Below are 72089 nucleotides of genomic sequence, written 5' to 3' on the forward strand. Positions count from 1 at the left end.
CCATCCTTTCCTCACATGGGACAATGCTCTAATGATGATCATCACACTTTTATTTACTTACAACTCAAAAATTACAACTCGATACTTAGAACAAAATATGACTCTATGTGAATGCCTCCGGCGGTGTACCGGGATTGCGATGAATCAAGAGTGACATGTATGAAAATTAAGCATGGTGGCTTTGCCACAAATACGATGTCATCTACATGATCATGCAAAGCAATATGACAATGATGATGCGTGTCATAATAAATGGAACGGTGGAAAGTTGGATGGCAATATATCTCGGAATGGCTATGGAAATGCCATAATAGGTAGGTATGGTGGCTGTTTTGAGGAACATATAAGGAGGCTTATGTGTGATAGAGCATATCATATCACGGGGTTTGGATGCACTGGCAAAGTTTGCACCAACTCTCAAGGTGAGAAAGGGCAATGCACGGTACCAAAGAGGCTAGCAATGATGGAAGGGTGAGAATGCATATAATCCATGGACTCAACATTAGTCATAAAGAACTCACATACTTATTGCAAAAATCTACAAGTCATCAAAACCAAGCACTACACACATGCTCCTAGGGGGATAGATTGGTAGGAAAACACCATCGCTCATCCCCGACCGCCACTCATAAGGAAAGCAATCAAAGAACACCCCATGCTTCAAATTTGTCACACAACGTTTACCATACGTGCATGCTATAGGACTTGCCAACTTTAACACAAGTATTCATCAATTTCACAATTACTCAACTAGCACACCTCTAATATTACCACCTTTATATCTCAAAACAACTATCAAGCATCCAACTTCTCTTAGCATTTAAAATTTATAACGAAAGTAAATTACCATGCTGTTCTAAAGGACTCTCAAAATGATATAAGTGAAGCATGAGAGATCAATTATTTCTATAAAATAGAACCACCGCCGTGCTCTAAAAGATTAAGCGAAGCACTAGAGCAAATGGTAAACTACTCTGAAAGATATAAGTGAGGATCAATGAGTAGTCGAATAATTATGCAACTATGTGAAGACTCTCTAATATTTAAGAACTTCAGATCTTGGTATTTTATTCAAACAGCAAGAAAACAAAAGAAAATAAAATGACGCTCCAAGCAAAACACATATCATGTGGTGAATAAAAATATAGCTCCAAGTAAAGTTACCGATGAACGAAGACGATAGAGGGGATGCCTTCCAGGGCATCCCCAAGCTTAGGCTCTTAGTTGTTCTTGAATATTACCTTGGGGTGCCTTGGGCATCCCCAAGCTTAGGCTCTTGCCACTTCTTATTCCATAGTCCATCAAATCTTTACCCAAAACTTGAAAACTTCACAACACAAAACTTAACAGAAGACTCGTAAGCTCCGTTAGTATAAGAAAATAAATCACCACTTAGGTACTGTTGTGAACTCATTATAAATTAATATAGGTGTAATATCTACCGTATTCCAACTCATCTATGGTTCATACCCTCCGATACTACTCATAGATTCATCAAAATAAGTAAACAACACATAGAAAACAGAATCTGTGAAAAGCAGAACAATATGTAGTAATCTGGATCAAACGTATACTTCTGTAACCCCAAAAATTCTAAAATAAATTTCTGGACGTGAGGAATTTATCTATTAATCATGTGCAAAAAGAATCAACTAAGTAGCACTCCCAGTAAAACATATTAGCAAATCTCGTGAGTGCTAAAGTTTCTGTTTTTTTACAGCAAGATCGCAAAGACTTTCCCCAAGTCTTCCCAAAGGTTCTACTTGGCACAAACACTAATTAAAACATAAAACTCAATCATAATAGAGGATAGATAAATTATTTATTACTAAACAGGAAAAAAAAATCAAGGAACAAAAATAAAAATTGGGTTGCCTCCCAACAAGCGCTATCGTTTAACGCCCCTAGCTAGGCATGATGATTTCAATGACACTCACATATAAGGTAAGAATTGAAACATAAAGAGAGCATCATGAAGAATATGACTAGCACATTTAAGTCTAACCCACTTCCTATGCATATGGATTTTGTGAGAAAACAACTTATGGGAACAATAATCAACTAGCATAGGAAGGCAAAACAAGCATAACTTCAAAACTTTAAGCACATAGAGAGGAAACTTGATATTATTGCAATTCCCACAAGCATATGTTCCTCCCTCATAATAATTTTCAGTAGCATCATGAATGGATTCAACAATATAACCATCACAATAAAGCATTCTTTTCATGATCTACAAGCATAGAAAATTTACTACTCTCCACATAAGCAAAGTTCTTCTCATGAATAATAGTGGGAGCAAGCTCAACAAAATAATTATCATGTGAGGTATAATCCAATTGAAAACTAAAATCATGATGACAAGTTTCATGGTTATCATTATTATTAATAGCATACAAGTCATCACAATAATCATCATAGATCGCAACTTTGTTCTCATAATCAATTGGAACCTCTTCCAAAATAGTGGATTCATCACTAAATAAAGTCATGACCTCTCCAAATCCACTTTCATAATTATCACAATAATATTCAACATCCTCCAAAATAGTGGGATCATTACTTCCTAAAATTTACACTCTTCCAAACCCACTTTCATCAATATAATCATCATCAATAGGAGGCATGCTTTTATCATAATAAATTTGCTCATCAAAACTTGGGGGACAAAAAATATCATCTTTGTCAAACATAGCATCCCCAAGCTTGTGGCTTTGCATATCATTAGCATCATGGATATTCAAGGAATTCGTACTAACAACATTGCAATCATGGTCATCATTCAAAGATTTAGTGCCAAACATTCTAATGCATTCTTCCTCTAGCAACTGAGCACAATTATCGGAATCCTTATTTTCACGGAAGACATTAAAAAGATGAAGCATATGAGGCACCCTTAATTCCATTTTTTGTAGTTTTCTTTTATAGACTAAACTAGTGATAAAACAAGAAACACAAAGATTTGATTGCAAGATCTAAAGATATACCTTCAAGCGCTAGCCTCCCCGGCAACGACGCCAGAAAAGAGCTTGATGTCTACTACACAACCTTATTCTTATAGACGTTGTTGGGCCTCCAAGTGCAGAGTTTGTAGGATAGTAGCAAATTACCCTCAAGTGGATGACCTAAGGTTTATTAATTGGTGGGAGGCGTCGGATGAAGATGGCCTCTCTCAAACAACCCTGCAACCAAATAACAAAGAGTCTCTTGTGTCCCCAACACACCCAATAAAATGGCAAATTGTATAGGTGCACTAGTTCGGCGAAGAGATGGTGATACAAGTGCAATATGGATGGTAGATATGGGTATTTGTAATCTGAAAATATAAAAACAGCAAGGTAACTAATGATAAAAATGAGCGTAAATGGTATTGCAATGCTAGGAAACAAGGCCTAGGGCTCATACTTTCACTAGTGCAAGTTCTCTCAACAATAATAACATAATTGGATCATATAACTATCCCTCAACATGCAACAAAGAGTCACTCCAAAGTCACTAATAGCGGAGAACAAACGAAAAGATTATTGTAGGGTACGAAACCACCTCAAAGTTATCCTTTCTGATCTATCTATTCAAGAGTCCATAGTAAAATAACACGAAGCTATTCTTTCCGTTCAATCAATCATAGAGTTCGTACTAGAATAACACCTTAAGACACAAATCAACCAAAACCCTAATATCACCTAGGTACTCCAATATCACCTCAAGTATCCGTGGGTATGATTATACGATATGTATCACACAATCTCACATTCATCTATTCAACCAACACAAAGAACTTCAAAGAGTGCCCCAAAGTTTCTACCGGAGAGTCAAGACGAAAACGTGTGCCAACCCCTATGCATAAGTTCACGAGGTCACGGAACTCGCAAGTTGATCACCAAAACATACATCAAGTGGATCACGTGATATCCCATTGTCTCCACAGATAAGCACTTGAAATACATAAATCAAGTGTTCTCAAATCCTTAAAGACTCAATCCGATAAGATAACTTCAAAGGGAAAACTCAATTCATCACAAGAGAGTAGAGGGGGAGAAACATCATAAGATCCAAATATAATAGCAAAGCTCGCGATACATCAAGATCGTGCCAACTCAAGAACACAAGAGAGAGAGAGAGAGAGAGAGAGAGAGAGAGATCAAACACATAGCTACTGGTACATACCCTTGATACCTCTTGAGCACTGCATTGGATTTCCCCGAAGAGGAAGGGATGATGAAGCAAAGTAGCGTAAGTATTTCCCTCAGTTTTTGAGAACCAAGGTATCAATCTAGCAGGAGGTTGCGCGCGTGTCCCTAGTACCTGCACAAAACAAATAACTCCTCGCAACCAACGCGATAAGGGGTTGTCAATCCCTTCACGGTCATTTACGAGAGTGAGATCTGGTAGATATGATAAGATAATATTTTTGGTATTTTTGTGGTAAAGATGCGAAGTAAAATAAAGGCAAAGTAAAAGCAAAGGAAATAACTAAGTATTGGAAGCTTAATATGATGAAGATAGACCCGGGGGCCATAGGTTTCACTAGTGGCTTCTCTCAAGAGCATAAGTATTCTACGGTGGGTGAACAAATTACTATTGAGCAGTTGACAGAATTGAGCATAGTTATGAGAATATCTAGGTATGATCATGTATATAGGCATCACGTCCGAGACAAGTAGACCGACTCCTGCCTGCATCTACTACTATTACTCCACTCATCGACCGCTATCCAACATGCATCTAGAGTATTAAGTTCATGAAAATAGAGTAACGCTTTAAGCAAGATGACATGATGTAGAGGGATAAATTCATGCAATATGATAAAAAACCATCTTGTTATCCTCGATGGCAACAATACAATATGTGCCTTGCTGCCCCTACTGTCACTGGGAAAGGACACCGCAAGATTGAACCCAAAGCTAAGCACTTCTCCCATTGCAAGAAAGATCAATCTAGTAGGCAAAACCAAACTGATAATTCGAAGAGACTTGCAAAGATAACCAATCATATCTAAAAGAATTCAGAGAAGATTCAAATATTGGTCATAGATAATTTTCATCATAAACCCACAATTCATCAGTCTCAACAAACACATCGCAAAAAGAAGATTACATCGAATAGATCTCCACAAGAGAGGGGGAGAACATTGTATTGAGATCCAAAAAGAGAGAAGAAGCCATCTAGCTAATAAATATGGACCCGAAGGTCTGAGGTAAACTACACACACTTCATCGGAGAGGCTATGGTGTTGATGTAGAAGCCCTCCGTGATGGATGCCCCCTCCGGCGGAGCTCCGGAACAGGCCCCAAGATGGGATCTCGTGGATACAGGAAGTTACGGCAGTGGAATTAGGGTTTTGGCTCTGTATCTGATCGTTTGGGGGTACGTAGGTATATATAGGAGGAAGGAGTACGTCGGTGCAGCAACAGGGGGCCCACGAGGGTGGAGGGCACGCCTGGGGGGAGGATAGGCGCGCCCCCTACCTCGTGGCCTCCTCCTTTGTTTCTTGATGTAGGGTCCAAGTCTCCTGGATCATGTTCGGCGAAAAAATCAGTTCCTGAAGGTTTCATTCCGTTTGGACTCCGTTTGATATTCCTTTTCTTCGAAACCCTAAAATAGGCAAAAAACATCAATTCTGGGCTGGGCCTCCGGTTAATAGGTTAGTCCCAAAAATAATATAAAAGTGGATAATAAAGCCCAATAATGTCCAAAACAGTAGATAATATAGCATGGAGCAATCAAAAATTATAGATACGTTGGAGATGTATCAACCCTCAGCCCTATGGGAGAACTACTCCCTCCTTGTCATGGAGAGCGCCGAGATGATGAAGATGGCCACCGGAGAGGGATTCCTCCCTCCGGCAGGGTGCCGGAACGGGTCTAGATTGGTTTTCGGTGGCCACGGAGGCTTCTGGCGGTGGAACTCCCGATCTAGGTTTCTTTCTGGAAGTTTTGGGTTATATAAGATGTGTTGGAGTCGGGAACAAGGCATGGGGGTCTCCGGGCTGTCCACGAGGTAGGGGGCGTGCCTAGGGGGTGGGCACGCCCCCACCCTCGTGGGCAGCCCGAGAGTCTTCTGGCCCGGTTCTTTTACTTCCTGGCCTTCTTATGGTCCAAAAATAAGCTTCGTCAAGTTTCAGGTCAATTGGACTCCGTTTGGTTTTCCTCTTCTACGACACTAAAAAACAACGAAAAAACAGAAACTGGCACTGGGTTCTAGGTTAATAGGTTAGTCCCAAAAATAATATAAAAGTGTATAATAAATCCCATTAATCATCCAAAACAGAATATATAATAGCATGGAACAATCAACAATTATAGATACGTTGGAGACGTATCAACGAGTAGAACACAAAGGAGTTGTGGGCGTGGGTATATACATATTGCTTGCCGTCACTAGTTGATTCTTGATTCAACGACATTGTTGGATGAAGCGGCCCAGACCGACATTACGTGTACACTTACGCGAGACTGGTTCTACCGATGTGCTTCACACATAGGTGGCTAGTGGGTTTCTGTTTCTCCAGCTTTAGTTGAATCGGATTCAATGAACAGGGTTCTTTCTGAAGATCAAAAAGCAATCACTATACCACGTTGTGGTTTTTTATGCGTAGGTAAGAACGGTTCTTGCTAAGCCCGTAACAGCCATGTAAAACTTGCAACAACAAAGTAGAGGACGTCTAACTTGTTTTTGCAGGGCATGTTGTGATGTGATATGGTCAAGACATGATGCTAAAGTTTATTCTATGAGATGATCATGTTTTGTAACACAGTTATCGGCAACTGGCAGGAGCCATATGGTTCTCGCTTTATTGTATGAAATGCAATCGCCATGTAATTGCTTTACTTTATCGCTAAGCGGTAGTGATAGTTGTAGAGGCAATAGTTGGCGAGACGACAACAATGCTTTGATGGAGATCAAGGTGTCAAGCTGGTGACGATGGTGATCATGACGGTGCTTTGGAGATGGAGATCAAAGATACAATATGATGATGGCTATATCATATCACTTATATTGATTGCATGTGATGTGTATCCTTTATGCATCTTATTTTGCTTAGTTCAGCGGTAGCATTATAAGATGATCTCTCACTAATTTGAAGGTATAAGTGTTCTCCCTGAGTATGCACCATTGCTACAGTTCGTCGTGCCGTGACACCACGTGATGATCGGGTGTGATAAGCTCTACGTTCACATACAACGGGTGCAAGCCAGTTTTGCACACGCAGAATACTCGGGTTAAACTTGACGAGCCTAGCATATGCAGATATGGCCTCGAAACACTGGAGACCAAAAGGTCGAGCATGAATCATATAGTAGATATGATCAACATAGTGATGTTCACCATTGAAAACTACTCCATCTCACGTGATGATCGGACATGGTTTAGTTGATATGGATCACGTGATCACTTAGATGATTAGAGAGATGTCCATCTAAGTGGGAGTTCTTAAGTAATTTGATTAATTGAACTTTAATTTATCATGAACTTAGTACCTGATAGTATTTTGCATGTCTATGTTGTTGTAGATAGATGGCCTGTGTTGTTGTTCCGTTGAATTTTAATGCGTTCCTAGAGAAAGCTAAGTTGAAAGATGATGGTAGCAACTACACGGACTGGGTCCGTAACTTGAGGATTATCCTCATTTCCGCACAAAAGAATTACGTTCTGGAAGCACCACTAGGTGACAAACCCGCTGCAGGAGCAACGCCAGATGTTATGAACACCTGGCAGAGCAAAGCTGATGACTACTCGATAGTTCAGTGTGTTGAGGAACGCAGTAATTTCAAAAATTTCCTATGCACACGCAACATCATATTCATGCATAGCAACGAGAGGGAAGAGTGTTGTATACGTACCCTCGTAAACCGTAAGCAGAAGTGTTATGACAACGCGGTTGATGTAGCCGTACGTCTTCACGATCGACTGATCCTAGTACCGAAAGTACGGCACCTCCGTGATCTGCACACGTTCGGCTTGGTGACATCCCATGAACTCACGATCCAGCAGAGTGTCAACGGAGAGTTTCGTCAGCACGACGGTGTGATGACGGTGATGATGATGCTACCGGAACAGGGCTTCGCCTAAGCACCGCTATGATATGACCGAGGTGGATTATGGTGGAGGGGGGCACCGCACACGGCTAAAAATCAATGATCAACTTGTGTGTCTATGGGGTGCCCCCTGGCCACGTATATAAAGGATGGAGGGAGGAGGAGGCCGGCCCTCATAGGGCGCACCTGAAGTGTGGAGTCCTACTAGGACTCCCTAGTCCTAGTAGGATTCCACCTCCCACATGGAATAGGAAAAGGGAAGGGAGAAGGAGAAGGAAGGAAGGGGGCGCCCCCTTTCCGTAGTCCAATTCGGACCAGTCCATGGGGAAGGGGCGCGGCCACCCTTGAGGCCTTTCTCTCCTTTCCTGTATGGCCCATTAAGGCCTAATACGAATTCCCATAACTCTCCCGTACTTCGAAAAATACTTGAATCAGTCGGAACCTTTCTGATGTCCGAATATAGCCTTCCAATATATCGATCTTTATGTCTCGACCATTTTGAGACTCCTCGTCATGTCCCCGATCTCATCTGGGACTCCGAACAAACTTCGGTCATCAAATCACATAACTCATAATACAAATCGTCACAGAACGTTAAGCGTGCGGACCCTACGGGTTCGAGAACTATGTAGACATGACCAGGACACATCTCCGGTCAATAACCAATAGCGGAACCTGGATGCTCATATTGCCTCCTACATATTCTACGAAGATCTTTATCGGTCAAACCGCATAACAACATACGTTGTTCCCTTTGTCATTGGTATGTTACTTGCCCGAGATTTGATTATCGGTATCTCAATACCTAGTTCAATCTTGTTACCGGCAAGTCTCTTTACTCGTTCTGTAATGCAACATCCCGTAACTAACTCATTAGTCACATTTCTTGCAAGGCTTATAGTGATGTGCATTACCGAGAGGGCCCAGAGATACCTCTCCGATACTCGGAGTGACAAATCCTAATCTCGATCTATGCCAACTCAACAAACACCATCGGAGACACCTGTAGCGCACCTTTATAATCACCCAATTACGTTGTGACATTTGGTAGCACACAAAGTGTTCCTCCGGTATTCGGGAGTTGCATGATCTCATAGTCATAGTAACATGTATAAGCTATGGAGAAAGCAATAGCAACAAACTAAACGATCATCATTCTAAGCTAACGGATGGGTCAAGTCAATCACATCATTCACTAATGATGTGATCCCGTAAATCAAATGACAACTCATATCTATGGTTAGGAAACATAACCATCATTGATTCAACGACCTAGTCAAGTAGAGGCATACTAGTGATATTCTGTTTGTCTATGTATTCACACATATACTAAGTTTCCGGTTAATACAATTCTACCATGAATAGTAAACATTTATCATGATATAAGGAAATCTTCTATATCTAAATAGGGGCACCCCACTAGGTGATTTTCCCGCCTTCTCACGAGGCCACGTCACTCGAATTGTTATAGCCGTTGATGCGGTATAGCTCAGGAGTCTGCAGCCGTCTGATCAAAGTTCATGAAATTACAAAGATCCTCCACCGCTTAGTGGAAGATACCGATTCGTTCTTTCCAGCTGCCCCGCTCGCTACCTGCGTCTGTCTTGAATTATATGCCAGAAAATCCCATGTTACTGTCATTGTTTTGCAAAGAAAAATCTGAGCTACTGGTCCAGCACTGCATCCTGTCGTCTCCCCAATTATTCCTCTGTTCCTATTGAGCCGATTGATTTTGCACGGCTCTCCTCATATTCTACACCAGATCCTCTTCATCTTCTCCACTAAGCAAACATTAATAACAGATGGAGTTATTAATCTCCCTTTTAAGGAACGAATCTGCTTCATTCCCGTAGTCTTTCACATAACCAGCACCCTCGATCTAGGTTTTTCCCTCAAAAAATCAGTTTGTTGGACGCCTGGACTAACGAATTTGGAGTCGCAACCGGCACCCATCGAAGCATTACCATGCCCTTACCAGCACCGTTTTGAACAGGGTGATCGGAGCTTCAGCACCGGCAAAGCGCTTCATGGCGATGTACCTCCATGTCGTTGTGTACGCGCTCCCTGAGGAAGTTGCGGTACCGACCCTGGATGATGCCCGCTGGATTAAGAATAAGTCTCGCTACTTTCTTTCCTTCGGCAGTGCCGAGGACCTCGACCATGAGCAGGTAATAAAATCTCACAAATGAGCTTCGTCGTGCATAGGGCTCATGCTGCTCCTATTAGTAGATACAAATATCATCTCTGAAATTTATTTGAATTGGATAAACACATGACCTGTGGCCTTATTTTTATTTCAGGATGTAAGACAACATAGGAAAACGATTCCCACCATTCTAACGTGCTGCGGCTGCAAATTCTGAGTTTGCTGCGGCTTAAGTTGCGCATCCCCGAAGCGGCTCCTCCCACATTGTAGCACGACCTCTGGAAGCGGCGACGGCCTGTGTCCTCGCCGACCGGCCTCTAAGTCCTGTCAGGCGCATCCCTCCGGCTCGGATGGGGGACCAACTGGTCATCGTCGAGATGTGGGGAGTTCCGGTGAAACAAGATTTGTTTGGTTGCCGACTGTCATTCATCTGCAGTCTTCTATCAAGTTCAATCTTCCATTTGGAGAGGTACAATTCAACCTTTGTCATCCATTAACACACCATGCTCTAGCCATGAGTTCCTATATCCCAAGCCTTAAAAAACTTCTTAGCTTATATGCGTTCTGCAGCCAGCAGTCCAAATCTACTGCAAGGATAATCAAGCCCAAAATAGAGGTGTACGAACATCAATCCTTTTAATCAGATTGATCTGGTGACATAGTACTTCCAATCTATTTTGTCATTGTTTTTGTTCAGTCTATACAAGACCTACTGGCATCATGGGTATACAGTAAAAAGGCGACAGTGCCAGGACCCATCTGCTTCTGCATAGACATTGAAGTGGCTTATCGATTTGGAGCAGCAATTTTCTGCAGCCTATGTGCGCACTCGAGGACATCCTTTTGCGCACTATTCTGTGTCCACGCAAGCATGCACGCAATTTTGTTATCACGTCGTGAAGTAGATTCTGATAATGTCATTCAGGCGATTATTATGAAGCAGATCCACACTACTTATTATTCCTTGATTCTTCGAGTTTTGGTGGAGCTAGGCACCCCGAGTTGGAATGATCAGGAAACCATGTCATTTTTGTCAAAAATTTCCTCCTTCAGAGATTTAGTCCAGTATCATCAGTGCTTCGCTTTTGTCATTCAGAAGCACAATTAGCATCAGGGATTTAGAGATCATTGAATTGCTCATATACATGTCTGATAGTTAGTGTTGTGATTCGGTCATTGGCTATGGAGTTAATTCTTGCATACGCATTGTGTTATTGAGCAACATTATTTTGAACATGTTATGAATCGTCACATAGTCTTTGTGAACATCTTGCTAGACTGCAGAGCCCAATGAGTCTATATTATATCTTCCTTTTTTGCTGATTATTTATATAATAAAATGGCTGTCGCAAATTGTTCCGCAGCAACGCGCGGGGCATCTTCTAGTATAAATAACAACTTTAGTATTGCCTCTAGGGCATATTTCCTTCAGTCTCCCACTTGCACTAGAGTCAATAATCTAGTTCACATCGTCATGTGATTTCACACCAATAGTTCACATCTTTATGTGATTAGTTCACATCTTCATGTGACTAATACCCAAAGGATTTACTAGAGTCAATAATCTAGTTCACACCGCTACGTGATTAATACCCAAAGAGTGATCATGTTTTGCTTGTGAGAGAAGTTTAGTCTACGGGTCTGCAATATTCAGATCCATATGTATTTCGCAAATTTCTATGTCTACAATACTCTGCATGGAGATACTCTAGCTAATTGCTCCCACTTTCAATATGTATCCAGATTGAGACTTAGAGTCATCTAGATCGATGTAAAAAGCTTGGATCGACGTAACTCTTTACGACGAACTCTTTTATCACCTCCATAACCGAGAAATATTTCCTTAGTCCTCTAAGGATAATTTTGACCGCTGTCCAGTGATCTACTCCTAGATCACTATTGCACTTCCTTGCCAGAATCATGCTAAGGTATACAATAGGACTGGTACACAGCATAGCATACTTCATAAAACCTATGACTGAGGCATAGGGAATGACTTTTCATTCTCTTTATATTTTCTGTTGTGGTCGGGTTTTGAGTCTTTACACAACTTCACACCTTGCAACACAGGCAAGAACTCCTTCTTTGACTGTTCCATTTTGAACTACTTCAAAATCTTGTCAAGGTTTGTACTCATTGAAAATATATCAAGTGTCTTGATCTATCTCTATAGATCTTGATGCTCAATATGTAAGTAGCTTCATCGAGGTCTTTCTTTGAAAAACTCTTTTCAAACACTCCTTTATGCTTTCCAGAAAATTCTACATTATTTCCGATCAACAATATATCATTCACATGTACTTATCAGAAATGTTGTAGTGCTCCCACTCACTTTCTTGTAAATACAGGCCTCACCGCAAGTCTGTATAAAACCATATGCTTTGATTACTTTATCAAAGTATATATTCCAACTCCAAGATGCTTGCACCAGTCCATAGATGGATCGCTGGAGCTTGCATACTTTGTTAGCACCCTTAGGATTGACAAAACCTTCTTGTTGCATCATATACAACTCTTCTTTAAGAAATCCATTAAGGAATGCAGTTTTGACATCCATTTGCCAGATTTCATAAAATGTGGCAATTGCTAACATGATCCGGACAGACTTAAGCATCCCTACGAGTGAGAAAATCTCATCGTAGTCAACATCTTGAACTTGTCGAAAACCTTTTGCGACAATTCGAGCTTTGTAGATAGTAAAAAGAACACTACTACTAGTGTCCGTCTTCCTCTTGAAAATCCATTTATGCTTAATGGCTCACCGATCAACGGGCAAGTCAATCAAAGTCCATACTTTGTTCTAATACATGGATCTCATCTCAGATTTCATGGCTTCAAGCCATTTCGCGGAATCTGGGCTCATCATCGCATCCTCATAGTTCGTAGGTTCGTCATGGTCAAGTAACATGACCTCCAGAACATGATTACCGTACCACTCTGGTGTGGAACGTATTCTGGTTCACCTACGAGGTTCGGTAGTAACTTGATTTGAAGTTTCATGATCATCATCATTAACTTCCTCACTAATTGGTGAAGGAATCACTAGAACTGATTTCTGTGATGAACTACTTTCCAATTCGGGAGAAGGTACAATTACCTCATCAAGTTTTACATTCCTCCAAATCACTTCTTTCAAGAGAAACTTCTTCTCTATAAAGGATCCATTCTTAGCAACGAATATCTTGCCTTCGGATATGTGATAGAAGGTGTACCCAACAGTTTCCTTTGGGTATCCTATGAAGATGCATTTCTCCGATTTGGGTTCGAGCTTATCAGGTTGAAACTTTTTCACATAAGCATCATAGCCCCAAACTTTAAGAAATGACATCTTAGGTTTCTACCTAAACCACAGTTCATATGGTGTCGTCTCAACGGATTTAGATGGTGCCCTATTTAACGTGAATGCAGCTATCTCTAATGCATAACCCCAAGACGATAGTGATAAATCGGTAAGAGACATCATACATCGCACCATATCCAATAAAGTACGATTACAATGTTCGGACACACCATTATGCTGTGGTGTTCCAGGTGGCGTGAGTTGTGAAACTATTCCACATTGTTTCAAATGAAGACCAAACTCGTAACTCAAATATTTGCTTCCGCGATCAGATCGTAGAAACTTTATTTTCTTGTTATGATGATTTTCCACTTCACTCTGAAATTCTTTGAACTTTTCAAATGTTTCACACTTATGTTTCATTAAGTAGATATACCCATATCTTCCCAAATCATTTGTGAAGGTCAGAAAATAACGATACCCGCCACGAGCTTCAACACTTATCGGATCGCATACATCAGTATGTATTATTTCCAATAAGTTAGTTGCTCGCTCCATTGTTCCGGAGAACGGAGTCTTTGTCATCTTGCCCATGAGGCATGGTTCGCAAGCATCAAGTATTCCAAGAGTCCATCAGCAAGGAGTTTCTTCATGCGCTTTACACCAACATGACCTAAACGGCAGTGCCACAAATAGGTTGCACTATCATTATTAACTTTGCATCTTTTGGCTTCAATATTATGAATATGTGTATTACTACGATCGAGATTCAATAAACCATTCACCTTGGGTGCATGACCTCAGAAGGTTTTATTCATGTAAATAGAATAACAATTATCCTTGACTTAAATGAATAACTTTATTGCAATAAACATGATCCAATCATATTATGCTCTACGCAAACACCAAATAACATTTATTTTAGGTTCAACACTAATCCCGAAGGTAAAGGGAGTGTGCGATGGTGATCTTATCAACCTTGGAATCATTTCCAACACACATCGTCACGTCGTCCTCAACTAGTCTTTCTTTATTTTGCAACTCCCGTTTTGAGTTACTACTCTTAGCAACTGAACTAGTATCAAATACCGAAGGGTTTTCTATAAACACTAGTAAAGTACACATCAATAACATGTATATCAAATATACCTTTGTTCACTTTGCCATCCTTCTTATCCGCCAAGTATCTAGGGCAGTTCCACTTCAAGTGACCATTTCGTTTGCAGTAGAAGCACTCAGTTTCAGGCTTGGGTCTAGCTTTGGGCTTCTTCATGGGAGTGGCAACTTGCTTGCCATTCTTCTTGAAGTTCCCTTTCTTTTCCTTGCCCTTTTACTTGAAACTAGTGGTCTTGTCAACCATCAACACTTGATGCTTTTCTTGATTTCTACCTTCGCCGATTCCAACATCGTGAAGAGCTCGGGGAATCATTTTTTTCATCCCTTGCATATTATAGTTCATCACGAAGTTCCAGTAACTTGGTGATAGTGACTAGAGAACTCTGTCAATCACTATCTTATCTGGAAGATTAACTCCCACTTGATTCAAGCGATTGTAGTGATTAGACATTCTGAGCACATGCTCACTGGTTGAGCTATTCTCCTCCATCTTGTTGGCAAAGTATTTGTCAGAGGTCTCATACCTTTCGACACGGGCATGAGTATGAAATACCAATTTCAACTCTTAGAACATCTTATATGTTCTGTGACATTTCAAAACATTTTTGAAGTCCCGGTTCTAAGCCATAAAGCATGGTGCACTAAACTATCAAGTAGTCATCATACTGAGCTTTGCCAAACGTTCATAACGTCCGCATCTGCTCCTGTAATAGGTCCGCCACCTAGCGGTGCATCAAGAACATAATTCTTCTGTGTAGCAATGAGGATAATCCTCAGATCATGGATACAGTCCGCATCATTGCTACTATCATCTTTCAACTTATTTTTCTCTAGGAACATATCAAAAATAAACATGGAGCTTTGTCGCAAGCTATTGATCTACAACATAGATATGCAAAAACTATCGAGATTAAGTTCATGATAAATTAAGTTAAATTAATCATATTACTTAAGAACTCCCACTTAGATATGCATCCCTCTAATCATCTAAGTGATCACGTGATCCATATCAACTAAACCATGTCCGATCATCACGTGAGATGTAGTAGTTTTCAATGGTGAACATAACAATGTTGATCATATCTACTATATGATTCACGCTCGACCTTTCGGTCTCCAGTGTTTTGAGGCCATATCTGCATATGCTAGGCTCGTCAAGTTTAACCCGAGTATTCTGCATGTGTAAAACTGGCTTGCACCTGTTGTATGTGAACGTAGAGCTTATCACACCCGATCATCACGTGGTGTCTCGGCATGACGAACTGTAGCAACGGTGCATACTTAGAGAGAACACTTATACCTTGAAATTTAGTGAGAGATCATCTTATAATGCTAATGCTACCACCGTACTAAGCAAAATAAGATGCATAAAAAATAAACATCATATGCAAACAAAATATGTGACATGATATGGTCATTATCATCTTGTGCCTTTGATCTCCTTCTCCAAAGTACCGTCATGATCTACATCGTCACCGGCATGACACCATGATCTCCATCATCTTGATCTTTATCAATGTGTCGTCACATGATCGTCTCGCCAACTATTGCTTTTGCAACTATTGCTATCGCACAGCAATAAAGTAAAGCAATTAAATGGCGCTTGCATCTTATGCAATAAAGAGATAACCATAAGGCTCCTGCCAGTTGCCGATAACTTTAACAAAACATGATCATCTCATACAACAATTTATATCTCATCATGTCTTGACCATATCACATCACAACATGCCCTGTAAAAACAAGTTAGACGTCCTCTACTTTGTTGTTGCAAGTTTTTACGTGGTTGCTACGGGCTGAGCAAGAACCGTTCTTACATATGCATAAAAAACCACAACACGGTATAGTGATTGATTTTTGATCTTCAGAAAGAACCATGTTATTTGAATCCGATTCAACTAAAGTTGGAGAAACTGAAACCCACCAGCCACCTGTGTGCGAAGCATGTCGGTAGAACTAGTCTCGCGTAAGCGTACGCGTAATGTCGGTCTGGGCTGCTTCATCCAACAATACCGCTGAATCAAGAAATAACTAGTGACGGCAAGCAATATGTATATACCCACGCCCACAACTCCTTTGTGTTCTACTCGTGCATATAACATCTTCGCATAAACCTGCTCGGATGCCACTATCGGGGAACGCAGTAATTTCAAAAAAATTCTACGCACACGCAAAATCATGGTGATGCATAGCAACGAGAGGGAAGAGTGTTGTCTACGTACCCTCGTAGACCGTAAGCGGAAGCGTTATGACAATACGGTTGATCTAGTCGTACATCTTCACGGTCGACCGATCCTAGTACCGAAAGTACGGCACCTCCACGATCTGCACACGTTTGGCTCGATGATGTCCCACGAACTCATGATCCAGCAGAGTGTCGAGGGAGAGCTTTGTCAGCACGACGGCGTGATGACAGTGATGATGATGCTACTGGAAAAGGGCTTCGCGTAAGCACCGCTACGATATGACCGAGGTGGATCATGGTGGAGGGGGCACCGCACACGGCTAAAAGATCAATGATCAACTTGTGTGTCTATGGGGTGCCCCCTGGCCACGTATATAAAGGATGGAGGGAGGAGGAGGCCGGCCCTCATAGGGCGTGCCTAAAGTGTGGAGTCCTACTAGGACTCCCTAGTCCTAGTAGGATTCTACTTCCCACATGGAATAGGAAAAGGGAAGGGAGAAGGAGAAGGAAGGAAGGGGACACCCCCTTTCCCTAGTCCAATTAGGACCAGTCCATGGGGAAGGGGCGCGGCCACCCTTGCGGCCTTTCTCTCCTTTCCCGTATGGCCCATTAAGGCCCAACACGAATTCTCGTAACTCTCCCGTACTTCGAAAAATACCCGAATCAGTCGGAACCTTTCCGATGTCTGAATATAGCCTTCCAATATATCGATCTTTACGTCTCGAACATTTTGAGACTCCTCATCATGTCCCTGATCTCATCCGGGACTCCAAACAAAATTCGGTCATCAAATCACATAACTCATAATACAAATCGTCACAGAACGTTAAGCGTACGGACCCTACGGGTTTGAGAACTATGTAGACATGACCGAGACACATCTCCGGTCAATAACCAATAGCAGAACCTGGATGATCATATTGGCTCCTACATATTCTACGAAGATCTTTATCGGTCAAACCGCATAACAACTTATGTTGTTCCCTTTGTCATCGGTATGTTACTTGCCCGTCATTCGATCGTCGGTATCTCAATACCTAGTTCAATCTCGTTACCAGCAAGTCTCTTTACCCGTTCTGTAATGCAACATCCCGTAACTAACTCATTAGTCACATTGCTTGCAAGGCTTATAGTGATGTGCATTACCGAGAGGGCCCAGAGATACCTCTCCGATACTCGGAGTGACAAATCCTAATCTCGATCTATGCCAACTCAACAAACACCATCGGAGACACCTGTAGAGCACGTTTATAACCACCTAGTTACGTTGTGATGTTTGGTAACACACAAAGTGTTCCTCCGGTATTCGGGAGTTGCATGATCTCATAGTCATAGGAACATGTATAAGTTATGGAGAAAGCAATAGCAACAAACTAAACGATTATCACGCTAAGCTAACGGATGGGTCAAGTCAATCACATCATTCACAAATGATGTGATCCCGTTAATCAAATGACAACTCATGTTTATGGTTAGGAAACATAACTACCATTGATTCAACGAGCTAGTCAAGTAGAGGCATACTAGTGACATTCTGTTTGTCTATGTATTCACACATGCACTAAGTTTCCGGTTAATACAATTCTAGCATGAATAATAACCATTTATCATGATATAAGGAAATATAAATAACAACTTTATTATTGCCTCTAGGGCATATTTCCTTCACAGTGTGCCATGCTTTACGGCTTAGAACCGGGACTTCAATGACGTTTTGAACGTCATGGAGCATATGAGATGTTCCAGGAGTTGAAGTTAATATTTCAAGCAAATGCCCGGATTTAGAGATATGAAGTCTTCAATAACTTCTACAGCTGCAAGATGGAGGAGAAAAGTTCTGTCAGTGAACATATACTCAGAATGTCTGGGAACCATAACCACTTGACTCAACTGAGAGTTAATCTTCCTGATGATAGTGTCATTGACAGAGTTCTTCAATCACTGCCACCAAGCTACTAGAGCTTCGTGATGAACTATAATATGCAAGGGATGGATAAGACGATTCCCGAGCTCTTCGCAATGCTAAAGGCTGCGGAGGTAGAAATCAAGAAGGAACATCAAGTGTTGATGGTCAACAAGAACACCAGTTTCAAAAAAAGGGTAAAGGGAAGAAGGGGAACTTCAAGAAGAACAACAAGCCAGTTGCTGCTCAAGTGAAGAAACCCAAGTCTGGACCTAAGCCTGAGACTGAGTGTTTCTACTGCAAAGGAACTGGTCACTGGAAGCAGAACCGCCCCAAGTATTTGGCGGAGAAGAAGCATGGCAAAGTGAAAGGTATTTTTGATATACATGTTATTGATGTGTACCTTACTAATGCTCACAGTAGTGCCTGGGTATTTGGTACTGGTTCAATTGCTAACATTTGCAACTCGAAACAGGGGCTACGGATTAAGCCAAGATTGGCTAAGGACGAGGTGATGATGTGCGTGGCAAATGGTTCTGAAGTCGATGTGATCGCCGTCAGCACGCTACCTCTACATCTACCTTCGGGATTAGTATTAGACCTAAATAATTGTTATTTGGTGCCAGCGTTAGCATGAACATTATATCTGGATCTTGTTTGATGTGAGACAGTTACTCATTTAAATCAGAGAATAATGGCTGTTCTATTTATATGAGTAATATCTTTTATGGTCATGCACTCCTGATGAGTGGTCTATTTTTACTAAATCTTGATAGTAGTGGTACACATGTTCATAGTATTGAAGCCAAAAGATGCAGAGTTGATAATGGTAGTGCAACTTATTTGTGGCACTTCCGTTTATATCATATTGGTGTAAAGCGCATGAAGAAACTCCATTCTGATGGACTTCTGGAATCACTTGATTATGAATCACTTGGTACTTGCGAACCATGCCTCATGGGCAAGATGACTAAAACTCCATTCTCTGGAACAATGGAGCGAGCAACAGAGTTATTGGAAATCATAAATACTGATGTGTGTGGTCCAATGAACATTGAAGCTCGCGGCGGATATCGTTATTTTCTCACCTTCACGCACGATTGACACATCTCCAACGTATCTATAATTTTTGATTGCTCCATGCTATAGTATCTACTGTTTTGGACATTATCGGGGTTTATTATCCACTTTTATATTATTTTTGGGACTAACCTATTAACCGGAGGCCCAGCCCAGAATTGCTGTTTTTTGCCTATTTTAGGGTTTTGAAGAAAAGGAATATCAAACGGAGTCCAAACGGAATGAAACCTTTGGGAACGTGATTTTCTCACCGAACATGATCCAGGAGACTTGGACACTACGTGAAGAAACAGAGGAGGCCACGAGGTAGGGGGCGCGCCTACCCCCCAGGCGCGCCCTCCACCCTTGTGGGCCTCCTGTTGCTCCACCGACGTACTCCTTCCTCCTATATATACCTACGTACCCCAAACGATCAGATATGGAGCCAAAACCCTAATTCCACCGCCGTAACTTCATGTATCCACGAGATCCTATCTTCGGGCCTGTTCCGGAGCTCCGCCGGAGGGGGTATCCATCACGGAGGGCTTCTACATCAACACCATAGCCTCTCCGATGAAGTGTGAGTAGTTTACCTCAGACCTTCGGGTCCATAGTTATTAGCTAGATGGCTTCTTCTCTCTTTTTGGATCTCAATACAATGTTCTCCCCCTCTCTTGTGGAGATCTATTCGATGTAATCTTCTTTTTGTGGTGTGTTTGTTGAGACCGATGAATTGTGGGTTTATGATCAAGTTATCTATGAACAATATTTGAATCTTCTCTGAATTCTTTTATGTATGATTGGTTATCTTTGCAAGTCTCTTCGAATTATCAGTTTGGTTTGGCCTACTAGATTGATCTTTCTTGCAATGGGAGAAGTGCTTAGCTTTGGGTTCAATCTTGCGGTGTCCTTTCCCAGTGACAGTAGGGGCAACAAGGCACGTATTGTATTGTTGCCATCGAGGATAACAAGATGGGGTTTTTATCATATTGCATGAATTTATCCCTCTACATCATGTCATCTTGCTTAAGGCGTTACTCTGTTTTCATGAACTTAATACTCTAGATGCATGCTGGATAGCGGTCGATGAGTGGAGTAATAGTAGTAGATGCAGGCAGGAGTCGGTCTACTTGTCTCGGACGTGATGCCTATATACATGATCATACCTAGATATTCTCATAACTATGCTCAATTCTGTCAATTGCTCAACAGTAATTCGTTCACCCACCGTAAAATACTTATGCTCTTGAGAGAAGCCACTAGTGAAACCTATGGCCCCCGGGTCTATCTTCATCATATTAATCTTCCAATACTTAGTTATTTCCTTTGCTTTTTACTTTGCTTTATTTACTTTGCATCTTTATCACAAAAATACCAAAAATATTATCTTATCATATCTATCAGATCTCACTCTCGTAAGTGACCGTGAAGGGATTGACAACCCCTTATCGTGTTGGTTGCGAGGAGTTATTTGTTTTGTGCAGGTACTAGGGACGCGCGCGCAACCTCCTACTGGATTGATACCTTGGTTCTCAAAAACTGAGGGAAATACTTATGCTACTTTGCTGCATCATCCTTTCCTCTTAGGAGAAATCCAACATAGTGCTCAAGAGGTAGCAAGAAGAATTTTTGGCGCCGTTGCCGGGGAGGTTCGTGCAAGTCAAGATTTGACTCCCAACGATGAGCCATTTCTGGCGCCGTTGCCGAGGAGTCTACGCAAAAGTCAACATACCAAGTACCCATCACAATCCTTATCTCCCGCATTACATTATTTGCCATTTGCCTCTCGTTTTCCTCTCCCCCACTTCACCCTTGCCGTTTTATTCGCCCTCTCTCTCTCCCTCTATCCTCCCTCTCTTTCTCTATTGGCCTCTTTTTGCTCTTTGCACTTTCTGCCGTCATGTCTGAAATTGGGGAAATTATTATCGATATGGACAATAATAATATCATGAAAAATTCTGACGCTCCTGCTAAAGAACCCCCTATCTTACATACAAAAAAATTCCGTATTGGTAGTGGTGATATTATTGGAAAAGGATTTATCCAAGATTTCTTTACTTGTGCCGGTGCTTTGCCTTCTATGGGTAGTTATATCCTTCATAGAGCTAGTAGTATTGCGGACGCTATTGCCATGCTTGTAGTTGAACTTGAAAGGCAATTTATGCACATGCACCATTGCATACAAAGGATTTTCCTAGAATTTTCTAATATTGAGCATTCTTCTGTCAAGCGTGCCGCTACTATCTTTTTGGCTCATGAATTCAGATTTATAATAAGAGAGGCCAAAGAAATCTTTGCGCATTATAGGGTGGACGCTGGCCATCCTCCCATAGAAACTATCCTATTTGATCAAGAGGAAGTAATGCGTTTTCAATCTCTAGATTATGTTGCTTTTAATGAAAACCTTAGAAAAAGGTTCCCACCAATGTTCTAATTGATGGACTTTCTGAACTTAATAATGATTTTGCTATTCGAAATAATGAGCTAGGATACTCTCTTTAGTATAGGCTCACAAAGTTTTGTCAAAAGAATGCTTATAATGATGAATTGGTCGTGCAATACGAAGGGCCGAAGGAGGAACCTATACCTCCTAAAGTTCATCTTGGGGACTTTTGTCCCATTAAATTTAGCCCTTTTGATTACTTTTGCTTGCCTCAAAGAAAACTTGCTGCCGAACATAGAGAATATGAAAAGAGTTTAAATGATCTATCTTACTATTATGGCAATACCTAGATCTATCCTTGCTTTTTATGCCTAGCTAGGGGCGTTAAACGATAGCGCTTGTTGGGAGGCAACCCAATTTTATTTTTATTCCTTGTTTTTTGCTCCTGTTTAGTAATAAATAATTTACCTAGCCTCTGTTTTGGTTGTGTTTTTTTGTGTTTAATTAGTGTTTGTGCCAAGTAGAACCATTGGGAAGACTTGGGGAAAGTCTTGATATCTTGCTGTAAAAAACAGAAACTTTAGCGCTCACGAGAACTGCTGCCATTTTTATTTGGAAAGTGATATTTAGTTAATTCTTTTTCAGATGATTAATAGATAAATTCCTCACGTCCAGAAATTTATTTTAGAATTTTTGGGGTTCCAGATCTTGCGCTAGCTACAGATTACTACAGACTGTTCTGTTTTTGACAGATTCTGTTTTTCGTGTGTTGTTTGCTTATTTTGATGAATCTATGGCTAGTAAAATAGTTTATAAACCATAGAGAAGTTGGAATACAGTAGGTTTAACACCAATATAAATAAAGAATGAGTTCATTACAGTACCTTGAAGTGGTCTTTTGTTTTCTTTCGCTAACGGAGCTCACGAGATTTTCTACTTTGAGTTTTGTGTTGTGAAGTTTTCAAGTTTTGGGTAAAGATTTGATGGATTATGGAACAAGGAGTTGCAAGAGCCTAAGCTTGGGGATGCCCATGGCACCCCCAAGATAATCTAAGGACACCTAAAATCCAAAGCTTGGGGATGCCCCGGAAGGCATCCCCTCTTTCGTCTACTTCTATCGGTAACTTTACTTGGAGCTATATTTTTATTCACCACATGATATGTGTTTTGCTTGGAGCGTCTTGTATGATTTGAGTCTTTGCTTTTTAGTTTACCACAATCATCCTTGCTGTACACACCTTTTGAGAGAGCCATACATGATTTGGAATTTGTTAGAATACTCTATGTGCTTCGCTTATATCTTTTGAGTTATATAGTTTTGCTCTAGTACTTCACTTATATCTTTTAGAGCACGGTGGTGGATTTGTTTTATAGAAACTTTGATCTCTCATGCTTCACTTAGATTATTTTGAGAGTCTTAAATAGCATGGTAATTTGCTTAAATAATCCTAATATGCTAGGTATTCAAGATTAGTAAAAAAATCCTATGAGTGTTTTGAATACTAAGAGAAGTTTGATGCTTGATGATTGTTTTGAGATATGGAGGTAATAATATCAAAGTCGTGCTAGTTGAGTAGTTGTGAATTTGAGAAGTGCTTGTGTTGAAGTTTGCAAGTCCCGTAGCATGCACGTATGGTAAACGTTATGTAACAAATTTGAAACATGAGGTGTTCTTTGATTGTCCTCCTTATGAGTGGCGGTCGGGGACGAGCGATGGTCTTTTCCTACCAATCTATCCCCCTAGGAGCATGCGCGTAGTGCTTGGTTTTTGATGACTTGTAGATTTTTGCAATAAGTATGTGAGTTCTTTATGACTAATGTTGAGTCCATGGATTATACGCACTCTCACCCTTCCATCATTGCTAGCCTCTTCGGTACCGTGCATTGCCCTTTCTCACATTGAGAGTTGGTGCAAACTTCGCCGGTGCATCCAAACCCCGTGATATGATACGCTCTTTCACACATAAACCTCCTTATATCTTCCTCAAAACAGCCACCATACCTACCTATTATGGCATTTCCATAGCCATTCCGAGATATATTGCCATGCAACTTTCCACCATTCCTTTATCATGACACATTCATCATTGTCATATTGCTTAGCATGATCATGTAGTTGACATAGTATTTGTGGCAAAGCCACCGTTCATAATTTTCATAGATGTCACTCTTGATTCATTGCATATCCCGGTACACCGCCGGAGGCATTCATATAGAGTCATCTTTTGTTCTAGTATCGAGTTGTAATCATTGAGTTGTAAATAAATAGAAGTGTGATGATCATCATTTTCTAGAGCATTGTCCCAAGTGAGGAATATAAAAAAAGAAAGGCCATAAAAAAAGAGAAGGCCCAAAAAAATGAGAGAAAAAGAGAGAATGGGCAATGCTACTATCCTTTGCCACACTTGTGCTTCAAAGTAGCACCATAATCTTCATGATAGAGAGTCTTTTGTTTTGCCACTTTCATATACTAGTGGGAATTTTCATTATAGAACTTGGCTTGTATATTCCAACAATGGGCCTCCTCAAGTGCCCTAGGTCTTCGTGAGCAAGCAAGTTGGATGCACACCCACTTAGTTTCTTTTGTTGAGCTTTCATACATTTATAGCTCTAGTGCATCCGTTGCATGGCAATCCCTACTCCTTGCATTAACATCAATCGATGGGCATCTCCATAGCCCATTGATTAGCCTCGTTGATGTGAGACTTTCTCCTTTTTGTCTTCTCCACATAACCCCCATCATCATATTCTATTCCACCCATAGTGCTATGTCCATGGCTCGCGCTCATATATTGCGTGAAAGTTTATAGGTTTGAGACTACTAAAGTATGAAACAATTGCTTGGCTTGTCATCGGGGTTGTGCATGATAAGAGCATTCTTGTGTGACGAAAATGGAGCATGACTAAACTATATGATTTTGTAGGGATGAACTTTCTTTGGCCATGTTATTTTGAGAAGACATAATTGCTTAGTTAGTATGCTTGAAGTATTATTATTTTTATGTCAATATGAACTTTTATCTTGAATCTTTCGGATCTGAATATTCCTGCCACAATTAAGAAGAATTACATTGAAATTATGCCTAGTAGCATTCCACATCAAAAATTATGTTTTTATCATTTACCTACTCGAGGACGAGCAGGAATTAAGCTTGGGGATGCTTGATACGTCTCTAACGTATCTATAATTTTTGATTGCTCCATGCTATATTATCTACTGTTTTGGACATTATTGGGCTTTATTATCCACTTTTATATTATTTTTGGGACTAACCTATTAACCGGAGGCCCAGCCTAGAATTGTTGTTTTTTTTGCCTATTTTAGGGTTTCGAAGAAAAGGAATATCAAACGGAGTCCAAACAGAGCGAAACCTTCGGGAACGTGATTTTCTCGCCGAACATGATCCAGGAGACTTGGACCCTATGTCAAGAAACAAAGGAGGAGGCCACGAGGTAGGGGGTGCGCCTACCCCCCCCCCCCCAAGCACGCCCTCCACCCTCGTGGGCCCCCTGTTGCTCCACCGACGTACTCCTTCCTCCTATATATACCTACGTACCCCCAAACGATCAGATACGGAGCCAAAACCCTAATTCCACCATCGTAACTTTCTGTATCCACGAGATCCCATCTTGGGGCCTGTTCCGGAGCTCCGCCGGAGGGGGTATCCATCACGGAGGGCTTCTACATCAACACCATAGCCTCTCCGATGAAGTGTGAGTAGTTTACCTCAGACCTTCGGGTCCATAGTTATTAGCTAGATGGCTTCTTCTCTCTTTTTGGATCTCAATACAATGTTCTCCCCCTCTCTTGTGGAGATCTATTCGATGTAATCTTCTTTTTGCGGTGTGTTTGTTGAGACGATGAATTGTGGGTTTATGATCAAGATTATCTATGAACAATATTTGAATCTTCTCTGAATTCTTTTATGTATGATTGGTTATCTTTGCAAGTCTCTTTGAATTATCAGTTTGGTTTGGCCTACTAGATTGATCTTTCTTGCAATGGGAGAAGTGCTTAGCTTTGGGTTCAATCTTGCGGTGTCCTTTCCCAGTGACAGTAGGGGCAGCAAGGCACGTATTGTATTGTTGCCATCGAGGATAACAAGATGGGGTTTTTATGATATTGCATGAATTTATCCCTCTACATCATGTCATCTTGCTTAAGGCGTTACTCTGTTTTCATGAACTTAATACTCTAGATGCATGCTGGATAGCGGTCGATGAGTGGAGTAATAGTAGTAGATGCAGGCAGGAGTCGGTCTACTTGTCTCGGACGTGATGCCTATATACATGATCATACCTAGATATTCTCATAACTATGCTCAATTCTGTCAATTGCTCAACAGTAATTTGTTCACCCACCATAAAATACTTATGCTCTTGAGAGAAGCCACTAGTGAAACCTATGGCCCCCGGGTCTATCCTCATCATATTAACCTTCCAATACTTAGTTATTTCCTTTGCTTTTCACTTTGCCTTTATTTTACTTTGCATCTTTATCACAAAAATACCAAAAATATTATCTTATCATATCTATCAGATCTCACTCTCGTAAGTAACCGTGAAGGGATTGACAACCCCTTATCGTGTTGGTTTCGAGGAGTTATTTGTTTTGTGCAGGTACTAGGGATGTGCGCGCAACCTCCTACTGGATTGATACCTTGGTTCTCAAAAACTGAGGGAAATACTTACGCTACTTTGCTGCATTATCCTTTCCTCTTCGGGGAAATCCAACGCAGTGCTCAAGAGGTAGTAATGATTTGAGCAGATATAGGTATATCTACTTAATGAAACATAAGTCTGAAACATTTGAAAAGTTCAAAGAATTTCAGAGTGAAGTGGAAAATCATCGTAACAAGAAAATCAAGTTTCTAGGATCTGATCGTGGAGGCGAATATTTGAGTTATGAGTTTGGACTTCATTTGAAACAATGCGGAATAGTTTCGCAACTCGTGCCACCTGGAACACCATAGTGTAATGGTGTGTCCGAACATCGTAATCGTACTTTACTAGATATGGTGTGATCTATGATGTCTCTCACTGATTTACCGCTATCATTTTGGGGTTACGCTTTAGAGACAGTTGCATTCACGTTAAATAGGGCACCATCTAAATCCGTTGAGACGACACCTTATGAACTGTGGTTTGGCAAGAAACCCAAGTTGTCATTTCTTAAAGTTTGGGGCTACGATGCTTATGTGAAAAAACTTCAACCTGATAAGCTCGAACCCAAATCGGAGAAATGTGTCTTCATAGGATACCCAAAGGAGACTGGGTACACCTTCTATCACAGATCCGAAGGCAAGATATTCGTTGCTAAGAATTGATCCTTTCTAGAGAAAGAGTTTCTCTCAAAAGAAGTGAGTGGGAGGAAAGTAGAACTTGACGAGGTAATTGTACCTTCTCCCGAATTGGAAAGTAGTTCATCAATGAAATCAGTTCCAGTGATTCCTACACCAGTAAGTGAGGAAGCTAATGACAATGATCATGAAACTTCTGATCAAGTTATTACCGAACCTCTTAGCTCAACCAGAGTAAGATCCTCACCAGAGTGGTACGGTAATCTTGTTCTGGAAGTCATGTTACTTGACCATGACGAACCTACAAACTATGAGGAAGCGATGATGAGCCCAGATTCCGCAAAATGGCTTGAAGCCATGAAATCTGAGATGAGATCCATGTATGAGAACAAAGCATGGACTTTGGTTGACTTGCCCGATGATCGGCAGGTCATACAGAATAAATGGATCTTTAAGAAGAAGATTGATGCTGACGGTAATGTTACTGTGTACAAAGCTCGACTTGTTGCGAAAGGTTTTCGACAAGTTCAAGGAGTTGACTACGATGAGACCTTCTCACCCGTAGTGATGCTTAAGTCCGTCCGAATCATGTTAGCAATTGCCGCAATTTATGATTATGAAATCTGGAAAATGGATGTCAGAACTGCATTCCTTAATGGATATCTTAAAGAAGAGTTGTATATGATGCAACCAGAAGGTTTTGTCGATCCAAAAGGTGCTAACAAACTGTGCAAGCTCCAGCAATCCATTTATGCAATGATGCAAGCCTCTCGGAGTTGGAATATACGCTTTGATAGGGTGATCAAAGCATATGGTTTTATACAGACTTTTGGAGAAGCCTATATTTACAAGAAAGTGAGTGTGAGCTCCGTAGCATTTCTGATATTATATGTAGATGGCATATTGTTAATGGGAAATGATACTGAAATTCTGAATATCATAAAAGGATACTTGAATAAGAATTTTTCAATGAAAGACCTCGGTGAAGCTGCTTATATATTGGGCATCAAGATCTATAGAGATAGATCAAGACGCTTAATTGGACTTTTACAAAGCACATACCTTGATAAAGTTTTGAAGAAGTTCAAAATGGATTAGGCAAAGAAAGGGTTCTTGCCTGTATTACAAGGTGTAAAGTTGAGTCAGACTCAATGCCTGACCACTATAGAAGATAGAGAGAAAATGAAAGGTGTTCCCTATGCTTCAGCCATAGGCTCTATCATGTATGCAATGTTGTGTACCAGACCTGATGTGTGCCTTGCTATAAGTTTAGCGGGGAGGTACCAAAGTAATCCAGGAGTGGATCACTGGACAGTGGTCAAGAACATCCTGAAATACCTAAAAAGGACTAAGGATGTGTTTCTCGTATATGGAGGTGACAAAGAGCTCATCGTAAATGGTTACGTCGATGCAAACTTTGACACTAATCCGGATGACTCTAAGTCACAGACCGGATACGTGTTTTTACTAAATGGAGGAGCTGTCAATTGGTGCAGTTCCAAGCAGAGCGTTGTGGCGGGATCTACGTGTGAAGTGGAATACATAGCTGCTCCGAAAGCAGCAAATGAAGGAGTATGGATGAAGGAGTTCATATCCGATCTTGGTGTCATACCTAGTGCATCGAGTCCAATGAAAATCTTTTGTGACAATACTGGAGCAATTGCCTTGGCGAAGGAATCCAGATTTCACAAGAGAACCAAGCACATCAAGAGACACTTCAATTCCATCCGCGATCGAGTCAAGGAGGGAGACATAGAGATTTGGAAGATACATACGGATCTGAATGTTGTAGACCCGTTGACTAAGTCTCTCTCACGAGAAAAACATGGTCAGCACCAAGACTCCATGGGTGTTAGAATCATTACAATGTAATCTAGATTATTAACTCTAGTGCAAGTGGAAGACTGAAGGAAATATGCCCTAGAGGCAATAATAAAATTGTTATTTATATTTCCTTATATCATGATGAATGTTTATTATTCATGCTAGAATTATATTACCGAAAACTTAGTACATGTGTGAATACATAGACAAATAGAGTGTCACTAGTTTGCCTCTACTTGACTAGCTCGTTGAATCAATGATGGTTATGTTTCCTAACCATAGACATGAGTTGTCATTTGATTAATGGGGTCACATCATTAGAGAATGATGTGATTGACTTGACTCATCCATTAGCTTAGCTCGATGATCGTTTAGTTTGTTGCTATTGCTTTCTCCATAACTATACATGTTCCTATGACTATGAGATCATGCAACTCCCGAATACCGAAGGAACACTTTGTGTGCTACCAAATGTCACAAAGTAACTGGGTGATTATAAAGGTGCTCTACAGGTGTCTCCAATGGTGTTTGTTGAGTTGGCATGGATCAAGATTAGGATTTGTCACTCCGATTGTCGGAGAGGTATCTCTGGGCCCTCTCGGTAATGTACATCACAATAAGCCTTGCAAGCAATGTAGCTAATGAGTTAGTTACAGGATGTAGCATTACAGAACGAGTAAAGAGACTTGCCGGTAACGAGATTGAACTAGGTATTGAGATACCGATGATCGAATCTCGGGCAAGTAACATACCAATGACAAAGGGAACAACATATACCGTTATGCGGTTTGACTGATAAAGATCTTCGTAGAATATGTACGAGCCAATATGAGCATCTAGGTTCCGCTATTGGTTATTGACCGGAGATGAGTCTTGGTCATGTCTACAAAGTTCTCGAACCCGTAGGGTCCGCACACTTAACGTTCGGTGACGATTGATACGTCCATTTTGCATCATGCTTTTATATCGATATTTATTGCATTATGGGCTTATTACACATTATGTCACAATACTTATGCCTATTCTCTCTTATTTTACAAGGTTTACATAAAGAGGGAGAATGCCGGCAGCTAGGATTCTGGGCTGGAAAAGGAGCAAATATTAGAGACTTATTCTGCACAGCTCCAAAAGTCCTGAAACTCCACGGAAGACGTTTTCCAAATATATAAAAAATACTGAGAGCAAGAACTTCACCAGGGGGGCCACACCCTGCCCACGAGGGTGGGGGCGCGCCCTACCCCCCTAGGCACGCCCCTACCTCATGGGCCCCCTTGTGGCCCTCCGGTGACCATCTTATGCTATATGAAGTCTTTCGATGGGAAAAAATGAGAAGCCATCTTCTCGGACGAAACTCCGCCGCCACGAGGCGGAACCTTGGCAAAACCAATCTAGGGCTCTGGCGGAGCTGTTCTGCCAGGGAAACTTCCCTCCGGGAGGGGGAAATCATTGCCATCGTCATCACCAACGCTCATCTCATCGAGAGAGGGCAATCTACATCAACATCTTCATCAGCACCATCTCCTCTCAAAACCCTAGTTCATCTCTTGTATCCAATTCTTGTCTCCTAGTCCGGGATTGGTGCTAGTAGGTTGCTAGTAGTGTTAATTACTCCTTGTAGTTGATGCTAGTTGGTTTAATTGGTGGAAGATCATATGTTCAGATCCTATATGCATATTAATACCCCTCTGATTATGAACATGTTTATGCTTTGTGAGTAGTTACGTTTGTTCCCGAGGACATGAGAGAAGTCTTGCTATGAGTAGTCATGTGAATTTGGTATTCGTTCGATATTTTGATGAGATGTATGTTGTCTCTCCTCTAGTGGTGTTATGTGAATGTCAACTACATGACACTTCACCATTGTTTGGGCCTAGAGGAAGGCATTGGGGAGTAATAAGTAGATGATGGGTTGCTAGAGTGACAGAAGCTTAAACCCTAGTTTATGCGTTGCTTCGTAAGGGGCTGATTTGGATCCATATGTTTCATGCTATGGTTAGGTTTACCTTAATACTTTTGTTGTAGTTGCGGATGCTTGCAATAGAGGTTAATCATAAGTGGGATGCTTGTCCAAGTAAGGGCAGTACCCAAGCACCGGTCCACCCACATACCAAATTATCAAAGTACCGAACGCGAATCATATGAGCGTGATGAAAACTAGCTTGACGATATTCCTATGTGTCCTCGGGAGCGCTTTTCTCTATATAAGAGTTTGTCCAGGCTTGTCCTTTGCTACAAAAAGGATTGGGCCACCTTGCTGCACTTTATTTACTTTTGTTACTTGTTGCTCGGTACAAATTATCCTATTACAAAACTATCTATTACCACATATTTCAGTACTTGCAGAGAATACCTTGCTAGAAACCGCTTATCATTTCCTTTTGCTCCTCGTTGGGTTCGACACTCTTACTTATCGAAAGGACTACGATAGATCCCCTATACTTGTGGGTCATCAACGATCGGTAATATGAGTTTATGTGTTTTGATGTACCGAAGGTAGTTCTGAGTCCCGGATATGATCACGGACATGACGAGGAGTCTTGAAATGGTCGAGACATAAAGATCGATATATTGGATGACTATGTTTGGACTTTGGAAGGGTTCGGCGCAAGTTTGGATGAATACCGGAGTACCGGGGGGTTAGCGGAACCCCCGGGGAGTGTAATGGGCCTCATGGGCCTTAGTGGAGAAGAGGAGGGGCGGCCAGGGCAGGCCACGTGCCCCTCCCCCTCTACTCCGAATTGGACAAGGAAGGGGGGCGGCGCCCCCCTTTTTCCTTCCCCTTCTCTCCTCCTTCCTTCCCTCCTACTCCTACTCTTGGAAGGGTTGGAGTTCTACTCCTGGTGGGAGTAGGACTCCCCTTGGAGCGTGCCTAGGCGGCCGGCCTCCTCCCCCTCCTCCACTCCTTTATATACGGAGGAGGGGGCACCCCATAGACACACAAGTTGATCATTGATCTTTTAGCCGTGTGCGGTGCCCCCCTCCACCATAATCCACCTCGGTCATATCATATGGTGCTTAGGTGAAGCCCTGCGTCGGTAGCTTCATCAACACCGTCATCACGCCGTCGTGCTGATGGAACTCTTCCTCGAAGCTCTACTGGATCGTGAGTTCGTGGGACGTTACCGATCTGAACGTGTGCAGATCGCGGAGGTGTCGTACGTTCGGTACTAGGATCAGTCGATCGTGAAGACGTATGACTACATCAACTGCGTTGTCATAACGCTTCCGCTTATGGCCTACGAGGGTACGTAGACGATACTCTCCCCTCTCGTTGCTATGCATCACCATGATCTTGCGTATGTGTAGGAAAATTTTGAAATTACTGCGTTCCCCTACATAGACATGACCGAGACACGTCTCCGGTCAATAACCCATAGCGGAACATGGATGTTCATATTGGCTCCCACATATTCTATGAAGATCTTTATCGGTCAAACCGCATAACGATATACGTTGTTCCCTTTGTCCTCGGTATGTTACTTGCCCGAGATTCGATCATCGGTATCTCAAATACCTAGTTCAATCTCGTTACCGGCAAGTCTCTTTACTCGTTCCGTAATGCTACATCCCGTAACTAACTCATTAGCTACATTGCTTGCAAGGCTTATATTGATGTGCATTACCGAGAGGGCCCAGAGATACCTCTCCGATAGACGGAGTGACAAATCCTAATCTCGATCTATGCCAACTCAACAAACACCATTGGAGACACCTGTAGAGCATCTTTATAATCACCCAGTTATGTTGTGATGTTTGATAGCACACAAGGTGTTCCTCCGGTATTCGGGAGTTGCATAATCTCATAGTCAGAGGAACATGTATAAGTCATGATGAAAGCAATAGCAATAAAACTAAATGATCATTTATGCTAAGCTAACGGATGGGTCTTGTCCATCACATCATTCTCTAATGATGTGATCCCGTTCATCAAATTACAACACATGTCTATGGACAGGAAACTTAACCATCTTTGATTAACGAGCTAGTCAAGTAGAGGCATACTAGGGACACTCTGTTTTGTCTATGTATTCACACATGTACTAAGTTTCCGGTTAATACAATTCTTGCATGAATAATAAACATTTATCATGATATAAGAAAATATAAATAACAACTTTATTATTGCCACTAGGGCATATTTCCTTCACCTCGATCACCGACCCTTAGCGCTAAGTCCGCCCCATTCCAGCAACACTCGGGGACCCCGTTTTCCATATAGTTGACAACCTGGATCCTGTGGCTGCCAAGTGGTGTGGGGTGTCCGGTGCTACTGGCTAGCAATGCCAACGATGGAGGGTGAAGGTGGTCCCTATGTAGCGGTGAAACATCATTGCACCCGGAAGGTGCCTCGCAGGCCATACGAGTGTGGTGTATCTCTTGCGATGCAACTTATGCAACAACGATGGTGGTAGCAATAGGAGCAGGGCCGCGGCATGTCTTCATCGTCGCCTGTTCGGCATGCCCCTGAGCATGATGACGCAGCGACAATGATGCCATGTGATGGGAAGTTTGGGCTATGTTGGTGCAAGACGTGCTTCTTTCTCTTGTTGTCTAGTCCTTGACACGTTTGGACAACTATTCAACATAGTATGACATGGTTCCCGTGCATCGTTTGTTCGAAGTGGTATGTGTGAAGTTAAAGCCGCTTGGCCAGAAAAAAGTGATGACGATAACATTGTCAACAACCTCAATGACATCCTCTCCTCGATGATGTGTGTGGATCTTGTGAGTAGCCAGATCAGCTGGTGTGCCATTTTTATGAGCGTGTTATGACGGTTTTTGTCCGGGTTTTTGTAAAACTATGTAAAAAATTAAAATATACCATCAGGTGGCCGATGTAGCACAACAATGACATTAGTAGTGGATGCCGACGTCGTTTACACCTCGGCTCGCCGGGGCTGCGACAGGCCGATAGATGGCGCTCCATTGTTCGGCAAAGTGGCGGTTTAATCAGCACTTCTTCCGTAAAGAAATATAAGAGCAACAAATGAATGGATATTGATTCTGAGATAGCTTGATTGACCGACGCTGGGTCTTTTTTTCTCGAATATGCACGAGTGTGCATATTATATATTATAGAAGAAAGGCAAAGAGTGCCTCCACCATAGTTCCAAGGTTCATATTACAACACTCCTAATCCTCACTACTAGCCCACCGTTCAAGCCGAAGGAAGAAGGGGTCCATGTCTCTCTTAAACTTGCCGGCAATAGACCACATTCTTCCTTCCGACCTTACTCTACCTAGTAAAACACCTAACGAAGGTGATGCCCCATCAAACACAATAGCATTGCGATGCTTCCACATCTCCCACAAAGTCAGCAAGAAAACCGTATGAAGATCCTTCTTGTGCCAGCCGTTAGTCCCATGCTTCTCCGCAAGCCAGATGGCTAAGGAATCGTGTGCAGTCGGAGTCCAGTCCAGCATGCCCAGCGCCTCACATACTGCAGCCCACGCTGACCTGGCAAAGACGCACGTCAGTAGCACATGATCAATCGTTTCGTCCTCCTGGTCGCATAAGGGGCATGCATCCTGGTGTGGGAGGCCTCTCCTCGCCAGTCTGTCAGAGGTCCAACACCTGTTTCTTAAGGCAAGCCAAGCAAAAAACTTGCAGGTAGCTGGGGCGTGAGACTTCCAGGTCAGCTCTGCCATAGGCTCAACCGTCCGTCCCCAAAATTTTGCCGCGTAAGCCGAGCGCACCGAGAAACGGCCGTTGGTCTCCCATGACCAACCGACCAAGTCCGGCCCATCCGCCTGCTGCTCCCACGTGCTTACTTTGATCCAAAGTTGTAAGTACTCCTGCAATGCTCCCTCACCAATATTCGGGCCAACATCCGATGCCCAAGACCCATTTTGCACAGCCTGGGCGACTGATCTCGTCAATCTGGTCCGCCTTGGGATCATACCATATATTGTTGGAGCAATCTCTTGTATCCGCATACCATCTAGCCAATGATCCTCCCAAAAAAGTGTATGGAGACCACAGTTTGCTTCACTCCTCATAGCCGCCTGGACAAGTAACTTAGCTTCTTTGGGGATCTTGATCTTGAACTCGCTCCAAGGTCTACTCGTGTCCACTCTTGTGAGCCATGCCCACCTAGCTTGCATGGCCACATTCAGCCATCTAAGGTTAGGTATCCCTAAGCCACCAGCCCACTTCGGCGCACACACCGAATCCCAAGCAACCGCACAGTTCCCTCCGTTAGCTTCCGCTCTTCTGCACCATAGGAAGCCTCTACACACTTTGTTAATTGCCGCAATCGTCTTCTTTGGTAAGTCGAGCGCCATCATGGCGTGGATGGGCATGGCACAGAGCACAGACTTCACCAATGTAAGCCGCCCACTCTTCGGCATTAGAGCCGCTTTCCACTTAGGCAGACAATTTGCCATCTGATCAACTAGAAACTGCATTTGTGCCGCGGACTGCTTCCTCAAGGTCAGCGGCAGCCCAAGGTACTTAATTGGAAAAGCCCCTCTCGGGCATCCCAGCCGATGACACACCGTACCTGCCTCCTGATCATTGCATCTTATCGGTAGGGCCACCGATTTGCCCATGTTTATCCTCAAGCCCGAAGCCTCTCCAAACATTTCCAGAATGTTCTTGCATATGTCTAGCTCCAACGCTGGGTCTGCTGCTTCCTTTTCTTGCCCTTAAAAAGGGAAGCTTCGACTTTGTGCATCTATATTGTCACAAAGGGTGTAAAACAAAAAAAAGGGTGTCAAACAAAAAGGGTGGGTCGAACACGCGAGTGAAGGGTGTCAAAATCAAAACGATGACGAGTGAAGGAAAGAAAAAGTTGAATTTGCGATGAGCATGGATCGAACACGCGACCTTCAAATCTTTAGTCTGATGCTCTCCCAACTGAGCTATCCACCACCCGGAGGGACGTTTTCCTCGGCAGAACAGCTCCGCCGGAGTCCTAAATTGGTTCTGCCCAGGTTCCGCCTCGAGATGGCGGCGCTTCGTTCCGAAAGCTTCGTTCTGATTTTTTTTCCAGGTCAAAAACACACTATATAGCTAAAGATGGGCACCAGAGACCTGCCAGGGGGCCCACAAGAATGGGGGGCGTGCCTAAGGGGGTAGTGCGCGCCCTCCACCCTTGTGGCTGGCTGGTGGCCCCCCTCTGGTACTTTCTTCGCCCAGTATTTTTTATATATTTCAAAAACATGCTCTGTGAAGTTTCAGGACTTTTGGAGTTGTGCAGAATAGGTGTCTAATATTTGCTCTTTTTCCAGTCCAGAATTCTAGCTGCCGGAATTCTCCCTCTTCGTGTAATATAAAATAAGAGAGAAAAGGCATAAATATTGTGATATAATGTGTAAGAACAGCCAATAATACAATAAATATCAATATAAAAGCATAATGCAAAATGATGTATCAGTGCATCACCCCAGCGTCGAGGGTACACGTGACGTGTTCGTGTGCGAACAGCGGGTACGACTAGCGGTTGGTGCATCGGTTTAAGGGATTTCTATATGGGTGGCGCTTTCTTCCGCCAGTGGCTTGGTTTGTTTTTTCTTGTTTCCCATACCAGCTTGGGGACAGTGATGGGTAGGAGCTCTGTGGGATTCAATATCGGCATGGTGTTTGGTGAAGTAAATAGAAATTTTTTTTATCTCAATTCACGTTAAGATTCTAAAAAATTACCACTTAAAAAGATCGCTGATACATATCGTTTAAAAAAATATTAAACACTGATGACCGATTAGACATTTTTTTTTTTTGATATGGTACCCACTTAAAAAAATCGCTGATACATTCCGGTTTTTTCTGATTTTGTTTTAAAAAACTACACTGATGACCGACCAAAAAAAGGGTAGGATTGCGCGACCTTCAGGTCTTCAGTCTGACGCTCTCCCAACTGAGCTATCCCCGCTTTATGTTTTAAAACTGATTATTAGACTAAAAGGTATGATTACGGATCAGCGTAGGCGTTGTCTTGCTCGGAACGTTTGCGCTCAAATTCTGTTAAACGTCCTTTGTCTTCAATGGTTTGGGCTCACATGGATGTCCTCATCGTATAAGAGGCCCATGATCATACCACTACTTTGCCTTTCAGTCCACCGAGTGTCCGTCACTCTTCTCAAGTCTCAAAAAAGGGGCTAGGAGAACTCCAACACGGATCACCTAAGGTTAGCCATAGTGGGGTAACTTAAGTAGTAACTTAACACATCCCAAGACAATTTTGCTTATATGACAAGTATTTAATAAGGAAAGAGGTGCTTGTGGTAACATAATATGTTACTGTAACATAGTGCTTCCCGAGGCAAAATGAATCTATGAGCTAATAAATGAAATCATCTATGACACTACTACTTAGTTACTTTGCACTATGAAGATAGTGACTTAGACTAGTGTCATATGCATGACACTAGTATAAGTTACTCCCCACTATGACCAGCCTAATGGACGTCCATCCAATAGAAGTCATTATATATAAACGGACATCAATTTTTCGTTAATTTTTGGATTACTTACTACTCCCTCCGTTCTAAAATAAATGACTCAACTTTGTATTAAGTTTAGTAAGAAGTTAGTATAAAGTTGGGTTATCTATTTTGAAACGGAGGAAGTACATAGCAACGGATCAATTCCTAAAACAACTGCTCTAATCTACTAATCCCCTTTCGAGGTGAGGTCGAGGAACCCCGTCCTAGACGGTTCGGCCTCGTCGTCTTTGGCGGTCGGCACGATCAAGATAGAGCTGATGACGGATGCCTCTCCGGCATAATCTTCATGCTGCTTCGGCACGTCGTCGTCCTCCGCCTCTAGCTCCTAAAAGAGGCGGTCACGCTTTGCCTCGTTGACGCGGAGGTGCCACCTCTCACGGCGGACCATGCATGCACTGTGCTAGGACGCAAATACCGCTTTGTTTATGTCCATGATGCCCGGGTTCGCCGCAACCACTGTCACGATGGTAGCGCCGGACGAGCGTTGCGCCACTAGCTAATCCTCCTCCAACCGATGCTCTTCCAGGAGTGCCAGGTTCTATTGTTGCTCCGCCCGCAACAGTCTGAACCCTAGGTATCAACGTGGCGCCACCGCCACTTACGTAGGCGCCTCCTTGTATGCAACCTTCGTCATCGCCGTGGGGTCGCCCAGCTCCTAGCTACGAGCTCGGAGATTGGCGCACCTTAGTGCGGGCGTGGCGTCAGATGTTGTTAACTGGAGCTCAACCCCGATTTTGGCGCAGTGCGCCTGCAACAACTGCCTCCACCACGAACAAACAGTGCCAACCATTGCGACAGCGGACGACTCACGATGATGCAAACTACGTACGGCAGCTCAAACCGTGGGAGAAAGAGCTCGGAGGGGTAGGGTTTTGGGGGCGTGCTCGGTCTACTTTAAATAGCCGGGCTAGGCAGAGCCGCGATGGTTAACAAGGCAGCCAGAGCTATGTGAGTAGATGGAAAAGATTACGCCTAGGCCCGCCCTATATAGGTGACCAGGGCTAGGGTTTACATGACCCTATCCAATCCCACACCTCCATCATCTTGCCTTGTGCGCCAAGATGGTCTTCTGGCTTCCAGCCGAGCCCTCGGGCTGCCTCCTGATGCCGGACTTCCACCAGGCCTCGTGGGTCCCTAGGCCGGCCCACTACCGTACTTCCTAGCCGATGGGCCGCCCTTGATGTAGTGCATCGTCGGTAGTCCCCGAGCATGTCTGGAGTGTGTGATGGATGTGCATTGATTTGTATGCAATTGAGAATCTAAATTTGAGATATGTGATTGCCGTGCAGGACATACGAGGGACAGTCCAGCTGCGTCCGCGGCTATGCTCGGGCATGTCCGCAAATGTATAGGCCTCAGATTTGCCAAGTCGGGTTGTAGATGCTCTTAGCTACCGACTCCACGCCAACACAGGGGGTACAGTAACATGCCCAGATGCTCCAACTCGTTCTTCACGTTTAAGCACCTCCCCCTCCTGGCCGGTACATTTTCCTTTTTCTTCTCCGTTCAATCACTACTATGATTGACTGAATGCATTGGTGGGTGGGGCGCCGGTGGCCAGAACAACTCGAGAACCACTGATTAACTGAAGGCGTGCAGTTGCAGTGCAGCACCGATCATGAGAACTGAAGGCAGTTGATATGCTGTCCTTTTTTCCGCGATTCCGCAAGGAAATTGCTGGTAGAAAAGAAAGAAGGAACCGAGGACTATAGTGTGTACTCCTATATTACGACTTAGTAGAATAGAAAGGGACGGTAGCCGGTAGGGAACCTATCCAGGAATTAATATTGTTTATGATGGAACCAAGACGCGCATGTATTCCCGGCCGGCAACTGGACGCAATTAACTACTGGTAGGATCGACGAGGGCGAGGGAGGACCATCAGCATCAGTTCGCCGATCTAGCTAGCACAGCAGTAGTGTAGTGGACGCCGACGTTTTACACCTCGGCTCGCCGGGACTGCGACCGGCCAGTACTCCATTATTCGGCGAAGAACATGCGTTTTAATCAATACTGTGGTACGTACGCGTACGGCTCACAGGACAGAAGGACAAACATGAGTGAGTGGACGCGTATTATTGTCTCTGATGAGTTTGCTTGACCGACTGCTGCTGGGTCTACCCCTTCCGTTTCCCCCCTTCAAAACCAAGGCTTCGACTCTTCACTGTCACCGTTTTATGGCAGAGTGATCAGCAGTATCGCAAGTCAAATACTGAGATGCTACGTAGACAAACAAAAAATTGATGGATGTGCGGTGAGCGTGGATCGAACACGCGACCTTCAGATCTTCAGTCTGACGCTCTCCCAACTGAGCTATCCCCGCTTTGTGTTTCAAATTAGATTATTTCTTTAATAACTGATAATCACAGATCAGCATGAGCGTTGTCTTTCTTTTTTTGAGTAAAAGCATGGGCGTAGCGAGCAGTACAGTTCGTGTCGCCTGCCCAACATGGGCCTCGCCCAGCCAGCGCAAGCAGAGCTAGGAAGAGAGGGCACGACTTTTTTTCATTTCTTTTTAAAGTTTTAATTTGAGAAAAAAAATCATGAATACACAAAAATATATGTGAATTCAAAAAACGTTCAAACAATGTTATTGAATTAGGAATATGTTCGTGAGTTAAAAGAATGTTCTTAAATTCAAAATTTTACATGAATTCTAAAATTGTTTGGGAATTCTATTTTTTGCAAATTCAAAATATATTCATGAATCTGAAAATGTACATGATTTTTAAAAAAAAATCATGAATTCAGAAATTTTGCAAATTTTAAAAAATGTTACGAATTAAAATATTTGCAAAATTGTAAAAGTTCGTGAATTTGAAAAAAAATAAAGAGGAAAATGAAATAAAATATTGAAAGAAACCCGGAACTAGAAAATAGAAAACAGAAATGAGATTAAAACCGGACGTAAGGTTCGAGAACCTTCCCAAAAATAGATGGAAGGTTCATGAACAAATGTCTTAGTGTGTATGCATTTTCATTGTAGATAAGTGACACCCAATCCCACCTTCACATTGGCACTGTTACTTCATAAAGAGGGGGGGAAATGCAACTGTCAGCAACTTTACGGATTGGCACCATAATGTGACGGTTTGTTCTGAAAAGTACTAAAAAGAATATTTTCTTGAGAAAACTCTCGGTGGTCCTCCACCGGATAACGCCGCTCAGGATGATATAAAATGTATAATATCAGACAAGGAGTGATGATTCTTTAGTAGTACAACGTATCATGCTTGCATCTATGGAGCCAGAACTTCAAAAACGTTCTAAATTTTATGGTGTTCGTGAGATAATCGCGGAGATGACAACTTTGTGTTCAACTACAAGCAAGAGCTGGAAAATATGAGATGAAAGATGGAACTTCAGTGAGCCAACACTTACTCAAGTTAGTTGGGTATTGGCTGGAGGCTTTAGGCCTAAATTTCCACCTGAGTTGGGCACTGATCTTGTCCTCGCATCTCTCCCTCAGAGCTACGATGGCTTTACCATGAATTATTACATGAATGGGATGAACAAGAGTCTGAATGAATATTTCAACATGCTCAAGACCGCAAAAGTTGAAACACAGAAGGACGTTAATCATGTGATGATGGTGACTTGGTGAGCAAAACAACCAACTTCAAGAAGGAAGAAGGGTAAGGCCAAGAAGGGTGTCCGTAAGAACAACACAAATGGAAGGCTTAAAGGTGGTGCGTCCTCTGATGCAGCTGAGGGTCGACCTCCCAATCCAAATACCATGCAGTCACGCACCCACGACCACAGATAGATGGAGGGGGAGGAAGCCCCCCCCCCCCCCCCCCCGCACCTGAGGCGGGGAGGGAGGGGAGGGCCAACGATGAGGGTGGGAAGGACGGGTAGGAGGGGGGTGGCCGACGGCATCTGAGCGGCCGACGCCGATGGAAGCCGGTGGACTATCACAAGAGCAATCGGGCATGACTACTTTTTTTCATGTCAGCTCGAGGATCCACTAGTATGAGATCCCACCGTAATTTTAGCTTGTACTAATAACAAATATCAAGTCAATACCATGTCAACCCACTAATATCAACTATTGTCAAAAACACTCTTACATTATAGGACGAAGGGAGTGCCTATCTATGTGGGCAAGTGTTTGTCTTCGGTATTTTTATAATCATACTTGCTACCATTGATGGATATCTTGAAATTTCAAGGTGCAACAATCAACAGGTTTCTCAGGCGTCAGATTTTTTTTAAAAAAAACTTTTATTTTTTTATTTTACTGTTCTAACGGGTGCGCTTGAAACCATGTTCCAAAAATTCCTGTACAGCAACAAATAAACAAATTTGCTACGTATGTGTTATGCAGCAACAACAAAACAACCAATACAGCAGAGAATAAATACCCGACCTCTCACCCCCAAAAAGTTTATATTGAAATCTCAAATAAGAAGTTTATACTGACTTGTGTAAAAGCAAACAAGATCAGCTGCTATGAAATTTAGCAAGATAGATGACTATATACTTGCAAGGAAATCCATTTTGTGGGGCGACTATAACAAGCCATACATTACATATTGGGTGTAAGACGCGACACACATAAATCCCATTTGATCAGCATCTTCACTAAAATAGCATTGTGAACTCCAACCAGGTAACCAAACTAATCTAACGAGAACCAGTGCTAGAACTTGATGAGCGGAAAGGCCATAGGAACGAGAACGGATTCCTTCTCCTCTGACGCCCACTGGTTCTTCCACTGCTACTTGAGCTGCTTGAACTGTCATTTTGGTTGGTTGATCTTGAGCGTGAGCAGCTAGCACCACTAGAGCTCTGTGTTGGCAGCTCATATCGGCACACAGGGCAGGAATTGTGTTGTTCTAGCCAAGGAAGTATGCAATCAGAGTGGTATAAATGCTTGCATGGCATCTCTCTTGCTTCTGATCCCAGTTCAAACTTGTCCTTGCAGACAGGGCAATGCGAGTCTCCAGTGAGATGCCTGGCAGTGATCCTAACACTAGGCATGGCATCAATAGATGACTGAGAGGCAGGTGGTGGCCCTCGACGATCATTATGAGTCAACTGCTCAATCAGATCTTCTAATCCAGGCCCAACAAAGTAATCTGCAACATCTGCCCTCCGCATGCCAACACCACGGCGTCCATTGACGAAAACGTCGAAACCATTATTGGCCTCTGAGAGATGACCGGGGAGCTGGCCACGGAAGAGCAACCATGGCCCCGAACCAAATTCCATCTCCAGTTCAGATAATATGCTTGGCCTTCCTCTTACATCAGCCTCTCGATTCATGCTCCCCATTCCATGTCGCATCACGGTAGACATTGCCTCCATGATCCCGAACCTTGGGTCACGATGAAAATCACTATACATCCCAACAAATTGGCTCATGAGAGCATCGACATCATCCATTTCAGCCACAAAGCCAGCATCACAGTAAGGGCACTCCATCTCCCGTCCACGCGGCCTAACCCGCTGTCTACACTGGAAGCACCAATATGTCTGCCGACCTCCTGACATTTCTTCAGGTGTACTGCTTCACAAATAGACCAAAAGGAAGCGGATCTCCTCAGATCTGCAAAATAGACATAATAGCCAAGAGCTCAGCAACAAATTTCAAACGTGACTTGCACAATCACACTAGACTGCATACACAACCTTCCACACGATTATCCCAACATGGATAAGTGAAAAGATGAAAACAGTAGGGGCATGTACATGGTCCAAGATCAGTCCAAACAAGCGAACTGCGTACTCGAGGACTTCTTAACATTGTGCAGCAGATTATAATACTACACTATGTCTAGATCATTTTACCTTGCTTAAAAAGTTGTTCCAACAAAGATAAGACAAAACTCGGAAGACAAAAACCATAGGGACCTTCACAGTCGAAGATCAGTCCAACCAACTGAAAGGGATACATAGGATCCAAAAAAAATCATCAGCACACAATACTACACTAAGGCCCTGCTTGGACACCATGTAAATATATGCAGCTGTATTAAAGATACAGGGGTATTTTACTGGCCACAGATGAAACCATTTCCCGTGTAAAGAAAAAGAAAAACTTTCGGGACTTGTTTGGATAGCACACAAGTATATTCCACAAACACGCATCTGCGACTACGTACATGCAGCAGCAACTCCAGAATCAATTCTTACAACTTGTAAACAGTCACACCACAGATGTAAATTACACACAAGCCCACATGTCTTGCACATAAACATCAATTTGGGACGCATAAACTAGAAATCATTTGATCAAAATACCAATTTTGACATGGAAGAAACAAAGTTTCCAGTGTGCCAGATCAACTACAAGACGAAGCTGAGACCCAGCTGATGCAAGAAGGGTTTGTTTGTGGGCGCTCACGCCAAGCACCTTTGCCACATACTACAAGAATTAAACAGGACACGGAGATCCACGGACAATACGATTGGACTTTTACCTTGGGGCCTTGGGTGTCCTGATCGGCGGCGGCAAGGCTGAAACCTAGGTGGCCCGTGGGAGAGGAGAGGACACGGGGTGCGCAGCGCCGGGGAGATCCCGCGAGTTCGGCCGCCGCACTCGTCGCGCTCCTGTCACTCCTGGAGCTGGATCTGAGAGGGATGGGGGGAAGGGCAGGGGAGGAGGATCCCCGCGAAAAAGAAAGAAAGAAAGAAAGAAAGAAAAACAGGGGAGGAGGAGGGAGAAAGGCGGGCGGGGTAGATGCAGAGCTTCTCAATCTGTGCCGTTCGGGTGTGGATAGTGGTCGATACTCAAGGGCCAGGGCATCGATCCTGGGTTCGCCGGGAGTACAATGATGGCCGGCATGTGTGGGTCCGTGGCTATGGGTGTCAGGGTGGAGGAATGGCATCTTGCGCTTTTTTAATCGTGGGTTGGGAGGGTGCGGATGCTGCGTGTCGGGACGCTGGGTTGATAGGGCATCTCGGCCCCCAACGTTTAGATCGAGGTGTTTGAACTTTTTTTTCCATCCAACACGGTGTTGTACACGTCTGTGAACGCGTCCGTGCATTCGAATTCTCGCAAACCGGCCATAATCCGGGGAAGGCACGCGGGCGTCTGGATTTTCGTCACGTAGAACTCCGACACTCTGACCCGTTTAAATCTCTTTTTTTATATCATTCTTTTTTTGGCTCCGTCCCTCTCTTTTTGTTCTATATATCGCACCCTTCTAATCCGATGCCGCCACTTATCACTCCGGTCAGCCCACCAACGCATCTGGCCGTCTTGGACTATGTCGTTGCCCCCCCCCCCCCCCCCCCAATCAACCCCGAATTTGTCTGCAGCCAGGTATTGTTCATATTTGTGACAAGCCGTCTTAATAGGGATGATATATACACTACTTATATCGATAAGGAATTTCTTTTTTTTCCGAGAGCTCATTCGGAAAGAACTTCAAAGTTAAGCATGCTTAGCTTTAAGCAATTTCAGGACGGGTGACCGACTGGAAAGTTGATCTCAGATGCGCACAACTGAGGAGAAAGTGTGTATGAAAGACTAGTGTTGATCTGTGGGGCTAGTCTACATCCCACCAGGAGTTACGGCCAGTAACCGACGGCTGTGTCCGGGGCGTTACAATACCCCTCCCCCGTTCGACGTTGTCCATGCCGGACGTCATGCCTAACAAGTGTCCGACAAATGTCATTGAGCTTTTTACGTTCTCATTGTTTCTTTGGAGCAAGCACAATGATGAGGGATTCGGTGACGGAAGACGCACTACTAGGGAAAACCTTATACACAGAATCTTAGCAACAACGCGAGTCAGGAAGAGGCGCTACTGCTAATTAGCAGTAGCGCGGGCCTCAAACAGGCGTCCGCGCTACTGCTACCAACTTAGCAGTAGCGCGGCTCGGTAGAACCACGCTGCTATTAAAATTGCCTGTGACGATCAAATCTGCACATGGCGCCCCGTAAAAAGTCAGAGGAGATAGAGACGGAGACAGAGGCGCGGGAGAAGAAGGGCAAAAAAGTAAAGGAAGATGATTATTGTCCCCCTTCTTGCTTCGCCTTAAGTCCGGATGAGATCGATCAATTCTTCAAGTGCCTTACCGGAATCAAAGTTAGTTCCGGAATCAATTCTTCAAGTGCCTTACCGGAATCAAAGTTAGTTCCGGTTACTGTGGCAAGATAAGCAGATATCTAGACACGAAGAAGAAAAGGTTTAGCGGGATGAAGTCCCATGACTGTCATGTGATGATGACGCATATACTACCTGTTGCCCTTAGAGGGATAATGGACAAGCACGTCCATGACACGCTTATTGGTCTCTGCAACTTTTTCGACGTCATCTCTAGAAAGTCGATCAGTGTGAAGCAGCTCCGAAGGCTACAGAAAGAGATCGTTGTGATACTAAATGAGCTTGAGATGTACTTCCCGCCCGCGTTCTTTGATGTCATGGTGCATCTGTGTGTTCATATTGTGGACGACATAATAGACCTGGGGCCGTCATTCCTGCACAACATGATGACGTTCGAGAGGATGAATGGGATCATCAAAGGATTCATTCGTAACATGTCCCGTCTGGATGGAAGCATCGTCCAGGGCTATCTTACACAAGAGTGCATCTCTTTCTGCGAGAATTTTCTCTATGGCGCAGACCGGCCGCTTGGTGTTGGATTGCCCGTTAACAAGCATGTTGGGAGGCTCGAAGGAGAAGGTCACTTCAAAGATCACAGGGAACTGCATGTGGCCTACTCAGATCGATGCAACGACTTTGACAGAGCAAACTTGATAGTACTACAACACCTACACCAGGTAGATCCTTTCGCGACACTGCACAAAGAAATATCGCAAAGAAGTATCGTGACCGAGGGGTATGCATGACGGACACCAAAGTTACTAGAGAGCACAACTCCACTTTCCTGCATTGGTTCAAAGAGCATATTATTGCTAATCCCCCGGAAGAGGGCTCTAAGGACAGATTGCTCATATATGCCTTAACACATGGCCCCTCGCCCAACCTCATCACCTATTAGGCATACGATATCAACGGATACACGTTCTACACGGAGGCCAAAGATATGGACAATGATGATCAAAACTTAGGGGTGACGATGGAATGCATGACCGGCAGCGACAACGACGCAACTGAGAGATTTTACGGAAGGGTCGAGGAGATCTGGGAGCTTGACTACTTTGGACTGCACAATGCAACGATGTTCCGTGTGAGATGGGCTAAGAATGTCGAAAGAAAAAACCGGTATTTCACTACCATGACTATACCCGACGCCAAGAGCGCTACCGTAAATGCTATTGCAAAAACGAGCCATGGGTACACGCTAAGCACGTGATACAATGCTTCTTCATAACCGACCCGTGCAATCCCAGCCGTGTTGTTGTGAGGAGAGGCAAAAGGAACACCATTGGAATGGATGGAGTCGCCAACGAGGAAGACTACGACCAGTACGACAACCCAATGAGAGAAGATGACGATGACGATGAAGTATACGCCAAAAGAAGAATCAATACTACATTACCTAAGAAATATCGTACTCCATGGAAAAGGAAAAGTCACAATGAGGGGCTCAATTATTCTTCAACGAACAAGAAGGGAAAGAAGCTCACTCAGAAACAAAAACGTCGACGCTGAGAAACTGCTAACGGTCAAATGGTGTAATATATATGTTCCTATTTTGTATACATACTTAACCGTCAAATGATGCAATATATATCTCCTAAGTTATATACATTGTATCACCTTCCTATTTTGTATACATACTTAACCGTCAAAAGAAAACGAAGAAAAGAAAAGGAAGAGAAAATAAAGGAAAAGAAAATCGAAGAAACAAACAGGAAACTGCTATAGGTACTAGTTATAGCAGTAGCGCTTTTCTAAAAAAGAGCTATAGCTAGTCAACATAGCAGTAGCTCCCTTCGGAAAAACACGCTATAGGTACTGGTTATAGCATTAGCGCTTCTTGTCGAAACGCGCTATAGCTAAATTAGCTATAACACATTTTTCAGAAATATGCTACTGCTATGTTGACTTAACCCCCCAGCGGGCTTCCCACCCTGCTTCTTCCCCCAAATCCCCACTCTCTCTTCTCCCCTTCGTCTCCGCCGGAGCCCGTGCCCTCGCCCCCGACCCCATGACCCCGCCAACCTCGCCCTTGCCCCCGACCCCGGCGCGCCACGCCTCCCTCCTCTGCTTCCTACCCACCCATCATCGGCTGTCGTCAGGCCTGCCTCCTCGCCCCTGCACCCTCTGTAAGCCCCCACCGCTCCTCCTCTCTCTGCTAGTTAGGGTTCTTCGGTTAATTTACTTAGGTTTTAGTTAGGGCAGTAGATTAATTAGGTTATCTATTTAGTTATGAATTTAGCTAGGTATCAAACTAGTAGGTTAATTTGGCTATATTATGAACCCTAGGTGCAATTTGAACCCTAGTTAGTATGAACCTTAGTTAGGATTAACCCTAGTTAGTATGAACCCTAGGTTTCAAACTAGGACAGAAATTTAGGGTTAGGTGTTTTAGGTGTAGTTAAAAGAAAAAACAGAATTGATTATATAGGTTTCTTGCATTTTTTAGTTTAAGCAATTGTTGCTATTTAATTTTTTTAGTTTCAAATTTAGGTAGGCTGAATTTAGTTTCAAATATTGTGAAGAAAAATGACTTCTTGCATTTTTCTTCAAGTTCTATATTTTTATTCCTTTTATATGCAAATTTGATGTGGACATGTGATATGTGGACATGTGATGTTTTGGACATGTCATATTTGAAAAATGATGATTATGTGCAGGGTAAATGGTCCGAGTGGCCTATGTTTCGCCGGAATGTTGATTCATTTTCGTTCTGGTGAATTTCAGGCGCTCGATATGTCCACTTTTTAGAAAAGGTCATGCCGAAATTTCCCGTGAATTTTGGCATGAGTTGTGCTAGAAAGTAGGCATATCGAGTGCCGGGATTTGTTGGGAAACGGCGTTCCGGAAAACACAGATCTTTTTTATGTCATTTTTCATTTTATTATAGTTTTAGAATTAAACGAGGAGACTTAATCATAGGAAACATGTCGAACAACGAAGAAACCGGGCCTTCTGACCAAGATGCAGACGAGATGGATTATGAGGGTGAACAACAGTACCTTGACTTTTTGTATGCTAAGCAGAGTCAAGGTTTGCAGGTCGGCCTCGATGATGGTACTGACATCAACATCGACACCGACGGCGCCGACACCGATGGCGGCGCCGACACCGGCGGGGAAGGTACCGGCACCGAAGCCACTACCAAAAAGAAGAAGAAGAAGCAGAAGAAGTAGAGGATACGAAAACCTAACAAACTCGGCATCGGACGACCGATGATCACAAAGATGGCCCCTAGCAAGTTTGAGCCATTAGAGCCGGAAGAACCTCGCAAGTGCTATGGGAACCAAGTAGGATGCATCCTACGGGAATGCGCGAGCATCAACGACGATGACTTAAGGAGTAAAGAACATTTGAGGTAGGTTCTCCTGATGAAGTTACACAAGAGATTCAAGTTCCCCGACAGGGATGATAGCATAGAACAACCATGGGATGATCTGAAGATGAAAAAGATTAACAACCACGCCATGGGCATGTTCATCAATGATTTGGCCTCTTGGAAAGGGAGGGTGAAAGGAGCTATTGAGGCTGAGGAACCCCTGTCCAAGATTCTGGAGGAAAATCCGGCACTTACGGAAGAGGAGTTCGAAAATTTCAAGGACACTTGCGCTACCGAGGCATCAAGGCTAAGGCTGTGAAATTCAAGAGCCCTCAGCAAAGGAACATGGGGAAGCATCGCCTCGGAAGCCGTGGCTACCTTGTGTAGGAGATATGCCCTAGAGGCAATAATAAATGTTATTGATTATCTCCCTGTTCATAATTAGGTTTATGTTCCATGCTATAACTGCTATGGTTCCTGAGTCTGCAAATAAAATGAGGCTCGGAGGAAGGCTCATATGCATGTGTGGAATAATAAATGATAAAATGTATTCTTAGTCTGGCCTCTAAGACTAGCTCAAGTGTTGCATGATGGTTCTGTTTTCCTGATCATGGGCATGTTTATGCCAACAATTTTGAGGGCACAATGTTAGAAGAACATTTGTGTTGAATCGACCCGATTGATGTTATGCTATGAGATACATTCGTCAGAAGTTAATGGTAAATAACACAGAGATGGTTAACGTTTGCATGATTCCTTAGACCATGAGAGTATCGAGTTTGTTCATGCTTGCTTCATGAACTTTGGGGTTTGTTAAACGTCATCCGTAAATGGGTGGCTATTACGGCGGCTTACGGGTTCATGGAAAAGTATGTCAAGTAACTTAATAGCTCAAGATTGGGATTTGCTCCTCCGACTATGGAGAGATATCTCTGGGCCCTCTCGGTGTTACGGTATCCATCATCGTCTGGCCAAACACTTTGTGATTTGATCACAGGGATGCCGGAACACAGAAATGAGAAAAGAGAACAATACCGGTAATGAGGTAACTAGCATAGTGGACAAGTTGTTGATCCACGGGAATGCCAACATGTCTCACCTCGGGTATTTGTAACATATCGCGAAGCAACAAGAATAGCACACGGCAGTTGGAGGTTCACTCGAATATTCATTCGTGTGGGTATAGGGGTCAATATGGGTGTCCACGGCTCCGATGTTGATCATTGATTGGAAAGGGTTCCAGTCATGTCTATACTTCACCGAACCTATAGGGTCACACGCTTAAGGGTCATCTATCTATTGAATACTAGACAAGGAGTCTGAGAGAAAATCACCGAAAAAGTTTCGGACACCGGAAAAGTTTCGGACAGCGGAATTGTACCGCAGAGAAAGGTCATCAGATAAGTTTCGATGATACCGAAAAGTTGTTTCGGGATATACCATTAAGTCAAATTGGTTTCGGCACATGCCTGATAATTCTTGGAGGATGCCAGAATCATTCTGGAAGCTTTTTGGAATTTTTTGGGATAAAAACCGGAAATGTTCCGGAGCTGCCAGTACCATTTTGGTTGTTTTTCGCAGATGAAATTTACTTATCTGAAATTGTTTCGGAACGAATCCAAAATCATTTTAGTGGGTACTGGAATTATTCTAAGACCCACAAAAATATTTTCGGATTTAATGGACGCGAAAAATTGTCTTCATGAATAGTGAAAACGCATTCTTGTTTGCTTTTCGCAGATGAAAATCACTAAACTGAAATTGTTTCAGAACGCGTTGAAAATAGTTTTAGTGGGTACTGGAAATGTTCTGAGCCCACATAAATATTTTCAGTTCGAACAGACGCTGAAAAATGTCGTCATGAATAGTGAAAGTGCTTTTTGCTTGGCTTCTTGGAGAAGCCACCTTTAGGGCCTTTTTGGTATTTCCCCCCTTGGCTTCTTGGAGAAGCCACCCTTGGGCTTGGCCTATAAATAGGGGTGGAGGGGGATGCCTAAAGGATGATCCCTTGCTCTCATACACATGCCATGCATTATCTGGCTTCTTCTCTCCCTCCCACGAAAAGAGTTTCGTAGAGCCGTAAGGTTGTCTGGGTTCCGGCAGGAACTAGTTCTGGACGGCGAAGCCCTGCCGGATAGATGACACCGTATGTGTGCAACCCCGTAGAGAGGTCGTAGTTTCGATCCTTTTGCCCGAGGGGCTGTTTTGAGAGTGCCTCCCGAAGGGCTGTCCAAGTGACGGTCCGAGTTTTGTGAATCCTCCCGAAGGGCTGTCCGAGTGACCGTCCTAGTTTTGAGGGTCCTCCTGAAGGGCTGTCCGCGACACCGTCCGAGGGACTGTCTGACCGCCTCCCGGAGGGCTGTCCGTGGGGCGGATGAGGGTATACATCCTCGCGGTTGGGAGGTTGTAAATCCTAGCTGCGGGGATCTGCACCGCCGTTCGTCATCGACTCTACTTCCGCTGCGCTACGAGTCGGTAACGAAAAGGATCAAACCATGTATGAAGTCTCCATAGTGGTCCTGGGCTGGTGCGTAGGTTGGAATATTTTTGTTTTCTGCTGCGTTACCCTACAGTGGCATCAAGAGCCGTGCTATGCGTAGATGCAGGTTTCGATCTAGAATACATGGAGATGTATGGGTATTACATAATATAATTAGGTAGTAGATGAGATCTATTGCTGAAAATTATTTATGCGGGTGACAGATGAAATCTGTTACCCGACGTTTTTGTTGCTTCCCTAGAATTTGCGTTTGCTCAATCTCGAGACAGCATGGTGGAATTTGACAAAGTTCTGGCAATCCGTGATCCTGATTGATCATGGAAGTGCTATCAGTTCTTTGGGTTCCGCCATAGTCAAAAGAAAGATGAAATTCGCAGATGAAAGGGCATTGCAGATATGATCTGCACGGGGGTCATGCGTATGACGAAGTTTAGTATGGGGCTCGAGATTTAATTATCTCGTGTTTCATACACCCTGAGATGTTAATCTAGCAACTTGAATAATCATACTTGATGATAAAACGTTGGTAGCTGCGGTTTAAGTCAAAACCTTAGACGCCACGAAAATAAAATTTTGCATAAACCGATTAGAGGCGTCTAACTTGGTTTTGCAGGATGTGCATGTGATGTGGTATAGCAGTGCTCATAATAATTTGATTATGTATGAGATGGCTATATGATGTAAATTGATTAACATGACCTGTGTGTCATGATTCGGCATGATGGCTGGAGCCATATGGTTACACTTTAAATGACCTGCATGTCAACCTTGTTGTAATGCATTATTTTATTAGCTATAGAGATAGCAATATTATGTGGTGCATCGACAAGGTGGTGGCAATCTTCGCGAAGGTGAACACCGATGCGAGTGCCGAAGACGAAGAAATGAAAGACTTCTCCGTCAGAAAGGGCTATACCATATCATGCTAATTATGAATTGCCTGAGATGTTTATCCCTTTGATGTACCCTTCTTGATTGCGCCGTAGTCGCTTTTTTATTAGGGTGATCTCTCATAAAAATATCAAGTAGTTAGTGTTCTCCCAAGTGTAGCACCGTCACGACACCTATCTTTTTGGGGTGCGCCGTGTCACACGGGTACGAACGATTAGAGAAGTGTGAGGCGAGTGAGTTGAGACCTCGCAGCGAGATCACTTGGTTGTCTTGACATTCAGGCATGACCGTCATGAGCTCGGAACACACACACGAAAGATGAACAAGAGTCACATAGAGATGTGATTGGCAAGTTGGCCTACCGGTTGAGATTTTCGTCATCAGTGGTGTTACACCAATGGCGTTGAATTAAAATGCGGATCTTGAATCACTCACGATCAATTATGAGAGATATTGATTTGAGTGGGAGCGCACTGTTGAATTAACTTGTTTAATTCTTAGTGCAATTAATTGTGAACATTGTCCAAAGTGTTATTTGCCTAATAGTTATAGAATAATGGCTCGCGTTTCCACCCTCCCTATTAAAATTGAATAGCTGTTAAATATCTGGTTAAAACTTTACAGTTGGTAACGTAATGTGAGGATTGTCCTCAAGAGTGCCGAGAAGGACTTTGTCCTATTGCATGCTTTCTGTATCCTCCCGCTAATGCTATGGATCATGCGACTCTCGTCCTTCGATCCAAAAGCTAGAATTCTGTTACGGTCAAGTGAAATATGTTTGCTTCCATGAAACCCAAACTTCGAAAGTTGGGATAGTTATATGATATTCATGGAACTGAAAATTATTTTCAGATACAAACAAAGTAATGTTTGTTTGCAAGTATTAGTAAAAGTGTTTACTATGCATTTGACTGTTGGGAAAGGGATCCAGAAGAACGCCTGTCATATAATGAAAGGTGAATAAAACAACAACTTACAGAGAAAGGAAGTGTCCAAAGGGTGTTAGTATGACTTACACGCCTAGGAAGTCCGGGGCTAACGCCACTCTTAAGTTGGGTGCTTCTTTTGCGAGTAGGAGAAATACTAAAAGTTAAACTGTTAGAAGTATAAAGGCAAATAGAAAGAAGACTGAAATATCCAGCTCATGTATGAATGTCATACAAGTTTTTGATGTATAGAAGGCTGGTCAAAGATATAGTCCTTGGGAATTATGATTAAATTGTTGATCACTGATTCTTGGGTATTGTGAGTTAAATCACAAAGATACCCGCTCGATTGCATTCTGTTGCAACTCGATGTAAGAACTACTATGGCCTAAAAGACTAGCCAGAAATGAGGTTTAGGTATACACAGGGAACATAGTAAATGTCACTATACCTTCCATCGGTGTATTACCGTCTGTATTTATTTTCATAATTCATTTAGAGTTTTACACACTCTAGCTCATTGCATAAGGTATCTTGCAAGAAGGTTGTTCATAAGAGAACTTTTAATGTTCGATGTTATGAATAACATAAGGGTCATACTTTCATTATGAATGAGATGTATGTTATGAATATTGATAATAATACATTACCTCTGGGTTTACTTTCTTGTTTCATTTTAGAGTTTCATACACTCTAGCCCATTGCACAATGTTTGTTGCAAAAGAGTTGTTCACAAAAGGAACAATTGTTGTTCAGTATTATGAATAACATGAAGGGCCATACTTCCATCCAAGATGGGATGTATGTTATGAATATTGATGGTAATATGATACATCCATAACACTGACGCTAAATGTCGCAAGACTAAAAGAATACCACACAAGTGTGGCACTGCATTTGGTCACATTGGAGAAACCCACATGGAAAATTCCATTATGATGGATTTTGAAGTCATTTGATTTTGAATCGCCTGACACTTGCAACTTTCCTCCGAAAAGTGAAGTGACTGAAATACCGTTCACAGGCCATAAGGAACGAGTAAAAAACTTATTGGTGATCATACATTTGATGTGTGTAGTCCGATATAGGTTGTTAGTAGTGGATTTATCTATCTTCAGAAATGACTCAAGTAGATATCTGGATATTTACTTGATGAGACGTAAGTCTGGATCTTTTGAAATCATTTGAAAGGTTTTTAAAAATTAAGTAGAAGTTATTGTAACAAGAAAATTATATTTCTACAATTCAATTACAGAAAGGAATATTTGAGTTACAAGTTTAGCGAATGTCTGATGAGTTGTGAAAGGGGTTTCATAACTTGCACTTCCCGGAACACCACTGCAAAGTGGAAAGTCTGTGAATATGTAATCAAACCATTTATGACATGGTAAGATCAAAGATGACATAAATAAATTTGCCATTATCCTTTTTAAAAGAGTGATGCTTTAGAGACTGCAGCTTTTACACTGAAAAGAGCTCCATCGGGTCTGTTGAAATGACACCATGGTATGGTACGCCCAACCATGTTATATCTTTTCTTAACATTTGGAATATGGGGTTTGTGTAAAGGTTACAAACCTATTCCAAATCAGACAAGTGCTACTTTGTAGGTTATCCCAAGCAATTGGGTATTCCTCCCTCACTATACCGAGGCAAATAGTTTTGCCACGAAACGGTATGCTTTTAAAGAGAATGGTTCTTTCAAAAAGGGTGAGTGGGAGGACAGTGCAAACTCGACAAGATAATAGTATCTTCGTCATCAGATCAAAGGAAAGGAACCTTGGAAGTAATTCTAGAGTTTCCTGCTGCGACTGATACGAAAGTCTCTACAATAAAATGTATGGACTTCGGTCGAACTTGCAGCTGAACCACGTAGGCAAAACTCGTGCAAACCTCTCAGGTGCGCAAACGAGATATTGTTGTTAGACAACAATATACCTACGATACACAAGGAAGCGTTGATGGGCCCTGACTCCAGAATTGGCTAAATGCAAATACAACCCAAGTTAGTTTCCATATAAGTGATTCAAGATTAAAACCTTGATACACCTTTCGGAAGACTTAGAGTCTATCGAATATTTATGGAACTTAAAACTGGTAACGGATAAAAATGTTTTATCCATTAAGCTCGACTTGTTGCAATAACAAGTTCAAGGAGTTGACTACAATGAGATTGTCTCACCGTAGAGATGCTTAAAGTCGGTTCGGGTTGAACTAGCAATTAATACATATTTCAATCTTGAGATATGATACATGGATAACAAAAGGATTTCCATCTGATGGAAATGAAACCTAGGACTTGTATGTGATACAGTCCAAAGTAATTTGTCGATCCAAAGGATGCTAGTAGGTATGCAAACTTCAGAGTTCCAGCGATGGACAGAAGAGAGCAAAATGGAGTTGGAATCTTCGTGTTTTGATGAAATGGTCAAAAGGGGGTTTTGACTTCATCAATGGGTAATGAAGATGCTTGTAATTCAAGAAAGTAAGTGGGAGCGCAATAATATTTCTAAAAACCTTGTGTGCTTGACACATTGGTAATTGGAAATAAATTCCTTGACACAAATTAGGACTTCATTTGAAAATAGTTTTTCGATGAAGTTCTTAGGCTAAATAGCCTCAATATTAGGCATGATGATCTATGGAGATAGATTTACCTAATGGGGCTAAGCAATGAATACATATTGACAAGATGCTAAAACCTTTTAGCATTTAAAACGCCAAGGAGTGATTCTTGCCTAAGTCACATGGAAAGAGTTTTTACAAGACTCGGTGTCCCAAAACACTGATGAGTAAAATACATGATGGAGATTCCACACACCTTCGTGTTTTGGATTAATCATGTATTCCATGGTATGTAAAACAACCAGATATGTCCGATACTCCAAAGGTGTTGTGAGTATAGATACCAAAGTGGTCAAAAGTACTGATCATAGGACAACAGTGAAAGATGTCATTTAGTACCAGAGTAGTACTGATGACATGTTTTCTCGCAAGCAGAGATTATGAAAGTGCTTGTTGTAAGTAATTACATCGATACAGTCTTCATCAATGCTCCATGCGATTTTCGATTTAAATTAAGGGTTTTTTTGTGTGATACACAATATGGTGGCACGGTAGTTTGAAATTGTTCCAAACAATATACTGTGGCAATTTCTATAACAAGGGCTAAGTATGTTGACACTTTAGAAGCGACAAACAAGATATTGAATCATATAGTTCATTCATAAACTTAGTATGGTTCCAAGATGGCTTTTGTCAATGGGACACTACTGCAGGTAGTTGCTCCATAACTCAGTCTGAGGAATCCAGGTTCGACCTGTGATTCACATACATACAAAGCCAAGTCCACACAAAATATGAATTTTGTGAAAGCGTGAAAACGCTAGGATATGCAAAGATACACATGGAGCTGAAGTCGTCAGATCCGTTGGACATCAGGCTATACAACGAGCGAAGCAAATTTACACCAGTGTGCCACAGGTGTAAAGTGCATTAGCATTAACTAGATTATTGACTCTAGTGCAAGTGGGAGTCTGTAGGAGATATGCCCTAGAGGCAATAATAAATGTTATTGATTATCTCCCTGTTCATAATTAGGTTTAGGTTCCATGCTATAACTGCTATGGTTCCCGAGTCTGCAAATAAAATGAGGCTCGGAGGAAGGCTCATATGCACGTGTGGAATAATAAACGATAAAATGTATTCTTAGTCTGGCCTCTAAGACTAGCTCAAGTGTTGCATGATGGTTCTGTTTTCCTGATCATGGGCATGTCTATGCCAACAATTTTGAGGGCACAATGTTAGCAGAACATTTGTGTTGAATCGACCCGATTGATGTTATGCTATGAGATACATTCGTCAGAAGTTAATGGTAAATAACACAGAGACGGTTAACGTTTGCATGATTCCTTAGACCATGAGAGTATCGAGTTTCTTCATGCTTGCTTCATGAACTTTGGGGTTTGTTAAACGTCATCCGTAAATGGGTGGCTATTATGGCGGCTTACGGGTTCATGGAAAAGTATGTCAAGTAACTTAATAGCTCAAGATTGGGATTTTCTCCTCCGACGATGGAGAGATATCTCTGGGCCCTCTCGGTGTTACAGTATCCATCATCGTCTGGCCAGACACTTTGTGATTTGATCACAGGGATGCCGGAACACAGAAACGAGAAAAGAGAACAATACCGGTAACGAGGTAACTAGCATAGTGGACAAGTTGTTGATCCACGGGAATGCCAACATGTCTCACCTCGGGTATTTGTAACATATCGCGAAGCAACAAGAATAGCACACGACAGCTGGAGGTTCACTCGAATATTCATTCGTGTGGGTATAGGGGTCAATATGGGTGTCCACGGCTTCGATGTTGATCATTGATTGGAAAGGGTTCCGGTCAGGTCTATACTCCACCGAACCTATAGGGTCACACGCTTAAGGGTCATCTATCTATTGAATACAAGACATGGAGTCTAAGAGAAAATCACCGAAAAAGTTTCGGACATCGAAAAAGTTTCGGACAGCGGAATCGTACCGCAGAGAGAGGTCATCGGATAAGTTTCAATGATATCGAAAAGTTGTTTTGGGATATACCATTAAGTAAAATTGGTTTCGGCACATGCCTGATAATTCTTGGAGGATGCCAGAATCATTCTGGAAGCTTTTTGGAATTTTTTGGGATAAAAACCGGAAATGTTCCGGAGCTGCCAGTATCGTTTTGGTTGTTTTTCGCAGATGAAATTTACTTATCTGAAATTGTTTCGGAACGAATCCAAAATCATTTTAGTGGGTACTGGAATTATTCTAAGATCCACAGAAATATTTTCGGATTTAATGGACGCGAAAAATTGTCTTCATGAATAGTGAAAACGCATTCTTGTTTGCTTTTCGCAGATGAAAATCACTAAACTGAAATTGTTTCAGAACGCATTGAAAATAGTTTTAGTGGGTACTGGAAATATTCTGAGCCCACATAAATATTTTCAGTTCGAACGGACGCTGAAAAATGTCGTCATGAATAGTGAAAGTGCTTTTTGCTTGGCTTCTTGGAGAAGCCACCTTTAGGGCCTTTTTGGTATTTCCCCCCTTGGCTTCTTGGAGAAGCCACCCTTGGGCTTGGCCTATAAATAGGGGTGGAGGGGGCTGCCTAAAGGATGATCCCTTGCTCTCATACACATGCCATGCATTATCTGGCTTCTTCTCTCCCTCCCACGAAAAGAGTTTCGTGGAGCCGTAAGGCTGTCTGGGTTCCGGCAGGAACTAGTTCTGGACGGCGAAGCCCTGCCGGATAGATGACACCGTATGTGTGCAACCCCGTAGAGAGGTTGTAGTTTCGATCCTTTTGCCCGAGGGGCTGTTTTGAGAGTGCCTCCCGAAGTGCTGTCCAAGTGACGGTCCGAGTTCTGTGAATCCTCCCGAAGGGCTGTCCGAGTGACCGTCCTAGTTTTGAGGGTCCTCCCGAAGGGCTGTCCGCGACACCGTCCGAGGGACTGTCCGACCGCCTCCCAGAGGGCTGTCCGTGGGGCGGATGAGGGTATACATCCTCGCGGTTGGGAGGTTGTAAATCCTAGCTGCGGGGAACTGCACCGCCGTTCGTCATCGACTCTACTTCCGCTGCGCTACGAGTCGGTAACGAAAAGGATCAAACCATGTATGCAGTCTCCATAGTGGTCCTGGGCTGGTGCGTAGGTTGGAATATTTTTGTTTTCTGCTGCGTTACCCTACACCTTGGCAAAAGGCCCATATGGGATAAGGAGGTTGCAGAACGTGAAGCCGCGGGTCTCCCAGACCCCTTCGTGAAGTTAACCAACCCCTTGGAGCGTGACTTCATCAGGACCCACTGTCGGTGTCAAAACCGGCGGATCTCAGGTAGGGGGTCCCGAACTGTGCGTCTAAGGTTGATTGTAACAGGAGACAGGGGACACGATGTTTACCCAGGTTCGGGCCCTCTCTATGGAGGTAATACCCTACTTCCTGCTTGATTGATCTTGATGAATATGAGTATTACAAGAGTTGATCTACCACGAGATCGTAATGGCTAAACCCTAGAAGTCTAGCCTGTATGACTACAGTATTAAGTATATCCTTTCCGGACTACACCCTCCGGTTTATATAGACACCGGGGGGATCTAGGGTTACATAGAGTCGGTTACATAAGATGGAATCTTCATAGTTGTTCGCCAAGCTTGCTTTCCACGCCGAGGAGAGTCTTATCCGGACACGGGTACAGTCTTCGGTCTTCATATCTTCGCATCCCATCAGTCCGGCCCATAGATATCAGGCCGGACGCCCGAGGACCCCTTAGTCCAGGGCTCCCTCAATAGCCCTTGAACCTGGCTTCAATGACAAGGTATCCGGCGCGTAGTGCTGTCTTCGGCATTGCAAGGCGGGTTCCTCCTTCCGAACTCCCGAATAGTCTCCAGACGAATTGATCGTGTCCAGACCTGTAACACACACCGAACACAACCGCAGAGAGAATATAAGAACACACGACTCCAATCTGCTGACAACTTTAGTAATGTGACGTCACGCCTGTCCGGTCATAATTTTGAACCATTTTTCTCTCCACGTTTCGAGACGCGGTTGTCATTGGCACGTCTTGTCAAAGCAGAGATTGTGTCCCTTTATTACGGGACTCTCATCGACACGGGCATGGGCAACCCAATAGTGCCATTTACACAACCCTTGGGAGCAGGCAAATTTTAAGGCGAATGGGGGGGGGGGCGTTCGATATTCACCGCCCTTATAAGGAGATAAGATTCCCCTTTCTTCTCCCACGCTTTCTTCCTGCCTCTCCGTTCTTGAGCTCCAACACCCAAGTCCTCATTCGTTCCCATTCAAACAAACACCCAACCATGTCCGGATCCGGAGGTCAAGGCAAATGGATGGCCTCCTCTGTTAAGGAGGAGGACATCGCCGAGCTTCGGGCAGATGGGTACTTGGTGAAGGAAATCGCCCACCGTCTTCCAGCCCGGGGACAAATCATCCCCACACTGAAGCCCAACGAGAGGGTAGTGTTCATCCCTCATTTCCTCCGCGGGCTAGGGTTTCCACTCCACCCCTTCGTCCGCGGGATAATGTTCTACTATGGGATAGACTTCCACGATCTATCCCCGAACTCCTTCCTCAATATCTCGGCGTTCATCATCGTGTGCGAGGCCTTCCTCCGCATCCACCCTCACTTCAGGCTGTGGCTCAAAACCTTTAACGTGAAGCCCAAGGTGGTGGACGGACAGCACGCAGAGTGCGGGGACGCCATGGTGAGCAAGCTCACCAATGTCTCTTGGCCGAAAGGCACATTCGTGGAATCTGTCAAGGAATGGCAGAAGCTATGGTTCTACATCATCGAACCCCGCGACCCACCTGGGCCACGACTACCGAATTCAACTCCGACACCCCCGTGCGGCTCACCTCCTGGGTCGAGAAGAGCCGAAACTAGTGTTCGTCGGACGAGCTGATTGCGCTGCAAACGTGTATCCAAAGTATGATCGATAGGGACATCAAGCTTGTCGACATAATCCAAGTGATGTTGGTGCGCCGAATCCTTCCCTGCCAGAGCCGAAGCCGTCCTCTATGGGATTTCAACCCAAAGAAACACCATACCCTAGTGAGGCTTTTCGAAACGACTCATGAAGATGCCTGGAAGTTGCTTTTCAAGGGCAACGAGATACCGCCGACCACTGACTCGGACCGGGGTCACAACATAAATCACCTCCCCAATGAGGTATGTTGTTTCCAACACATCCCTTACTTGCTTGTTTCAAGGATGATATCTAAGCTTTCATTACCATTGCTTTTTCAGTACGGGTTGAAGAAGGCGAAGCAGGTCTGGTGTCCGGCTCCCTTGCCCGAGGAGCCAGTCATCCCGCGCTTAGCAAAGATGCTGGAGCCGGCACCTTATAAGGCACCAGAGAAGAAGGCCATAGGAAAGGCCAAGGGGGTCTGGAGCAGCCCCCACCGCAAGGGTACCTCGGACGCGACGTCCGAAGACAAGGCCCATTCCCCCGGCGCCGAAGACGACGTGGATGATGATGATGAGGAGGAGAGCGACTCTCCCCCTGATGGGGGGGGGGGATAAGAGGGCGGCCTCCGCAACTCTGGAGGCGGAGGCGCCCCAAAGGGGGAAGGGCTCCCTCATGGATAACTCCGCATGGGACGTTGATGACAGTCCGGAGAGACGCCCCCGCGCTAAGCCTCGGGCCGCATCATAAGTACTAATACCTTATCCGCCCATGAAGTTTCCCCTCCTCATTGTATTGAGACGATTGGTTATGTTATTGTAGTCCAGCCCACAATAGCCCTCCGTGATCCTCGTCAGGAGGCTCGCTGGATTCCAAGGCGATGGCCAGCGACTCCCCGCCAGCCGCACACTCCCCCGAGACCAGGGATGATGCGGAGGTGTTGTCACGAAGGACTGTTCCCGGTGGGGGAGAGGCTCAGGAGGCACCCGAAGGAGAAACCCTCGTCGCCGGACACCAAGGGGAATCAACCCCCCGGAGACTGACGGGGAGGGCCATATACAATTCGTCCCTCAATCGGACTCAATTCTGGAGACCGAGGCGGCTCCGAAATCCAGCACGCACCCTCCTTCGAAAGAAGGGGGGATGCTTGTTCCGCCGGTGGCCCCTGTCCAACCAGGGGCACCGGATGATCTGCTGGAAGCGCTTCCATTATGGATGAGCACCGTGTCCTTATGGGCACGGTGATTGAAAGGGTTCAGTCCGCCAAGAGCGGACTAACCAAGGCCTGCGGCAACCTGCTGACAGGTTTTGAGGTAAGTGATGCCAAAAGGAGAGAATCCCACTATAGACAGCAGCCCCTGAGACACTGTCCGGTGTTCAGAAAGAAAAAAACCGGACAGAGGATCAATCTCCTATGATAGGAAACTAACTAAAATTTTCTTAAATACAATCGTCGTTGCTGGCCGCGGCCTCGCATACTGCCGAAGTCTCCGGACTGAAGCAGAAACTGGCGGAAGCCGAGGGAGAGCTGAGCCAAGTGAAGAGGCAGCTCAAGGAGAAACAAGGTAAGCAATAACCTGTTATATATTCGAAAAGAAGAAAATGATATGCGATGACCAAAATGCCATGATTTGTACAGAAGCGACCACCGAGGTCGAGGCCTGAGAAAGGCCTTGGCCGAAGCCGAGGGGAAGGCTGTTCAACAGCAAGCCGCCCGTAAGAAGCTCAAGGCCCGGGTCGGCGAGGTCCAGCAGGAGCTCCAGGACGTGGTGAAGAAGTGTGAAGCTTTGGAGCGCGAGGCGTCGACTCGAGAGGCCAAACTTATCAAGGCTCATCAAAGCGCAGAGGCCGCATGGAATGAGGCCCGGAATGCTCTCCAGGAGATCCAGGAGGCGAAGAAGATCACAGCGGGTAAGGCGTTTAACATGCAAAGCAAGTATCCGGAGAGGAAGTACCTTTTACTAACCTAGATTTAGAGTTGCCCAGGGGCTTTTGTGGATCTGCCGCGCAGTGTATCCGATGCTGCAGAGTTCTTCCGAGCCAGGGAAGGGGATTCTCCGGAGAAGCTGGTCTGGTCGCAATATGCTGTGCCAGAGCATCCGGTGGCCTTTGCCAATCAACTGAAACAGTTGGTCGAGCTGCACAGGATGGCCGAACTGGCCATGAAGGATTTAATAATCCGACTATGGCCAGCTGAAGCTATACCTAGCAGTTATTTTGGCTTCGTGAAGTGGGTGGTGGAGGCTTGTCTGCGGCTAGACATCGTCAAGTGATCAGTCTGCATCAAGGGTGCCCGCATGACCTTCGCTCGTTGCAAGATGTGGTGGGCGAAGATGGATGCCGTCGAGGTGACCCAGGGGACGCCGGAGGGTAAGGAGCACCGCACACCCAAGCGATATTTTGCGGATGTCCTGGAGGGATCTCGACTTGTAGCAACACAGTGCGGGAAGGACGTTATTCTCGAATGAATAGATTCATATTTTGCCTTGTATGATGAAAACAAATCCGCTTTGTAATATAATTTTTTATTATGTTTTAATTGTATCCTCCTGTGCGGCCGTGTTGTATGATATCTAAGCGTTGTCTAGTCGTCGGCTTCTGCCCTCACGTAGGTAGTACGGAGGTGTTCGGGGTGGTATCTAAACTATCTTGATCCAATTATATTGTCCTCGAAGGAGTTGTTTAGCGCAACGAACCAGGCAACCAGACTATACAGCTTGAACGCCCTCACTTAGCCATAGGAGTTTTATAATAAAATATAGGCGCAGCCCCTGGTATACGAACCAGGGTGCTGTGAGCGTCTGATCAGGAAGTACCGATCCTTCACGTAATGCGTAAAAATCTCCAATGATTTGAGACCTCCGAACAGCTGACCGGCTCTCGCCGCATCATGACAGTTAGTTTTCGGCTTTCTCTACTGAGGTGCTCATCCGGTTTAGACCAGGGCACAATCGCAGTAGTTCTGCCTTTACTATCCTAGCCGATGTAGTGGAACGTAGGGTACCAAGCATAGGAGCCGGGCAACCCAACTATTGACCAAAGACATGATTCGGAGCCAATGCATATAATGCTAAATTCGGGGTGACGAACTATACATATAAGAAGTGTTCGAACTTTTGTTGCCGTAATGTGGGGTGCTATAAAGCCCCTGGCAAACATCAAAACATACCAAAGTGTACGGGTGCTACCTGATGGGGTTATCCACTGGGAAACTGGAAAAAGGAGAAAAAGAAAACAGAAAATATGTAAAGGTAAAAAGCTGGGGTCCTACAGCTCCAGCTACAAACTGTTTTCATTGTAATGTAATTAGTACGTCAAGGCGCATTGATACAAGTAGTGCAATACGCAACAGGCTATTTAACATGCCGAAACCAGGGGAGAGCTGCATGTGGATCCTGGAAGATAGGTAGAGTTATTGTTAACGGAATCACCTAAAAAGTCCCCGTATGTCTACGCTCCTCGCCATCTTGGTGTATTTATCCTTCAAGAGGACCGATAACCAGACCACCTGATGGGGCCTGTAGGATTAAAACCTGCAAGAAAACAAGCAGAAGTGAAAGTATGTGTGTATCCGATGTCGGTTGAGTCGTGCCGTGGATCACAAGCTAGCTATGCCTCCGTCGATGCCCATGGAATTTTGAGTGCGTAGTTATGTATGCGCGGCGCGCATGCCACCTCTTGATCGGGACTGAGACGGAGGCCGGATTGCTAGTCAAGCTCCTGACGAGCCGAGCTTTCCTGCTGCAGAGTAGTTCAGACCCTCTTAAGGGTGTCCAAGGGCTTGGCAGCCGAATGAAGGTTCTGCTTGAGAAGGCTGCTTTGTACTTCTGCTGCTAGGGCAGCTGTGTGCTCTTCTGTACGGAGAGAGCGTTCCGTATTGCCATTGACTGTTATTACGCCACGTGGGCTGGGCATCTCGAGCTTGAGATAAGCATAGTGTGGCACTGCGTTGAATCGAGCAAACGCAGTTCGTCCGAGCAGTGCATGATAGCTGCTGCGGAATGGGACGATATCGAAGACTAACTCCTCGCTTCGGAAGTTGTCCGGAGATCCGAAGACAACCTCTAATGTGATTGAGCCTGTACAACGGGCCTCTACGCCTAGAATGACTCCTTTAAAGGTGGTCTTTGTAGGCTTGATCCTTGATGGGTTAATGCCCATTTTTTGCACCGTATCATGATAGAGCAGATTGAGGCTGCTATCGCCGTCCATAAGGACACGAGTCAGATGGAACCCATCAATTATTGGGTCTAAGACCAGTGCGGCTGAGCCTCTGTGACGGATACTGGTCGGGTGATCCCGGCGATCAAAAGTGATCGGGTATGACGACCATGGATTGAATTTTGGGGCGACTGGCTCTATCACATAGACGTCCCTGAGCGCACGCTTGCGCTCCCTCTTGGGGATGTGGGTAGCATATATCATGTTCACCGTTTTGACCTGAGGGGGAAACTTCTTCTGTCCCCCTATGTTCGGTTGCCGTGGCTCTTAGTCATCGTCCTCGCTTTGCGATCCCTTTTCCCTGTTCTCGGCGTTTAATTTGCCGGCCTGTTTGAAAATCCAGCGCTCTCTATTTGTATGATTAGGAGGCTTGTCGGGGGTGCCGTGAATCTGGCATGGACGATCAAGTATGCGGTCCAAGCTAGATGGGCCCGAATTGTTCTTTTCGAACGGCTTCTTCTGCTAACCGGACTTAGAGCCACTGAATCCGGCGTTGACCGTCGTATCCTCGGTGTTGTCACTGTTGTTTCGGCGCTTGTATCTATTGCATCGGGACTTGTCTTTGTTGCTTTTAACTTCAGGGGTGCCGGCGTCGCTTGCATTGTTTTTGCTACGGGCGAACCAACTGTCCTCGCCCTCACAAAGCAGGTCATGAGTGCCATGAGGGCTACCATGGATTTTGGCTTTTCTTGGCCAAGGTGGCAAGCGAGCCATTCGCCGCGGATGCTATGCTTGAAAGCTGCTAGAGCTTCGGCGTCCGGACAGTCGACAATTTGGTTCTTTTTAGTTAAGAACCTTGTCCAGAATTTCCTGGCGGACTCTCCAGGCTGTTGAACTATATGGCTTAAGTCATTAGCGTCCGAAGGTCGAACATATGTACCTTGGAAGTTGTCGAGGAAAGCCTCTTCCAAGTCCTCCCAGCTGCCAATGGAATTTTCAGGCAGATTGTTTAGCCAATGCCGAGGTGGCCCTTTGAGTTTTAGAGGGAGGTATTTTATGGCATGGAGGTCATCTCCTCGGGCCATATGGATGTGGAGAATGAAGTCCTCGATCCACACCGCGGGGTCCGTCATTCCATCATATGATTCTATGTTCACGAGCTTGAATCCATCTAGGAATTCGTGATCCAGAACCTCATCAGTTAAGCAATGAGGGTGTGCGGGGCCTCTATATCGGGCCATATCATGACGCAGTTCTGATAGAGTCCGTCTATGGTGTTCAGCCTGCACATGAGTGGGTTTGTCACGTCCGAATAGGTGGCCGTTGTCGCGTGTCGAGGCGGGTCCTCGCGATCCGTAGATTGATCTGGTATGCCCTGCTTTATTGTTCAGGTTCTGCCGGAGGTCATATGTATGGTCATGGGCTAATTTACCTCTACATGAGTGATGAGGCGGGGTGGGCTAGTGTTCGCCATGAGTTGCCGTTTTGTCCCGACCACGTGGTGGTCGGTTGGCCGTATTATGCGATGGTGGTATGTACTCCGGTGCCTCCTCGTCGAACTGAGGTAGCAATTTGCTCTTTGGGTAGCTTTTGGTTGGGTGCTTGAGGCCGTATTCCTCGGCTTCTAGGACATCAGTCCATTTATCATTTTAGCAGATCTTGGTCAGCTTGAAGCTGCTGCTGCTTCTTTTTCATGCTCCTTGCCTTGGCTATCAGCTGGCGCTTGAAGCGCTCCTATTCAAGAGGTTCCTTGGGCATGATGAAGTCTTCGGTGCTGAGGCTCACCTCATCTTCGGAGAGCGGAAGGTAATTATCATCCTCTGAATCTTCATGCGTGGCCTGTTTAACAGGGCTAACCTGCTCATCTTCCCGTTCATTTTGTTTGTTTGCTTTATCGACGGGGTCTTCGTTGTCTTCGGCACCTTCCGGAGTGTCATCTTCTCCCGTGCTGGTGTTGCTGTCTTTACTGCGGCGTGACTTAGAGCGGCGCTGCTGATGTTGGCGCTTGGACTTTATTTCGGAAGGTTTATCCTCAACTGGGTCTTCCTTATCGTCGCCGTTGTGCTCCTTTGGTGCATCCACCATGTATACGTCATATGAGGAAGTGGCCGTCCAGCATCCGGTGAACGGCGGGTTCTGGGCCTCTTCTTCTCCGGCATCGTCGTCCATACCATCGACGTCCTCAGAGTCATAATCAAGTTCGTCGGTCAAATCCTCGATCATGGCTATAAAGTGGGCGGCGGGTGGGAAGTAAAATTCTCCATCGTCAGCCCCTAGTTCGAGCCGGATATAGTTCGGCTGAGAGTCCTCCGCCAAGGACAGGTTTTTAATGAGTTTAGCACATCGCCCAAAGGCGAGTGCTGGAAGATGTCCGCGGCGCTGAATTTGAAGATCGATAAACGATCAAGCTCGACGTCCGTGGGCTCGCACGGTTCGGAACCTACGGGCGGAGACGAGTTCGGCGTTCCGGTGGCATAGGCATCATGTGAGACTGGTCCATGTACGGCTCCCACGCCGTGGAATCTGCGGCCTCCGAGGTGGGGTTAATCCTCCCGTCTTTGGATGGCGCAGCCTGCTCCGGCTCTAGGGCCAGAGCGGTTACAGGAGCGATCTCCTGGATGCGGCCTGATGACAGATTTAGGTTATGATCATCGGGGTGACTGGGAGTGGCCGCCGCGGTATCGAATCCTGCGAAGATCAAGTCTCCACGGATGTCTGCGACATAGTTCAAGGTCCCGAAGCTGACCTGATTGCCAGGGGCGTAGCTTTCAATCTGCTCCAGATGGCCAAACGAGTTGGCCCGTAGTGCAAAGCCACCGAACACGAAGATCTGTCTAGGATGGAAAGTTTCTCCGTAGACAGCGTCATTATTGACGATTGAAGGGGCCATCGAACCTTTCAGCGATAGCATAGAAGAACTCTCAATGAAAGCACCAATGTCGGTGTCAAAACCGGCGGATCTCGGGTAGGGAGTCCCGAACTATGCGTCTAAGGTTGATGGTAACCGGAGACAGGGGACACGATGTTTACGCAGGTTCGGGCCCTCTCTATGGAGGTAATACCCTAATTCCTGCTTGATTGATCTTGATGAATATGAGTGTTACAAGAGTTGATCTACCACAAGATCATAATGGCTAAAACCTAGAAGTCTAGCCTGTATGACTACGGTATTGAGTATATCCTTTCCGGACTACACCCTCCGGTTTATATAGACACCGGGGGATCTAGGGTTACATAGAGTCGGTTACATAAGATGGAATCTTCATAGTTGTTCGCCAAGCTTGCCTTCCACGCCAAGGAGAGTCTTATCCGGACACGGGTACATTCTTCGGTTTGCATATCTTCACAGCCCATCAGTCCAGCCCATAGATAACAGTCCGGACGCCCGAGGACCCCTTAGTCCAGGACTCCCTCACCCACTACAAGTGGGACAAGGAAAAGAAGGTTTTTACATGGACCATATCACGAGGAAATTGATTAGAATACTAATAATTATTCTTTTACCACCTTAAATTTAGCTTTTGATCAAGTCGACTACACATTCATAAACGGTTCACATTCCTTCTGTAGGAGAAGCAACACCAGCTTGCGGCCAAAAGCCCTGCTTCACCGATGAGGCCCAAGTGGGACACCCCTCTCAACTGGGCCTTGAACGAACTTAAGGGACTCCCTCTTTGGACCAGTGGCCGCAATATGGATGTGTGCACGGCGCCGGAGATGGCGCCACGTGGAAGGTCTTTTACAACGAGGGCCCGGAGGCCAAGAATCAAAAAAAGTTTACTCAGACGGACATCAACGAGAAGGTGAAGCTTGCGTTCGAGAAAAAGTAGCCAAGGACGTGAAAAAGCAGCCGGCGAGAAAAATGAGTTGCTACAAGAGGCAGACGATGCATCTGTACATGCGTGCAGAAATGATTTCGCTACTAACTTGATCCCGACTATCATCAATTGGACGAAGGAAAATCCAGACAAGATGGTAGATGATTTCCCCATGCCCATTTTCATCGGGAGCAACTCGGTGAACAACACCACCGCACCATCACCTGCTCACGCAACCGGGCTTGCTCCCGCACCTGCTCACAATAGCCCATCCTTAGTCTCTGGTGCGCTAGGCGAGCCTTCATCTTTGGGTGAACTCGACGCCCTCACGGTAATTACATGTCGCACCAACATATTGAAGGAAATATACCCTAGAGGCAATAATAAAGTTGTTATTTCATATTTGATTATATCATGATAAATGTTTATTATTCATGCTAGAGTTGTATTAACCAAAACTTGATACGTGTGTTGATACATAGACAAAACACTGTATCCCTAGTAAGCCTCTACTAGACTTGCTCGTTGATCAAAGATGGTTAAGTTTCCTAACCATAGACATGTGTTGTCATTTGATAAACGGGATCACATCATTAGGAGAATCATGTGATGGACAAGATCCATCCATTAGCTTAGCATAATGATTGTTCAGTTTTATTGCTATTGATTTCTTCATGTCAAATACATATTTCTTCGACTATGAGATTATGCAACTCCCGGATACCGGAGGAATGCTTTGTGTGCTATCAAATGTCACAACGTAACTGGGTGATTATAAATATGCTCTACATGTATCTCCGAAGGTGTTTGTTGGGTTGGCATAGATCGATATTAGGATTTGTCACTCCGAGTATTGGAGAGGTATCTCTGGGCCCTCTCGGTAATGCACATCATAAGAACCCTTGCAAGCAAAGTGACTAATGAGTTAGTTACAAGATGCTGTATTACCGAATGAGTAAATAGACTTGCTGGTAATGAGATTGAACTAGGTATGAAGATACTGACGATTGAATCTCGGGCAAGTAACATACCGATGGACAAAGGGAATAATGTATGTTGTCATTACGGTACGACCGATGAAGATCTTTGATACGCCCATTTTGCATCATGCTTTTATATCGATATTTATTGCATTATGGGCTGTTATTACACATTATGTCACAATACTTATGCATTTTCTCTCTTATTTTACAAGGTTTACATGAAGAGGGAGAATGCCGACAGCTGGAATTCTGGGCTGGAAAAGGAGCAAATATTAGAGACCTATTCTGCATAACTCCAAAAGTCCTGAAACTCCACGAAAGTCAGTTTGGAATATATAAAAAATATTGGGCGACGAAAGCACCAGAGGGGGCCACCCACCATCCACGGGGGTGGGGGGCGCGCCCTACCCTCCTGGGCGCGCCCCTGCCTCGTGGGCCCCCTAGCAGGCCTCCGGTGCCCATCTTTTGCTATATGAAGTCTTCTGCCCTGGAAAAAAGAATGAGGATGCTTTCGGGATGAGGCGCTGCCGTCTCGAGGTGGAACCTTGGTGGAACCAATCTAGGGCTCTAGTGGAGCTGTTCTGCTGGGGAAACATCCCTCCGGGAGGGGGAAATCATCACCATCGACATCACCATCGATCCTCTCATCAGGAGGTGGTCAATCTCCATCAACATCTCATCTCAAACCCTAGTTCATCTCTTGTATCTGATCTTTGTCTCAAAACCTCAGATTGGTACCTGTGGGTTGCTAGTAGTGTTGATTACTCCTTGTAGTTGATGCTAGTTTGTTTATTCGGTGGAAGATCATATGTTCAGATCCTTCATGCATATTAATACCCCTCTGATTATGAACATGAATATGATTTGTGAGTAGTTACGTTTGTTCCTGAGGACATGGGAGAGGTCTTGCTATAAGTAGTCATGTGAATTTGGTATTCGTTCGATATTTTGATGAGATGTATGTTGTCTCTCCTCTAGTGGTGTCATGTGAACGTCGACTACATGAAACTTCACCATTGTTTGGTCCTAGGGGAAGGCATTGGGAAATAATAAGTAGATGATGGGTTGCTAGAGTGACAGAAGCTTAAACCCTAGTTTATGCGTTGCTTCGTAAGGGGCTGATTTGGATCCACATGTTTCATGCTATGGTTAGGTTTACCTTAATACTTCTTTTGTAGTTGCGGATGCTTGCAAGAGGGGTTAATCATAAGTGGGATGCTTGTCCAAGGAAGGGCAGTACCCAAGCACCAGTCCACCCACATATCAAATTATCAAAGTAACAAACGCAACTCATATGAGCATGATGAAAACTAGCTTGACGATAATTACCATGTGTCCTCGGGAGCGCTTTCCTTTATATAAGAGTTTGTCCAGCCTTGTCCTTTGCTACAAAAAGTATTGGGCCACCTTTCTGCACCTTGTTTACTTTTGTTAATTGTTACCCATTACGAATTACCTTATCACAAAACTATCTGTTACCGATAATTTCAGTGCTTGCAGAGAATACCTTACAGAAAATCGCTTGTCATTTCCTTCTGCTTGTCGTTGGGTTCGACACTCTTACTTATTGAAAGGACTATGATAGATCCCCTATACTTGTGGGTCATCAAGACTCTTTTCTGGCGCTGTTGCCGGGGCGTGAAGCGCCTTTGGTAAGTGGAATTTGGTAAGGAAAATTTATATAGTGTGCTGAAATTTACTGTCACTTGTTACTATGGAAAACAATCCTTTGAGGGGCTTGTTCGGGGTATCTTCACCCCGACTAGTAGAGAAAAGATTTGCTCCTCAACCTACTGAACCTACTGAAAATGTTTACTTTGAAATTCTTTCGGATATGATAGAGAAACTGCTAGCTAATCCTTTTACAGGAGATGGAACATTACATCCCGATTTGCACCTAATCTATATGGATGAAGTTTGTGGATTATTTAAGCTTGCAGGTATGCCCGAGGATGTTAGCAAGAAGAAGGTCTTCCCTTTATCTTTGAAGGTAAAGGCATTGACATGGTTTAGGCTATGCGATGATATTGGATCATGGAACTACAACCGATTGAAATTGGAATTTCATCAGAAGTTTTATCCTATGCATCTAGTTCATCGTGATCGTAATTATATATATAATTTTTGGCCTTGCGAAGGAGAAAGTATCGCTCAAGCTTGGGGGAGACTTAAGTCAATGTTATATTCATGCCCCAATCATGAGCTCTCAAGAGAAATTATTATTCAAAAAATTTATGCTTGACTTTCTCTCAATAATCGCGCCATGCTCAATACTTCTTGTACTGGTT

At 44.0% G+C, this 72089-nt stretch overlaps 1 protein-coding gene and 2 non-coding genes across 3 annotated transcripts; all 3 read right to left on the reverse strand.

Annotated features, from left to right (window-relative positions):
* Nucleotides 1–36037: 36037 nt before the first annotated feature.
* Nucleotides 36038–36111, reverse strand: TRNAF-AAA (transfer RNA phenylalanine (anticodon AAA)). Its single transcript has one exon. It is a non-coding gene; the product is annotated as a tRNA-Phe (tRNA).
* A 3823-nt stretch (nt 36112–39934) lies between these two features.
* TRNAF-GAA (transfer RNA phenylalanine (anticodon GAA)) lies at nt 39935–40007 on the reverse strand. The gene has a single exon. It is a non-coding gene; the product is annotated as a tRNA-Phe (tRNA).
* Nucleotides 40008–42041: 2034 nt separating this feature from the next.
* On the reverse strand, nt 42042–44430 carry LOC123063184 (probable E3 ubiquitin-protein ligase RHC1A). The gene is made up of 2 exons (XM_044486915.1): nt 44110–44430; nt 42042–43235 (listed from the first exon to the last, which is right to left on the reverse strand). The coding sequence occupies exon 2, from the start codon at nt 43178–43180 to the stop codon at nt 42311–42313; it is 870 nt and encodes a 289-aa protein (XP_044342850.1). The 5' UTR covers nt 43181–43235; nt 44110–44430; the 3' UTR covers nt 42042–42310.
* Between the last annotated feature and the right edge of the window lie 27659 nt (nt 44431–72089).

The sequence above is a fragment of the Triticum aestivum genome, chromosome 3A (genome assembly GCF_018294505.1).
Source record: "Triticum aestivum cultivar Chinese Spring chromosome 3A, IWGSC CS RefSeq v2.1, whole genome shotgun sequence".
NCBI lineage: Eukaryota > Viridiplantae > Streptophyta > Magnoliopsida > Poales > Poaceae > Triticum > Triticum aestivum.

Coding starts and splice junctions, on each gene's coding strand:
- LOC123063184 (XM_044486915.1), bottom strand. CDS start 43,180: ATGTCAGGAGGTCGGCAGACATATTGGTGCTTCCAGTGTAGACAGCGG.